At 31.7% G+C, this 56190-nt stretch overlaps 7 protein-coding genes across 8 annotated transcripts; 5 read left to right on the forward strand and 2 right to left on the reverse strand.

Moving 5' to 3' along the window:
• The first annotated feature begins 4778 nt into the window (after positions 1-4778).
• Positions 4779-7728, forward strand: LOC114368772 (putative pentatricopeptide repeat-containing protein At1g12700, mitochondrial). The gene is made up of 3 exons (XM_028326026.1): positions 4779-6646; positions 6967-7351; positions 7470-7728. Exon 1 carries the CDS (start codon positions 4916-4918, stop codon positions 6554-6556), a length of 1641 nt encoding a protein of 546 aa, XP_028181827.1. The 5' UTR covers positions 4779-4915; the 3' UTR covers positions 6557-6646; positions 6967-7351; positions 7470-7728.
• On the forward strand, positions 6957-9520 carry LOC114368467 (nucleolar protein 56-like). Its single transcript, XM_028325726.1, has 8 exons — positions 6957-6966; positions 7188-7351; positions 7470-7627; positions 7726-7943; positions 8020-8272; positions 8470-8618; positions 8714-8848; positions 9062-9520. Exons 1-8 carry the CDS (start codon positions 6957-6959, stop codon positions 9412-9414), a joined length of 1440 nt encoding a protein of 479 aa, XP_028181527.1. The 3' UTR covers positions 9415-9520.
• Positions 9521-18685: 9165 nt separating this feature from the next.
• On the forward strand, positions 18686-24365 carry LOC114368773 (phosphoethanolamine N-methyltransferase-like). The gene is made up of 12 exons (XM_028326027.1): positions 18686-18805; positions 18899-19011; positions 20009-20146; positions 20391-20528; positions 20984-21127; positions 21699-21809; positions 21914-22055; positions 22739-23019; positions 23142-23303; positions 23418-23471; positions 23566-23640; positions 24068-24365. Exons 1-12 carry the CDS (start codon positions 18790-18792, stop codon positions 24164-24166), a joined length of 1473 nt encoding a protein of 490 aa, XP_028181828.1. The 5' UTR covers positions 18686-18789; the 3' UTR covers positions 24167-24365.
• Positions 24366-24809: 444 nt separating this feature from the next.
• On the forward strand, positions 24810-29698 carry LOC114368774 (Down syndrome critical region protein 3 homolog). Of its 2 annotated transcripts, none has more exons than XM_028326028.1 (11): positions 24810-25238; positions 25308-25400; positions 25562-25626; positions 26329-26383; positions 27224-27310; positions 27654-27738; positions 27835-27930; positions 28248-28432; positions 28510-28598; positions 29104-29203; positions 29330-29698. In XM_028326028.1, exons 1-11 carry the CDS (start codon positions 25188-25190, stop codon positions 29372-29374), a joined length of 951 nt encoding a protein of 316 aa, XP_028181829.1. In that variant the 5' UTR covers positions 24810-25187; the 3' UTR covers positions 29375-29698. The 2 variants fall into 2 exon arrangements, with proteins under 2 accessions (XP_028181829.1, XP_028181830.1); XM_028326029.1 differs by having other exon boundaries at positions 28266-28432.
• A 1895-nt stretch (positions 29699-31593) lies between these two features.
• Positions 31594-34428, reverse strand: LOC114425203 (aldose 1-epimerase-like). Its single transcript, XM_028392016.1, has 5 exons — positions 34194-34428; positions 34064-34113; positions 33073-33199; positions 32491-32595; positions 31594-32400 (listed from the first exon to the last, which is right to left on the reverse strand). Exons 1-5 carry the CDS (start codon positions 34306-34308, stop codon positions 31778-31780), a joined length of 1020 nt encoding a protein of 339 aa, XP_028247817.1. The 5' UTR covers positions 34309-34428; the 3' UTR covers positions 31594-31777.
• A 4133-nt stretch (positions 34429-38561) lies between these two features.
• On the reverse strand, positions 38562-40555 carry LOC114368778 (putative pentatricopeptide repeat-containing protein At1g12700, mitochondrial). The gene has a single exon (XM_028326033.1). It carries the CDS (start codon positions 40438-40440, stop codon positions 38800-38802), a length of 1641 nt encoding a protein of 546 aa, XP_028181834.1. The 5' UTR covers positions 40441-40555; the 3' UTR covers positions 38562-38799.
• Positions 40556-54334: 13779 nt separating this feature from the next.
• LOC114368468 lies at positions 54335-54937 on the forward strand. Its single transcript, XM_028325727.1, has one exon. It carries the CDS (start codon positions 54335-54337, stop codon positions 54935-54937), a length of 603 nt encoding a protein of 200 aa, XP_028181528.1.
• The last annotated feature ends 1253 nt before the right edge of the window (positions 54938-56190 follow it).

Here is a 56190-nt window from a genome sequence, read left to right on the forward strand (position 1 = left end):
TCACGCACACTCATCATAAATGCAAAAAAAGTGTAGGGGTAATTTTGACATTTTAAAAAAAATGCTGGTTGTACCTAGCAACACCCTTTGAATTTTTCTAGCATTTCCCTGGTCCGGCTCCCCCTTGGTCCAAAGTGGAATCATTGGAATGCAGGGTGTTACTTAACACACCTCATTATTTACTTTGGTATATCCCAAATACATTATGAATCGATCAATCCTTAATACAAGTTGTATTACAGATGGTTAAATAATTAACTTGGAATGCATTGAAAAACCCAAACTCAACTTGTCTTGGAAGCAAGAAATCTGAGTATAGCAAAACCATGCAACAACCATTCGAATTCAACTTGTCTTGAATTACCTAGTGAGCTCCCCATGAACGTTAAGAGCAATTGTATCGTCAGAGGAAATTAATTAACTCCCATGTAATAAAATTAATGACCCTTGCGCATGGTGGAGATGTTGTTGTTGAGAAGAAAACCATAGTCTCTAATCATTTGAAAAATACTAGTATAAGCCAATATAGAATGTAAATCCTTCGCCAAACCAGTCATATATATAATGATTATCTAGTGTTCGATTATATAACAATTAATCAGTGTTTTCAAGACGTTAATTAAAAAAAATATTTATTATGAAAATATAAGAAAACGCAAAAATAATTGTGGATAACATAAATTTCCGTTTTCCAATAAAAATAATTCTAAGTTTCTTAAGCAATATCTTAACATTTGTCGATATATAATATATAATGAGCATTGCTGTGAATCCAAACGTGCCACTAGGTGTGGCTAAAAGGTGCTGACACTCCACTTGAATGAAATGGTTTTTTTTTTGTTCAGCCAACAAAAGATCTAACATTAAATGGTGAATCCAATATTAAGAATCAATGGAAGATGTGACGCTTGGAGAATAAAGTAACTCTATAACATTCTAGATATATATGATGTGCATAATGGCAATGTATAACGTACGTACATTCTGATTTTGAACTGGATATCCACTACAAGCTATGATCTGTGGTCAGCTTTCTCTTCACTCCAAGATTCATAGAGGGTATAGATTCATGAAAATGTGGCACGTAAACTATAGGAGATGCTTTTTGAGAAAATATTGTGTGTGTGTGTGTGTTTTTTTTTTATAGAAAATATATTGACCATTACAATAATCACCTTACACCCATATAGTTCACAGCGTAAAAACTTTTTATAATTAAATTTTAAAATTATAAATAATCTAAAATTTTATTAAGCATATTTTTTTAAAAAAATATAGATAATCTCAAAATTTATTTTTTTAAAATTTACAGACGATCTCAAAGTTAATTTTGTAGGAGCTATTTATAATCATGCATGAAATTACACAGATATAATTTTGAAATTAAAAAAATAGTGTAAAAAGTAATTCTCAAAGGTTATTCCCGAATTTATCCCCTTCTTTCAAAAAATAAAAAAAATTATCCCTTCTTAATTATATTTTATCAACCATTTTTTTCCAATGTTTTTTCTACGGGCCAGTGAAGCCCATGAACCCAATACCCAGCAAAAGAGGGGTTTAGGCATAGGGTATTGAACATTACTCTCTCTTCTTCTTCTTCTGTGACTCTGAGTGTGTCTCCATTCATTTCATTTACTTTCCTGAGTTTCACACTGTGTCACTGCTCCGTTTTAGGGTTGCAATGGCGCTGTTCCTCCTCTACGAGTCGGCGTCGGGTTACGCTCTCTTGGAGGCGCACGGCCTCGACGATATTGGACACAACACGGAGGCCGTTTGCAACTCCGTTTCCGACCTCAACAGGTTCGGCAAGGTTGTCAAGCGCCGCTCCTTCAACCCCTTCACCTCCGCTCCCGACGCCCTCAAACATTAATCAATTTAGTCTCTCTAACTTTATATATATTTTGTTATTGTTTAGGGACTAATTTCAATAATTTTTCAATACTTATTATATAATTTATGTACTGTGAGAAATTAATACTTTAAGGGGGCGTTTAGTAGAAGAAAATTTTTTGGTTTTTCGGAAATCATAGGTTGAAAAACTTAGTTTCGTACGTCTATCATTCCTGGAAAAGGATGTTTCATGTAGAAATGTTTTTTTTTTCAGTTTTCACAAAAAAAAATGATGGAAGTGATTTTAATTTTTCCTTTACTACAGTACATATATAATGTGATAAATAATTAAAATAATCGATAAAAATATGCTTAATTCTTTGATTCCTAGGAAATTTATCTAAAAATTTCCAATCATCAACCTAACAAATTTTATTGATTCTCATGAAACATAAAGATGTCTCCTTGAACATCCTTAATTTTTGACTTTTTGACGGTTTCGGCTTTCACATTACATTTTACTCAATTCCAGTTGATCAAAACACTTTGTAGACAGTTTTATTCGAGATGTCGACAATCTATTTTGATTGCTTTTAAGATCAATGATTGTCTTCACAAATCAACACACTTTTAAGATCAATGACTATTTCCACAAATCAACATGAAACTTTTGAACATGTTTTGTTATCACTCACACGCTTTCCGGAAAACTTCTTAGAAGATCAACCATCACATAACTACTCAAAGCCAAACATGTTTTAAGGTGGAGTTCTTAAGTGATCAACTATTGAAAAATAGATGTATCCTATTGGTATAGATAATATTAATTAATTTTTTAAGTCATTGTTCAGTCTCATATCTGTATAACCTCCAACCTTTGTATTCCTCTCTTTCTGGTGTTATTTATCAAGGTGTTACAATGATCATGTATGGGAAGATAAAACTTATGTTTTTCACAAAAGAGAATGCCAAGAGTGTCCTGAATGATGATGATTGGTTATTGATTACATTTGGTGTTCAGGGCTGTTGACTGATGAGCTAAGAACGGTTTTGGAGACTAACTTACCTAAAGTCAAGTAAGGTAAGAAGTCAAAGTTCAGTTTAGGTGTATCAGATCCAAAGATTGGTTTTCAGATATCTGAACTCACTAAAATTCCATTTTGATAGGGTTGTTAATGACCTCAAGGTTAACATTTTCTCCTGCCTCTTGTGTTTCTTGCAAGCAGGATCCCCGTATCCTGTAGAAATATATTTCTCAAATTAATTTATTTAAATTTCTCAAATGTGCTAACAATTTTGGGATTTCAAATGGGACGCGATGACAATTTCATAAATAGGGAAAATTAAAACGAAGACAATTATTGCATAAAATTATTCTTGTTTTTTTTCTTATAAAGACGAAATTCTTACCATGCTACATTCTAAGATGATTCTTATACTCATTTTAGTATGTTTAAAAAATAAATTTCACTTTCCTAATAACAAAATTGTCACTGTGTAGTCATTTTTTAGTAGTGACATAAACGAGGCTTAAATTCAGTTGCCCGTTTTGGATTTTTAGTCTTAGGGATCAAAACAATATATAGGTGTTGTTGAGACCTATGAGAATATCCAAAACAAGCTATGTGATATCATCACCCACTACCTTCCAAAAGTGTTTGTAGAACAAGCTCTTTCACTTCCTCGTGTTTGAATGGAGTATTCAACACCTCCAACGTATTATTATCAACTATATTTGTCACCCCTCCACCACCTTGTCTCCCAAATGATTTCTTCCTTCAATAGTAGTTCATCCAACTCATTCTCTACCGAAATGGACTCGTCAATACACACTCAGATTGAGTCCTTTCTTTTATCTTCCAAGGAATATTACCAAAACATTGGGGCCCCTGCTTTTATCTTTTGGAGAGGAAATGATATTATAGTCCTCTATGCATAGCCACGAGGTATCATTTCCTGTCTTTAAAGATTATAAGATGTCCATGATATGCATCTTCATACTTTTTTAACCAGGAAAACCATATATGACTAAGAGTTGAAATTGTTTATTTTGAGTCATTTAAAAAAAAAAGATGAAATATACATCTCTAAATTGTCCTTCCACATTAAGCATAGTTCCCCACACCCCTTAAAGACTGTGATGCACCTCCTTTCTTCTTGGTTTCCATAAAAAAAAAATCAAATCGGGACCTACTTCCTTCAGCCAATTTTAGGGAATAGTTGCACCCTGAACAAATATGATCTGAAACCTTCTTCTAAAAAAATATATATATTGAAATAGGAGGTCATGACTTACCATTATTATATACTAGAAGCAAGATTTTTTTTAGAATGCTCCAAAACTAATTTTTGGGTGATAACTAAATCTTTTATTTTAAAAGCTCGTAACATTGATAAATATAAAAAAATGACTACAAAGTTTATTCAAAAAAATTCAAAAACAATAAAATAAAATAAAGGCAAGCAAAAGATTTTTACTTTCTAAATATTTTTTTACAAATTACCCATAATTTACTGGTAACTTCCTTGAATTTTGTCATTACTACTTTGCAAATCTTTGTTTATTTTAAAAAACTATAGAAATTTTCTCAAACACAACAGACCACATTAGAGTTTACAAAAAATAAAGAACAATAGAAAAGTAAAAATATTTTAAAACTTAAAATACTTAAAATGTTAAATGCTATTTTATGGTGGAGAAAAATAAAATTAAAAGAAAAATATTAATAATTTTTAATCATGGTTACTTTAAATGAATTATTTTTAAATTAAAAATATTAGTATTAAATCATGTTAATGGAAAATTTAAAAAATATAGAAGATGAAAATTAAATATTTCAAATTTAATAATTCAAAATAAAACAAATGTGAAACTTTAATTTTTATAATAAACAAAGTAGATTTAAAAGACTATGGAGTTACACTAATTTAGTAAATTACCATGCAATTCTGGTCAAGAGAAAAGAAGTTTTGTATATGCCCTGCCTTCCATTCCATAAGTTCTTGCATTGGCTTTACGCCGAAGCTGAAATCGGAGAAAACCGAGCTTTGATTTCTCCCCAACAAACACAATCCATTCTCAACCATGTCATTCTCACGAAGGTTAAGGTTTTCTGTCTCTCTTTCCATTCCCAATTTTTCCTCTTTTCTTCAAAACTCCTCACATTCTCACTTTCACTCTCAGCCCCCATCCATTCAAAATGTTGACGATGCCGTTTCCCAATTCAATCGCATGCTGTGTATGCGTCATACCCCACCCATCATCCAATTTAACAAGATTTTAGATTCCTTTGCCAAGATCAAGCACTATTCCACCGCTGTTTCCCTTTCTCACCGATTGGAACTCAAGGGAATTCAGCCTGACTTTTTTACTTTGAATATTCTCATTAATTGTTTCTGTCATATGGGTCAAATTACTTTCGGTTTCTCTCTATTGGCCAAGATTCTCAAGAGGGGTTACCATCCCGACACCATAACCTTCACAACACTCATCAAAGGTCTCTGTCTTAAGGGACAAGTCAAGAAAGCACTACACTTTCACGACAAGCTATTAGCACAAGGATTTCAACTCGACCAAGTTAGTTATGGGACTTTGATCAATGGAGTATGCAAGATAGGAGACACAAGAGGTGCCATCAAGTTGCTGAGAAAGATTGATGGACGACTGACTAAACCTAACGTGGAAATGTACAGCACAATTATTGACGCCCTGTGCAAATATCAACTTGTAAGTGAGGCTTATGGTTTATTTTCTGAAATGACTGTCAAGGGAATTTCTGCTGATGTTGTCACGTATAGTACTCTAATATATGGCTTCTGCATCGAGGGTAAGTTGAAAGAAGCAATTGGTTTGTTAAATGAAATGGTATTGAAAACTATCAACCCAAATGTTTATACCTATAATATACTGGTTGATGCATTATGTAAAGAAGGAAAGGTGAAAGAAGCAAAAAGTGTGTTAGCTGTGATGCTCAAAGCATGTGTGAAACCTGATGTTATTACGTATAGTACTTTAATGGATGGATACTTCTTAGTTTATGAAGTGAAGAAGGCACAACATGTATTCAATGCTATGTCCCTAATGGGAGTGACTCCTGACGTTCACACTTACACGATCCTCATTAACGGATTTTGTAAGAATAAAATGGTGGACGAGGCATTAAATCTCTTTAAGGAAATGCATCAGAAAAATATGGTTCCCGGTATAGTCACATACAGTTCTCTTATTGATGGTTTATGCAAATCAGGGAGAATACCTTATGTTTGGGATCTTATTGATGAGATGCGTGATAGAGGTCAACCCGCAGATGTAATCACCTACAGTTCTTTAATAGATGGATTATGCAAAAACGGTCATCTTGACAGGGCAATTGCATTGTTCAACAAAATGAAAGATCAGGAAATTCGACCGAATATATTCACATTCACTATACTTCTTGATGGACTATGTAAAGGTGGAAGACTTAAGGATGCACAAGAGGTTTTTCAAGATCTTTTGACTAAAGGATATCATCTCAATGTCTACACATACAATGTTATGATCAATGGGCATTGTAAACAGGGCCTGCTCGAGGAAGCATTGACCATGCTGTCAAAAATGGAAGACAATGGTTGCATCCCTAATGCATTTACTTTTGAAACTATCATCATTGCTCTCTTTAAAAAAGATGAGAATGATAAGGCAGAGAAACTTCTTCGACAAATGATTGCTAGAGGCTTGTTGTAAGACTAAAACTATGTGAGAACTTTCTAGTTACACGTGAAAAAGAAGATGGACAATGCAATGGGCTCAATATCACTTTAGTTTTGATTAAAGGTGATATGTACTTAGCTTCATTTTTTATGTTATAAATATAACAATAGCCAAATGATTACTGTCTTGATTTAACCATCCTTTTCCTTCTCAATGTATTGTGGATGCTTGCTTTAATGATTTACTCAGTCACTCCTCATTGTTTGTGTTTCAGTTGTGAAACTAATCTGAAACTGACATGATTATTTGAAATGCTTTATCTCTTATAGTTGACTTTGTTTACCTAAAAGCATAGAAACTAAAACTGGATCTTATTTTTTTCTGATTGCTTCTTGTTCTCTTTTTACAAAATGAAAAAAATAAGCATACGACTATGCTGTCAGGTATGATACAAACATGACAGTCTTCGGATGTTAAATTTGCACAAAGGATGTGAACATATGGTGAATAGGCAAAACAGCTTGGTGAAGGATGGAAGTAGACCCATTGTTTCTCTTGCTTTCTTCATACATGGATTGCCTAGGCCTCTGTTCACACGTCCTAATGAAGGCATTTTAATTTCTCCTGGATTATATCTGCACTAGGTAATCACAACAACTCAAAGAAAAGAAGGCTGGCCAATTCAAAATCAGTTTAGGTGTATCAGATCCAAAGATTGGTTGTCAGATATCTGAACTCCCTAAAATTCCTTGCCAAAGTAACGAGTTTGACAGTGAGCTTCTTCGTGGTGTGCGCCTCCATTTTGATAGGTTTGTTAGTGACCTCAAGGTTAACATTTTCTCCTGCCTCTTGTGTTTCTTGCAAGCAGGATCCCCGTGTCCTGTAGAAATATATTTCTCGAATTAATTTATTTAAATTTCTTTTTTCCCTTGATTGAATTCTGTAGTCCAGGGATTTGGAAAAGGCACAACTTGGTCTGGGGCATAGTTACAGCAGAGCAAAGGTGAAATTCAATGTTAACCGTGCCGATAATATCGTCATTCAAGCAATTTTCCTTCTTGATACACTTGATAAGGATATTAATTCATTCTCCATGAGAGTCAGGTGGTTTGTGTTGGACAGTGAATTCTCTGATAAGTATATAATTTTCATATTCTAAATAGTTTTCTTCCTTTAGGAGAATTATTAAACTTGAAGAGTTGAATTCTCTGCTGTTCATCAATTGTGTGCCGAGAATGGTATTCTTGGCATTTTCCAGAACTGCTGAAGATTATAAATGATAATTATCTGTATGCCAAAGTTGCAAAATTTATTGAGGATAAATCAAAGCTGTCTGAAGACAAGATTGCAGCCGTAACTGACATAGTTCGTGATGAAGATAAAGCGAAGGAGATTGTGGAAGCTGCCAAGGCCTCCATGGGTAGAATTCTTGTATTTGTGCTGCTTTTGACTTTTGTCTCATTCTCTATTTTAATCTTCCCCTTATTTTTCTTCAGGACAATATTTGTCCCCAGTGGACTTGATTAATGTCCAACAATTTGCACAGAGAGTAATGGACCTATCCAAGTACAGGCGGAAGTTGTATGATTACCTGGTTGCTAAAATGAATGACATCGCACTAAATTTGGCCTCTTTAATTGGTGAAGTTGTTGGTGCACGATTAATTTCCCATGCAGGTAGCCTCACAAATTTAGCTAAATGCCCTTCTTCAACTCTTCAAATTCTTGGTACAGAGAAAGCTCTGTTCAGGTTCCTGCTTCACACATATAAGGCAATAGTTGCCCATCACTCAAATCCCCCATCATTTGCAGCCAAACTTCCTTGTCATGGTTCCCGTGTTTTTTGTCAAGAAAGCAGCTAATTTTGGTATTCATTGTTGATGCCACTATTCTTTGTTTGCTGTTACTTGACTTCTAATTTGTAATGTCTTTGACTGTTCTATTCAGGGCATTAAAAACAAGAGGACACACTCCTAAATATGGTTTGATATTCCACTCTTCTTTTATTGGTCGAGCATCTGCCAAAAATAAGGGCCCAATAGCTCGCTATCTTGCCAACAAATGTTCAATTGCATCACTGATTGACTGCTTTTCTGGCTTGTTTCTTACATTTTAATTTTAGCAATCTTGTGCCTTACTTAGTACCTCAGTACCTCATTGCATGAGATGATTTTGTTGTACTGTGATGCAGAAAGGGGTACTACTACGTTTGGGGAGAAACTCCGTGAGCAAGTTGAGGAGCGACTTGATTTTTATGACAAGGGAGTTGCCCCTCGTAAGAACATAGATGTCATGAAGTTGGCTATTGAAAGTGTTGAAAACAAAGGTAAGGATGGGGGGATCTACCCCCTGGTTCCCTCCCAACATCCTCGATGATTCCCTTGAGTAATATGCATTTGGTTTAAACTCTCTCAGATTTCATTGCCATGTTTTTCTTTTTTTGCTGATATATATATATATATATATATATACATATATATATATATACACGTGTGTGTGTTATAGTGGGATTCTACTGATTTATGATAAATTGTTGTAGATACAGCGATGGAAATAGAAGCACCAGTTGAAGTTTCAGGCAAGAAAGCCAAGAAGAAGCATACAGCTGTCGTTACAGATGACATGGCTGTAGATAAGCCCACAGAGACTACAAATGGTGATGCATTGGAGGATCATAAGTCAGAAAAGAAGAAGAGAAAGAAAGAAAAGAGGAAATTGGACACGGAGAACGATCAAGCCATGGATGATGGTGCTAATGGGGTTGAAAGCGAACAAGATGGAGCAGTTAAAAAGAAGAAAAAAAAGGATAAAAAGGGTGATAATGGAGAAGTACTAGTGGCTGCTATTGAGACTAAGAAGAAGAAGAATAAATCAAAAAATAGAGATACTTAATAAAACTATGGAGTGCAATTTTAATTGGTAAAAACGGATTTGTCATGTAACTATTTTTGGATAATGTCATGTTTATTTTTTCTGCTATGTACTTCTGTCAATTGCTTCGCTTTGTGCTGACTGCTTTTCATTTTTAACATACAATTTTTGTTCTAACGAGTTTTGGAAAATCATTACGTTATTTGAATATATATACATACATTATACATAATACTCTTAACATGATAATAATTCAATAATTCAACTCCATAATAAAGGAAAAAATAACGAATTACAATAATAAAGTGTTAATAGTATATCAAATTATATAAATGACAAAGTCATACATCAATTCATAAAAACACAAGTGACAATAGTTAAAACATTTTTTGTTTACATAAAGTGGAAAACACTAAAGAGATGAAAACTTGCATGGTCAATGAGGGGCAAAAATTACATGACAAGAGATGAAAACTTGCAAGTCTACTAATTATATCAAGAGTTTGATAATTTTCTATACCCATATTTGAAATTTAAACATAAATTTGGTCATGGCAACTGACAAGACGAGTTTAAAGAAAAGGACGTTACCACTTAACGCAATTGTCAAAGAATTCTCATTTAATGCAATGTGTATATTTTGTTTTGTTTTGACATAAAAATCTTTGTAAAAGATGAACTCGTGATAATAAATGTTGTTAGAAAATAATTTTTATATTACAAAAATATGCATAATTTGATTATTACAAAATATATAATTGAATTTGATGTCATTAAGATATTATTTTTAATTTTCATTTTATATAGAATTGTACTATGGTATATAAAAATTTATCTTATTTCTGTAAATGAAAATTTATTTGTAATCACTAAATACCCATGCTGCTTTATTGTCATTCTTGAAATAGACCATGAGAAAGTGACTAATTTAATTTTTTTATGGACAAATGTTAATTATAAAATTATTAATTTTTGTTAGTAGAATTAATTTCTTATTGATATTATTATAGGTTTTTCTTTAGTTGTGATTATTTAGTTTAGTTAGTTGGTTAATATTAGTTATCTTCTCCTATACTCTTGTAAATATACTAAAGATATATTTTGGCCACAAAATAATTTTTCTTTATCTGTAAAAATCATTAATGTACATTTTTGTTTTTCCGATAAAACATTTTTTTATTTACGTAATTAAGACTCAAACTCTAAGCATGCATAAAACCCTTTTAACATATGGTCATGTTACTCCTTCCGTTCCAAATACTCACATATTAAGGGATATAAGTATGCAATATGATTGTATTTAGTTTAAAATTCTCTTATTTAATATAAGATATAAATTAAATGTGATTTGTTATTCAGTGAAGTGCTTTTAAATAGGTTGTGTAAATGTGTAATGTTTCTTGTAAACATCAAATTTAATTATTTTAAATGAGAGAATATGTGAAAAAATAAATTAGCAAACGTAAAATTTTTAAAACATCAATAATTTTTAAATAAGTAAAAATAAAATATCAATAATTTTAGAACAAGGAAGTATTTGTATTCTTGTGTGTGGTGGAAGGTGGTCTAAAATTATGTGCACATTTTAACTGATTCTTACAAATATTTTTCTATTTAATAGGCATTACTTGACAAGTTGACATCATTTTCAAGAGCATTGTTATATGAATTTTTTTTTTCTAAACACAAAAGTGGCCGGTAAAATAAAAAATCGATATTTGATGTAAGGAAAACATATAGTTATATAGAATATCACATACATCTAGTATAATAGTTTATATATAAAAAATCACCATAACTTTAATAAATATATGTTATTAGTATAAAAAAATTATAGACTAAAATATATTTTTCGTTCTTATATATTTTTCGTCTTCGTAAAATTGAAATATATTATTTTTTATCCGAAATTAGGATTGAACGAATCCGAGTCTACTAGCCATTTTTTAAAACTTAAATTATAGATTAAAATATATTTTCGTCCCTATAAATATTGAAATGTTTGAAATCTATCCTTGTAAAATTTTGAATCTTTTTTTATCCTTCAAAATTTGAAATTTATTACTTTTTGGTCGATGTAGGTTTGGATATTTAAACCTATGTGTCACGCTTTCATTGGTTCCATTGATGACTATGTGAATGAGTGATTCATGAGAGTTAAAAATCGTCACAAAATGTAAAAAAAAAAAATCCACAATTTTGTAAATATCTCTTTCCTAACTTCCTTATTCTTTAACTTTCTTCATCTTCTTCGAATTTAAATAAACAATTTTTTTTAAATGTTATGTTCAAATGCAATAGCCAGTACCACCTTATCGACCCTGTCATCTTCTTTGAATTTTCCTTTAGTCTGAAAATCTAACACTTTCACTCCCAAATTCAACATTACGAATATTAATTCCAATGTCCTATTGAAATCAAACATTGCTTACAAACTCAACAACCTGACTTTCAAATTCACCTTTCTCTCGGATTAGCATAGTGGATGGAGAAGATGAAGAAAGTTAAAGAAGAATGAGGTTAGAGAAGAGGGATATACAAATTTTTAGGATTTTTTCTTTACATTTTGTGGTGGTTTTTAACCCTCAGAAATCATTCACTCTCATAGTCATCAATAAAATCAATGCAATAATAACATGTAGGTTTGGATACCTGAATCCACGTCTGAATAAAAAGTAATATATTTCAATTTTTTTTAAAAGAAAAAAAGATTCAAAATTTTACAGAGACAAATTCTGAACATTATTTATAAAAATCAAAAATATGTTTTAGCCCATAATTTAAGTTTTAAAAAATGTCCCATAGACTTGAATTTATCCAAGTCTAACTCTAGATAAAAAAAATAACATATTTTAATTTTATAAGAATAAAAAATATATCAGAAATTTTGCATAGACATATTTCAAACTTTTTTTATATTTATAGATAGAAAAATATATTTTAATCAAAGTTATACTATTAATTATTTAAAAAATGGTCGTTAATATATATTTTTAAAATAATATTATAAAAATTTAACTATTTTATGTACAGCGAGTCCGTGATTAATGATGAATGACAATATCATATAATACTTTTATATTATGGTCCATCTATTAATAGTATATTGAAGTTGAACAATAGATTGTAGACTCAAAGTTTTATCTTGGGAAATGATTCAGAATGTCACTTTCTTATCTACTCTAATGGTAAATGGCTATTAACGATTGAAATTAGATAACCTTTCAATCACTCGAAAAGCCAATTATGCATTGATCTTTCAACACGAACGCCACGCGGCGAATCGTACACAACATCATGAAAACACAATTAAATCTTATCTTATAGTAAATCAAAATTATTAGTTTCATTAGAAAAGATAATGTAAAACAGCTTTGGCAAGTAGTACTTTAATGTAGTAACTCTTTGGTGACGGTAAATTTTATATTTGTTTTTTTAACAAATATAATCTCATGAAAATTTAAGAAAAAGAATAATTTTTTTCTTTTGAAGGTCTTTTATCATCTCGATAAATAATTTATTTTAGATTAATGTGTTAAATTTTTATGTATAGTTGGATCTAAAATTATATAATTGTAAGTATAATTAAATAAATTAAGAATATGTATTAAATAAAAAAGATATTATAGAAATAAGAAAGAGATATAATACCAAAGTGTTATTGGAAGAAAAAGGAGATATCAAATGTTATAAGAAGAAGATAATGTTATTGAAAGAAAAAGAGTAATTAAAAGATACTTATCTGAAAAAAAAATGATTGAGAACATTTATAGTAACTCATTGATATATTAACATCATATGAACTTAAAATATGAGGGTATTTATAAGTTTTAATACTTATTAAAAAACACCTTTGATATTTATAAAGTATAAATCTTAAATATCATGTAACTGTTATAATTTTCTCCTCATTTTTACTGTCAATAATTTTAGTTTTGAATCTTTATCATTGATAATTTTATTTTTAATTTTTATTGTTGATAATTTTGATCTTCAATCTTTATCATTAATATCTAATCTCGATAATTAAAATATTTAAATACCAATTTTTGATACAATCAAAAAATAATAACGTTAAAACTCTTATAATTTATCTTTTTCTTCCACTAGTACACCTAAAAAATAAGGTGCATGTTTTAACATTTTGGAGAGTACACGTTATTGTACATGAAAGTCAAAATTATACAAATTGCAAAAGTGTAAGATAGACTGATAGAACATCTGTACAATTTAAATTCTCATGTGAAAAAGATGTATGTACGTTGGGTTAATGTGTCAAATAAGCAACTTTAACTTCCAATTTAAACTTTATATACACTTACCATATAAATATTTTTTACATTATTTAATTATGTATTGCCGAATAACTAAATTTTAAAATAATTTATCAAAAAAATTACAAAAATTACTTTAAAATCGATATTTAATATGATTTGAAATTATTTAACGGTATAAAAACATTTACACTTTCCTTAAAAAAAATTGCACTGATAATGTATTAAAACTGAATTCAATTATTTTTCCACCCCAAACATTAACTAAACATTCAATTACGACAATTGTAAATTATTTTGTTTAGCATAATTAATGGATGTTGATTTTTCAACAAGGCTAATTTAATAATTCAATTCAGTTCCTTTTTCAGAAGCTTCCATCAATTTTTTTTTAAGAGAAACTATTTTTGCAGAATATAATTGTATAAAGGTTTTTACAACCATGAGAGAAATAGAAAGAGATGAAGGAAAATTGTGTGATGAAGAAAAATAAAACTATATAGAAAAATGTTATCGATATGATTTTCTACTCATATGAAGTTCCCTATAATAAGTGTATAAAAAAAGTTCCCTAATAAGTGTATACAGTTATAACTGCACCCAAATAATTGAGACAATTCATGCATGTGAATTTTTTGTGGTCCTAAGCTCCTTAACAGAAGTAATTTCTCTTAAGTTGGCAGAAAACAATCCTGCAATCATGTATACCAAAATGGTAATGGTCCATAAGGTTTTATTTTAAACTTCCAAGAAATATATATTTTTGGATAAATTACAAATTAATTGACATGAAAGTTGTAATAATCCAAATTCCAAAAGTGCACGATAGAGCATCTATAACGGGCTAACGGTGAAACTCGACTTAGTTGTATAATTTAAATTTTATGTGAAAAAGAATAAAACTTGTCTGTGCACATGTGCTTGTCTCATATATACGCAACTTTAAAGTTCATAGTATACGATTTCTTATAATCGGTTATTCACATTTTCTTACTATTTTATTTTTTAGTTAAGAAAAAAATTAGGTAAAACAGTTAGAGATGTCTAAACTCTCAAGACTTAAAAATCTTTACAAAAATACTTAAAATTACCTTCTTACTCTCTAATGCTGCAACTATTTGTGCAATGATTTATGATTTCTTAATTCAAAAAATAGTTTAAACCACTGCATTAAAGTTGTTCTAAAAAACCAACAGAAAAATAAAACGGTACCTCACCGACTTCATCTTCTTGTATAGGACAAGGTGAATCATTGTCATTGGTACGTACAGAACTCAAAGGAACCGTTGTCCCCCACACATAGGACCATTGTACTGTGTTTTTTTTTCTACCTATCTCACTTTTTTGTCAATTATTTCAACAACAACAACAAGAGCACTACTTCCAAATCACAAAACTTACAAATAAGATGAATAAATAAAAAAGTTATGAAATTGAACATATACTGTTATCCAAATTTAATACATTTCAGATAGGTTGGTAATATTATAGAGACAATTGTTTATTCCAAATGAAACTTCTTCACATCGATTGTGTCTTTCTAGCATGCAATTTCTCATACTTTGACGTGTTTAATTTTCTGCAGATTTTTATTTTGATGATGATGTGTGGTAGAATCAGTAGGAGTAAAGGAATGATATATATATATATATATATATATATTTTGTCGGCAAAATGAATAGATCGAGTAAATTAATGGAGGGTTCAAATCTCTTACATGCTATCTTAGAGGGTACCACAATTGCAAGTAGGTGCAACTATAGGTCATGGCAATTGGCCAAATGTGTGGTCATTTTTTGTAAAGTAGGTTTTTTTTATAAAAATAATAAATTTAGTTGAATTTGGTTTTAAAAGCTCATTAAAGTTAGAATAAACCTTACAATTCAAAAGCACTTGTAAAAATATTTATAAATTATCTATTAACAATTTCTTACTATTTATAACGGTAATTGAATTCACATACTTAAAAAAAATGAAACTTATCTTTATCAATTAGATCAATCTTACTTGATTATGAAATACTAAAATAATTATTGGTTCTAGTTGAAATACAACAATAAGGCAAAAGACAAAAACATTTTACAGTTGACTCATTCTTTCTTGAATGTATCCCTTTCAATATTTTTTTTCCAAACATGCATTCATTATTTAGTGGCACCTCTCAATTATTTGTGCCCTACATTCCATTATTGTTGGTTCCATGTGAGGTTGATTTTCCTCTGCCCCTCCCAAACTCTCGATTATAATGAGTTAATAAAGTTGACTCATTTAAAGGAAGAAAGTCCAATAATCACCCTTTTTTTTTTCTCTCTCTTTCATTTTATCTTTTCATTTAGAAGACTGAAACACATATAATGCTCTCAATTATTAGTGTCTTTCTCAATCTCAACCACAATCTTGAGATTCCTTAGGATTCAGATATATTTCATTTTTTTTGTCTTTATTTTAGGGAATCTTTTATAATATAAATAAAAACTAGTGGATCTAGACTTAGTATCACTTCCTGCCTTCCTAATATAGTTTAAATAATATTATCTCACAAACTATTTGTTAAGAAGAAATACGAAAAATAGTATTTATTACAATTCATTTTTCGGAGCCCTTTGATTTCCGTCGAATTCTATTTTATATATTTTGATTATTTAATTAATATTTCTTTTAAAAAGGTCACTGTTCTACGTCAGTGTTTCGTGCATTTCGTGCGCATCCCTTTCGTACTAACCAGCAACACGCACACACAAAAAAACAGTGAACACAGATTACAATATTTAGGTAACTTTTTTTAATTATATAATATATGGAATCTTATGATGTGATGTTGAAATGATTTATTTTATTCATTTATTTTTCACAAAAAAAATAGATGAGATCTTGATACAAAAAGTTTTATCGAAAGAAAAATAAAAATAAACTGCAAGTTTATCAAAAGAGTATCTGTAATGGAATTTTATTTCGTAAATTTACACTAGTATCCCATGATGTGTTGTTATATTATTTAATGAATTTGTCATGTACTTATCAATAGAACCATATACATATAAAATATGTTAACACAATATAATATTATACGATTGTGTAATTTTTCTGATTAAAATTGTATATATCAAAATAAAACACTTAATAATAAAGGATTCAGTAAAAAAAAATAAAGGATTTAAATAGTTTATCTAGTAGATAGAAAAATTTAAACATCTACATCTCATTATATTATGTACAAAAATAATTACAGAAATTGGTAAGTCTTTTTTTTTTCCTTCTTGAACATGGTATTCAAATGTATCTTTTAGGTTTAATTTAATTTAAAGAGTTTAATAGACTTGTTTAAAAATATAAAATTCTTTAAATATTTTTTATTTACAAAATTTGAGCATGAAATGGATAGAATTTCCCTTTTTAGTAGCATACGTGCTTAATTGATTTTAGGTGGATTTTAATTTAAAATATTCCTATGAAAATCTATTTATGATATGGTCCATTTTAGATAAAATATTTTCTTCATTAAAAGGTGATACGCAAATATTTTTATTATATCAATAACTAAATCCCACGATTTTGTTGCACATTTCTATTCAGATTCGTGTGATGGTTAGAACTCTATAAAAGAAGTGCATTGCTCTTGCTAAGGTTAGTATTCTCATCTCATAATGCTTCCGCCTAAAGTTTTGATCTGAATATGTTTCTTGTTTATTAAAATGTTTGGATTGCTAAATTATTTTTACAAAAATCTTATTTAAAAGACCCATTTTTAAAATAGTTACTTGAGTCTATTAATATTATTAAGAGTTTATAATATTCGTGCATCTTGCTAAAGAGTTTCTTTGGTAAAAAAAAAAGAATTTCCTTTTTATTATAAAGAAGAGTTTCCTTTTTTTTTTTTTCCTGTCATTAACATTATTTACCGTCTCATCGCATGTACTAATGTATAGGAAAGAAATCTCACATTCCTATCATTTGGATGTGTAAATATATATATATATATATATATATATATATATATATATATATATATATATATATATATATATATATATATATATTTATATAAGTGTCAAATATAATTATTTGTAATTACTTTTATAGAAATCAAACAAACAAAAAACATAATGATGTGAAATAATTATATTTTTTTCTTTTATCTCGTGACAAATTAATTTGATACGTTTGTTATAACTTGAAAATTGTTAATATCCATCATCATTGATTTTTCAATGTCTATTTATATTAAATTTTGTTGGAATTAATTTTAATAGAATTTAAATGTGATTGAGATGTGTGTCTAAAATAATTTCAATGTTAAATTGACACTTTGTCTGTTTACCTATGAAAAAATCGATTTATATATATAGATTACTTTTGGTTATTGTAAATAAATCTTAATTTTATAATATTTTAACAATTATAAGCAAGTCTTAGGGTAAAATTTTTTTTATTTATGTTTTAATTTGCTAAGGTTGCAAAGTAGCAAGATTTTACAGTTTAGCTTATCTACTTAGGACTTGTCTGTTTTTTTAAGTAAACTTTCGTTGTTAGTGATGACTATAGTACTGTTATATTCACACCAGGGACGGGAACCACGGCTATTCCTAGTTTACCAAATGATATGAACTACATGGTAATTTATTTATTAACATATAATTAAACGCATTTTAATAAAAATATTTAATTTTTTAATTTTTTAACCAATACACTAAGAAAACAATAAGATTGTGTAAATTAAGTGTTAAGAGTCTCACATCGAGTAGTTAACAAACATGATAAGATAAGTGTTTATATAGTTGGCTAGATCATTTCTTTATGAATTAATTTTTAAAGAAATCTTTCGAATACTTTTATTCCACTTTAATATGATATCAAAGTTAGATTTTGTCCGATATGGATAATGTCATTAGCCCTTGAATGGCATAGAGGAACATGAGAAGGGTCGGTGTGTGTATTAGTATTATGTAAGGAATTGAAGTGCGGTTAAATGGTGAAAAAAGTGGGACCCAGGCTCATCCCGTTAAAAAAACAGAAAAGAAAAAGGAAGAAGAATGTGTGTCTATAAAATGGAGGAAGAAGTATAGTATTGAGCTCATAACTCATAACAAGCCATTTCTTTCGTCTTAATTTGTTCTCTTCAGCCATGGCGATGGTGCAAGGTGAACGAACAATTCATTCTTCTGCGTGCTAATTACTACTCATCCTTCATTAATTAATTTAGCTGTTGATTAATTAATGTTGTACGTACGTAGATGAACGATGCGTTCAGAAAAGCTACTGGATTGAACATACGACGGACTTGTCCGTAGAGTCAATGATGCTCGATTCCAACGCCTCTGATCTCGACAAGGAGGAGAGACCCGAAGTCTGTGCCTTTCCTTAAGCCTTTATTTGCACTTCCATCTATTACTCTACTCATTTACAACATTTCTTTTTTCTCTAAATATTTTACTCTCAACTTCACTTCTCACGTTAGAGAATGCCTTCAAACAACATTTTATTTTCAATGTCATAGTTATATAATACCTTCTTCTTCTTTTTTTGTCAACATATAAGACCTCTTTACTTTATAAAAATTAATAACTAATTAATATCTTTTCGGTCCGTCTAAAGCTTAAGTTTTAATTATTTTACTCTTCCCTCAGTCCTAAGTGAATGTTCTTAGATAGAATCGATAACTCAACTCTAATACATGCTTTCTTGCATCACAGAATGCTAGTTAGCATTATTCCTTTTTTAATAAAGTTTTTAATATATTGATGGTGCAATTTTTTTTACTAAATTATTTAAATATAAATGACCATATATGGTAAAATTATTAATCTTTGTAATTAGTTGATGGTGCTTATGTTTAGCTAAATTGACAGTGTATTGAAATTAAAATCAAAATTAAAAATATATAACATTAAATGTTTTTATATTTTTAATATAATAAATATCTTTTTAATTTTTTTTATCCCGTACCTAATAAAATAATCCTTATATATTACATTCATTGTTTAAGCTGACATTGTTAGGACATGTAGTGAATGATTATAAGACTCCAAATGAATTACTTTTTCTATAAGAAAAATGTTTTCTTTCTATCTCTCGTTTGGATTCTTTGTTTTAGGGGTCATCGCCTTTTCTTTTACTATGCGCCTAATAGTAATTTGGATGTTAGTTAGAGGACGGTAACCCTCAATTCTGATAGGGACAAATTTTCAATAAGTTATTATACTATGGCCAACTTTCCTTTCTAATATAAGAAGCAAGATCATGAGAGGCTAGAAAATTTCTCCTTGTACCTTTATCGATAACCCTTTGTTTTTTTCTTTTCAGAGTGAGTGCTTTTTTGACTCATCTATTTTTTTGTCGCATAGGTTTTGTCCCTACTACCACCATATGAAGGAAAATCAGTTGTAGAACTTGGAGCAGGTATTGGAAGATTCACAGTTGAATTGGCCAAGAAAGCTGGCCAGTTACTTGCTGTGGATTTCATTGAGAGTGCTATAAAGAAGGTAACTGCAATTTTTAATATTTAATCACAATTTGAACATTAATTATGTTTGTTAATTTTAAAAAGAAAAAAATTGGTCGTACCTATATAGTGATGCATTAACTTGGTCTAGTTTAATTGATTGATTATGATGTGTGAGTGTTATAAATCCTTGTATAATTTTTTATTCCTACCCGCTAAAAAAAAATAGTGATGTATTAACGAGTAATGATCTTAATTTCTCATCCCACATCATTTTGATGCAGAATGAAAGCATTAATGGACACCACAAGAATGTCAAGTTCATGTGTGCTGATGTCACTTCTCCAAACTTGTATATTTCTGAAGGATCGGTTGATCTGATATTCTCAAATTGGTTACTCATGTATCTTTCAGATAAAGAGGTGAGTTTTTTTTTTCCTGTAGAAAATTGAAGCGTAGAAATTTTCATGGTTTTGTTATCAGTTTAGATAATCTGAAGATAACATGATGTATGACATAATCGGTTATGGTTCCAATTAACTTCCAAGTGATAACGACCAGGTTGTATAATTTTGATATTAAATTTGGTGATATGAAATAGCGTGTTCCTTAAATTTACATTGTGTTTTGTGGCTTCTTTTTGTCTCTGTTGGTTCTGTCCTTTTCCTTTTGCAATCGATGACAATGATGTATTGATGTTTCTAGCTATCGTCTATTGGTGAATTTGAAAGTACTTGAAGCTCATGTAAAGTATTGGAAATAAATAAAACATGATGAGAAATAGTGACATTGCTTCCTTGTCACTACCTCTTTTTTTTTTTATTCCCTCATCCTCCTTATAGATAAGGCTTTTATTATTTTCCTTGATTCTTTTCAGGTTGAGAATTTAGCTGCAAGGATGATCAAATGGTTAAAAGTTGGTGGATATGTATTCTTCAGAGAATCATGTTTCCACCAATCTGGAGATTCCAAGAGAAAATACAACCCAACTCACTATAGGGAACCTAGATTTTACACTAAGGTTGGTTCCGAGCGTAATTACTATTCCCTCTTTGTACCTTTCAAACAAATGCATGATTAAAAATGAGTTTGACAGCAACTTTATATGGAATGTTTTTTTAGTTAGTTCATGGAGATAAAATATACTTTTACATTTATATTAAAGTACTTTGACAGTTAATTGAACTTATTTAACAGAAAATGGTTGAGTTTGTGACGATAAAGACGAAAGATGTGTCTATGTTCATTAATTTTACAAAGAATAAATAATCAATGCAGTGACACAGTAAAGACTTTTTACATTGTCATCTCATTACTAATTATTATAATAAGTTTATCAAATTTTATAATAATTAGGTTAAAAGTCATGTTAGTGTAGAAGATTTACACTTTTTTTTTTTTTCCTGAATGTAAAACATTTACACTAACACTACAGTCTACAAGCCTAAATGTTTTTTTATCCAAAAAAACACATCTAGGATTGTAAGCCTAAATGTTATTATTCATACATCTAATTTTCTATACTCATATTCTACTATCATTCTAATTCCTAAAAATGTGTGGTTTTTATTATCCTTCTCATGTTCAAGTAGGTATTTAAAGAGTGCCATATAAGTGATGACACCAGGAATTCCTTTGAACTTTCCCTTGTTGGCTGTAAATGTATTGGAGCTTATGTCCGAAATAAGAAGAATCAAAACCAGGTAACAAAACATGATTTCTATTTCTTTTAATTATTATATCTTATTTTAGTTTATTCACTTGTTTGACAATATATGATTAAAATAGAAATAAACCTGTCATGCAGATTTGCTGGTTATGGAAAAAAGTTAGATCACAGGATGATAGGGGGTTCCAGAGGTTCTTAGATAGTGTTGAGTATAATCATAAGGATATATTACTTTATGAGAGTGTGTTTGGCCAAGGCTTTGTGAGCACAGGAGGACTTGGTATGTTTTGTCATTTTCCTTTCTCTCTTATGCAATAGAGACTATTCCTTTCATTAAGATAGGGATCCATGGAAGAATGATCTTTCTCAATAATTATGTCCTCTTATAATCTTACCTGAGCCATAGAGTGGATGAAAGGTTTGATGCGTGCTTTGTAAAAGTAACACCAAATCATTATAAAGCTTAAGTGCAGTTAAATATTAATAATGGCTTGGCACAAGGTTTTATGACACTTCCTTTGCCTTTAGCAACATCATGTTTTGGATTCATAAAAGAACAATGGTTGTCTGTGCAATAAACAGATTTGAAATAAAGAAATAAGAAGTCCTATGTTTCCAGCCTTTTATTGTGAATTGTTTTTTTTTACTTAATATTGTTTTCATTGTAATTATATCTCTCATTCTTAGACTGGTTGATAATTGATATACTATGTCATACTTTGAAAGATTTGTTCGAAAGGTGTTATATAATTACTTAACTAACAGAAGAGATTTAAAATAAAAGTTTTGATAGATCAATGATCCAATACAAAGAAAAAAATTATTTGGGAACTCAAAATAAAAATCGGTCATTTACTAGGATCTTTAAATATATTTAAACCTATTTTGTAATATATTTTTTGGAATCAATCATATTGTAGATATCTTATGTTTCTGAAGTGCAAGTGCTTAATGCATGTGCAGAAACAACAAAGGAATTTGTGGCAAAGTTGGGATTAAAACCTGGCCAAAAAGTACTGGATGTTGGTTGTGGTACAGGAGGAGGTGACATTTACATGGCTGAAAATTTTGATGTTGAGGTTGTTGGCATTGACCTCTCCATAAACGTGATTTCTCTTGCTATTGAACGTGCTATTGGACTCAAATGCTCGGTAGAATTTGAATGTGCCGATTGCACTAAAAAAACATACCCTGAGAATACATTTGATGTAATCTATTCCCGTGACACATTGTTACACATCAAAGTAAGGAACCACCTCTTGCTTTTTAATCTTTCCTTGGTTAATGCCACACCCTTTTTGTGTCTTCAGTTCATTTCATATTTCTAACTTCTATTTTCTGCAATTTTTTGTGTGGATTTATACAGGATAAACCACCACTATTCAGATCATTTTACAAATGGTTGAAGCGTGGAGGTACACTTATTATTACTGATTACTGCAAAAGTGAAGGAAGTCCATCATTAGGATATGCTGAGTACATAAAAAAAGGAGGATATCATATCCATGACATGAAAACATATTGTCAGGTATGCTAGCATATATCATTAGTGTCATCATTTGGCTTCTCTATCACACCTGAAATTATTTCCTGTTACAATTCTTTTACATGATATGCTTCTTGTATTCTAAATCATGCACAGATGCTTGAGAATGCCGGATTTGATGACGTTGTTGCCGAGGATCGAACTAATTTGGTATGTCAGAACCCATGAGATTGTTTTTGAAAATTACATTTTATTGTCCTTATGGAGTACTAACAAAATTATTACTTGACTACTTGTGTCTCAGTTCATGAAAACCCTACAGCAGGAGTTAAATGCCCTTGAGAGCAAGAAGGATGATTTCATTGATGAATTCTCGGAGGTGGGATTTTTTGTATGTTTTGAACATACTGTTATTACCTTCGTCCCTGTATATGGGCTCTTTTAACTAATTTAAACTTATTAAGAAAATTGATTATTTTAGTTAGGCATTAAATTTGTTAATAAGATGAGTGTTAATATCATTCTTTAACACACTCTTTGTAATTAGAAGAAAGTTAGCAACACACTTTTTTCCTTACACAGGTACTCTTATTTGGTGGAAATCATGTTGCACCCATTAAATATGAGGGGGTTCAATTCTCAAATTAGTGACATTCATATAAACTTTATTTAATAAGAGAAATTTTAATCAATAAAAAGTGTGTTGAAAAGAGAATATTAGAGAGTCAATTGTTATTAGCACAACTCTTTTAGTTACTTGTCAGTTTTAATTTCAAAGCATTCATTATTGGAATCATTGTTTTCAGGAAGACTACAATGGAATTACTGAAAGATGGAAGGCCAAGCAGATGCGGGGTGCAGATGGTGAACAAATATGGGGCTTGTTCGTTGCCAAGAAAGAATAATGCTTCTTATTATATGCCTTACTATGCCTCTATATTTTGTTCAGTGTGAACAGTTTTCCAAATGATAGTTTGGATAAGTATTTTGTTTCTATTTATATCTTCTGAGAAAAATCTTTGTGCGTTCTAGCTTAAGATTTTCGAAACTTCTATGCATCCTCTTCTATTTGAATGTGATGTTTGCTAATTATGGTTTCCATGCTTAGAATAGATTTCAATATCCTGTTTTTGTTTGCCTTTGACAAATTAGGCCACCCTAGTGAACGTTTTTTGTGTGTATATAACAATCTAGCCATTTGTGAATTGCGGTTTTAAAAATAGAAATTAGAAGGTTAAACACTTAAACCAGTTTGGTTTTAGCTTTGAAACGCTTTGAAGTAACAAGTGCATTTTTCTATCTTTGAAAAATTTAATCATCAACATGATACTCCTTATTTTAAAGCGTGTAACACATGTTATTTAGATATCTAATCAAAATCTTTTCAATAATATTATTCATATTATTAGATATTTTTTTCTCTTTATCAAATTATTCATCTTATCTCATTTTTTTCCCACTGTTCCTATTTCTCCTGGAACGGCGGAACCACAAGCAAAAGAGAATGTAATTTCCATGTGTTACACTTTGCGGATTAATCCATTTGTTTGTATATTTCTTTTTTACATTTTTATCTTTGTAGTTACACAAATTTTACATTTTGACCGGTGCACTTAAAAACTATTTATTTAGTCCTTATATAAATACTTTAGATTTGATTTTGGTTGTTGCCATTAAAAAAAAAACTTAACATTGTTAAAAGCGGATGAAGTAACAATGATACGACATCAACGTGTATATTGCACTGTAAAATTACTCATTAAATTTCTTTAGTTTAAAAAATTAATTAAAAATCTAAAAAAATAAAAATTCTACTAATAACTAAACCTTTTTAGAATTTAGAATATAAAAATTCTACTAATCAATTTTAACCAAATCTCCAAATACGGTTGAAACTCAGTGGGTAGAGTAGGGGATTTGCCAGCCATGTCCGTTGAACTCAAGCTCTCTCGTTCCAATCGTATCTATCGCCCTTCGGTAAAACCTTAACCAACATCTCTCTCTCTCTCTCTATATATATACATTGTTGATGATTTGAATTTCCAGGAAGCTCTGGAAGGAAAAATCGTTGTCAAAACTCAGTCTTCAATCTCCCACTATGGAATTCGCCTTACTGTCAAAGGATCCGTCAACTTGCAGGTACCCTCTTGTTTCATTCTTCAGAAAATGATGGAAAGATGGAAATTTTATGCTCAAAATCACTCCTTTTTTGAAGCTCGAGGGGGATTCATATTGGGTTTTAATCATGTCAGTTGTTTTGAGTTTTTGATTTTGAAACTTGTTTTTATGCCTTATTGAAGGTTCGTGGAGGATCAGCTGGGGTTGTTGAATCATTCTACGGTGTTATTAAGCCCATCCCTATTGTGTAAGTTTACTTGGGATTGATGAACAAATAACTTTTCAAAATAATTGATGTGTGTTCATGGCGAAATTACTAAATTGTGCATTTTTTTTAGTATAAAATTCTGTGTGTAATTGATGATCAGAGTAGAGTATCTTAGATTTTTAGTTATCCAAAGATGATACAACGTTTCCTCAAAAAGACCAAATTAATTCAGTATTGTGAAGATGGAGATCCTATTTAGAGGTTCACTGTTATTGTTTTCTTTTATTTATTTCAAATTTTGGCCTAGAGGTGTATCTAAATGGATGACAATGTTTTCTACCATATTTGATTGACCAATCATATGGTCTCCTTGTAAGTTATAACTACATATTTTGTAGATAACTACATATTTTTGTCAGATCAATCTGAATTTTTAATGGGATTTAGTCTGTTCTTCCTACCCTGGCTATAATCCACTTATAGTACATGTCATTTTATCTGAAGTGGGTAAACCTTCATGAATGTATGCTGTATATCATTTAATTTTTTTTCACGGTGAAAGTTTTAATTGTACCTTTTACCCATCACTTTCATCCAGGATGCTCTATAGCTAATTTTAGCTTGTAAGGGGATTACTGGTGTTAGAGAAAAAAATATGAAATTATTCCTTCATGATGTTTGTAAATTCTTCGGCTCACATTAAGACAAGTATACATGATTCTTGTGATTGGCTTGTAACAGGAATAGGACCATTGAGGTTAAATCTTCTGGAAAGATTGGTTCTGGTACATCAGAGGTAGTGTATCAATAGCAAATGAATGAAATAATGTCTATTTAAAGCAGTTTTATTTTGTGTAGTTACTTGAGTAGAATTATTTTCTGGCTTTTCCTGAGATAAATATTGCACGCCTGTAAATATTCTTTTATCTGCAGTCTACTGGAAAAAAGATTGAGCTACCCAGAAGAGAATTTTATTTTATTTATTGTGTTTGTTTTGGTAACTTTATATCATTAAAGCATCTAAATAAGAAAATTAGCTTAAAAACAAATAGGCTTAAGTGCTTAACTGGCATGTAATTTTCATAGAGGATCACACTTAATTATGGTGAAATTCTCTTCAATATCATTATCTGATTTCTGGACAGGCATCCAACTGTAAGCCAGATTTCAATTGATGCTTTAATAGTTGTTTGATACATTGTATTTGGTAGCTCTTTCGGGTGTGTGATTTTACCCATCAAATGTGTCTTTTCTCATTTAAATTCATCTTGGTAAAAGCAATGAAATTTAAAGTTGGAGAGGGTTTAATCACTAAAGTATTATTAGTATATAATTTAGCATGCAAAGCATGGTATCAATTTTTCTAGCTTTTGGATTATTTCATTATTTAGAAATTGGCTGCTTCATTCTTTATATTTTATGTCTGTTCTCATTTATATGTGTGCATATGCTATTAAGTGGTCTAGAATACTTTTGATATGATTTCAGAGTTTTGATAAAAATATGATACCTTGCCACTAAACTAATTGCAATCTCTCACAGTTTGAAATAGCATATCAAGATTGGTTTATGTAAGCTATATCTGAGTTCCTTTCTTTGTTAGCATGCATTGTAAGTTTTGCAATCTTTATGGCAGATACCATTCTCAGTGAATCTTAGACAGCGGGATGAAAATTTAGAAAGATTTTATGAGACTTTCCATGGTGCAAACATTAGTATCCAGGTAAAATTTTCTTAGAAAGTGCTTTATTGGGCAACTGATCTTTATGATGGAGTTATTATTTTTATTATTCTACAGTCCTAATATTGTTTTTCATCTCTTTTCGTGACATTTATTGAAGAGTTTAAAATTGATCTGCTGCCAGTATAAATTCTTTTTGTTACCCAGTTACGCACTGAACATGACAGTGCCACATTTTGGTAACCAAGGTTTGGTTTGCCATGTGGTTCACTAGTGGTATAAAGTTTTTACATTGTCAAAGTATCACAATTAAATCATTTTCCAAGCCTTTTTCTCTTCATTTTTTTACATAATTTAGAAGGTTGGTGATTGATAGCCTCTATAGTATTTGGCAACTGTAGATATATCTCGTGGATACTTGCATAAATCATTATCAGCAACAATGGAACTCATTGTTGAAAGTGATAAAGGTATGATTGTGTTAGGTCCAAATCTTTATTCTTTATTTTTTTCATGTGAACCAATAAAGTACTAAACTACTAGTCTCTCTTTTGTGGAAAATTCAGCTGATCTTCTTCAAAGACCACTTTCTCCAGAGATGGCAATCTTTTACATTACCCAAGACACTCAAAGGCATCCTCTACTTCCTGAATTAAAATCTGGTATGTTGATTTACCTTCAATCATTCAATGAGTACACATGTTCACTTGGTGTTGTTAAAAGACTGATGAAAAGAAAAATTGTGCAATTGTTTCACGCCTTAATATCTCACATCACAAGTTGTAACTCGCTTTCATCTTCTGTGGTTGAATTAACCTTGTGATTATATTATGGAAAAAATGCATTAGTTTTTTTTTTTCACGGTGCAAATAAAAGATACATTAGTTGTGCACTTGAAAAGTTGAATTGTATTATGTAAACACTAAACATCAATGAGAAAAGGTCATGTGGCTCATGCAACAAAGATATTCATGAATAGGTGGATTTCGGGTGACAGGAAAAATCTGTACTCAATGTTCTTTGTCTGGTCCTATTAGTGGTGAGTTAACTGTAGAAACATCTGCAGTTCCAATTCATTCAATTGATCTTCAGTTGTTTCGAGTTGAGTCCATTCTTCTCGGGGAGAAAATTGTGACCGAAACCTCTCTGGTTCAAACAACACAGGCAAGTGATGCTGGATTTGTATTAAAGCATACATGGCAATTCAAAATAAGCTGTTAATTCTCTTTTTTATTTAGCAGATAGCAGATGGAGATGTGTGCCGCAATATGACGCTGCCTATTTATGTAATAGTACCGCGCCTTTTGACCTGTCCAACAACTTTAGCTGGGTATGTGTCCCTTACATGATGATTCTCCTCCAATGTATTTCACAAGAGTCACACACACGCACATGGGTCATTGTACTTGATGATTCTATGTTAAGAACCTTGGGAGAACCACACCACACCACGGAAGTTAGTTGTTGTAGTTGGAAAGCCCAAAGTCTTATAAAGACCACGCTATAATCTCATACTTCCAGCGTGGGACTCATGTTCCATACCATGGTAGAAGGTTTGAGATACCAATTGTTAAGAACCGTGAAATAACCTCAAAAACTAACTGTTGTAGTTGGAGAGTCCAAAGCCTTATAAACCCTACACTAGAACCTCATACTTCCATAAGGGACTTAAGGCACATACCTTGCAATTGGATCCTAACATTCTCCAACACGATGATTCTCCTCCAATGTGTTTAGCACTTTCCATTTCATGAATATGTTCTCATGAGTTACTTTGTGCTATTATTGGATACTGAATCGACTAAGTTTGATCTCAATGCTATTATTTCGTGCAGTCCCTTCTCAGTTGAGTTCAAAGTTGCCATTGTTATAAGCTTTCAGTCAGAGCTAAGTAAATTGCACAAAAAATCCGACCCCAAAACTCCGAGACTCTGGGTAGGTTCAGGTCCATTGTTAGATATGTGATCATTTATTAATCTTCAATTTGAAGTATCATTTTTGTTTTAAGCTGGCAAATTAAGACATGTTTCTGACTAGCAATTTTCTTTTGTGAACTTTCAGCTGGCAATGGAAACATTACCGCTAGAGTTGATTCGGACAAAGTAAGATGATTTGATTGTGTGGTTTCTCAAAATATGACTTGATTTCAATATGGAACATGGCTTTACTCATGCAACATTTGATTTCTCAAGTTTCATGTAATGTAACTCGATCTTCACACTTGCAACATTTGTTTCCAGATGATTTACAGCAGCAATGTGTTGACAAACATTTCTTAGTCTCTCATCCAAACTAAGCGATTCACTCTGATAGAAAATGCTAGTTATTTTAAAAATCATCACGGGTGGATCTAGAACGCTACTCATTATATTAATTTGAAGATACCTTTCTATTTTATGTAACTAAAATTTAATATTATTGTTATCTTAATTAATTCTAATTTCAATTCAGTTTTTAAATTTCGATGTGCTATATTAATAAAGATAATTCTTGATTTTAAAACTTAATGTAACTTTTTACTAGGTTGTAAAAATCTTATCTCTTTAATTTATTTCAATTGAATATAATAGAGTATTTATTTTTATCATTAGGCTACAAGGAACAAAAACGTCACGTAATGGATGATGATGACGTCTCAATTTGTTAACAATGTTAGTAGTTAGTCTAACCAAGGATGAAAACAGGTCAATTGATTATAGACGAAAAGTTCAATTCTAAAAGTATGGTATGAAAAATCAATTTTGTCGAACAAGTTCCTCAAATTTAAAGGGTTGAATTAATTTTTTATTCTCTAATTTATTATTTGGATTTAATTTGATTTTTTTATTTTTTTTCAATTTAGTCCTTTAATTTTTAAAATTGGTTTATTTTTTTAAGAAATATACATTTTGTGGTGGTTTAAAATTAGTGACAATTTTGAAACAAAATATAATTTCTTACAATCTATATTTAAGGATCAAATTAAATTAATTTAAAAATTAAAGGACTAAATTAAATTCATAAAAAATTAAAGGACTAAACTGAATCTAAAAAATAAATTAAAAGACTAAATAATTAATTTAACCAATTTGAAAACATAAAATAATACACATAACTTTTTACCATAAAAAAATAGTACATGTAACCTCAGTAAAAATTAAATGAAAAAGTATTTAATATTTTAGAAACATAAAAAACTTTGAAAACTGCTTAAAAAAAACTTTGAATACATTGTAACTTGTTTTCCAATATTTATTAAGACTTATCCACCAGTTTGTTTGTTATGTCAAAAAAATAAAATAACGAGTTTATTTGTTAATACTTGATAGTCAATCGAGTTACTCATTGCTAAATAAAGACATCGAAGTTTTTTGCTTGTCCACATGTTTTTTTTATTATAGTTTTACTCGTATTGAATCACTCATTTTGCATAAAAAAAAATTTATGAGCGAGTCATGAGTGTATATATATATATATATATAATTAAATTAATAATTTGATCTCTATAGTTTCATAATTTATATCCTTTAGTTTCAATAATTTATATTTTATTTACTTTTTAGTCTTTATTATAAAAAAATATAAAAATAATTAGCTACAAATTAATTATAAATGATCAACAATTTTTTTTTACAAATTATCTTACGATAAATTAGTTGATAATATTATTTGATAAAGTCTAAAAATGAATTAAAATATAAATTATAAAAATTAAAAATATCACTTTCAAACTATAGGAACTAAAAAAGAATTAAAAGGTAAATTACAAAGATTAAAAAAACTGTTTTCAAACTACAGAGATGAAGAGAGAATTAAAATATAAACGATATAAACTAAAAAAATCATTTTAAAATTATAAAGACTAAAAGATATAAATGATGAAACTATAAGGATTAAATGAATATATATATATCATCAATAAAAACAAAAGAAAAAAATTGTAATGACAAAAACATTGAGATCAAGTAAAACTTTATATATATATTTTAAGAAAATTGAAATTATAATTTGTTAAAATATTATGCGTGTACCTATCTTACAATCCAGCAACGTTGATGAAATGGTATGGGGTCTAGTAAGAATGGTCTGTACTATGTACACTGTTAAATCTGCTTATTTTTTTATTTTTATGTTCAACACAGAGAGGCTGCTTGTACACATTTTCAACCTCCAATTAAAAGAAGTCCTTAGTCCCTTTTAGCAAATGCAGTTGTGGTGGAAGTAATAATCAAACTCAACATGATAATAGTTCTTGTGGTATACATTTTATTGTAAGAAACAAAACAATTTCCATTTAACAAGCGGCAAAGCGATGGATGTTAGTGATTCTTAGAAAGAGGGATTCATTTTGCAATATAATGTCAACTTTTAGAATTGATAAAACAGCACAAATTGAGACAATGAAATGATCATTCAATTATTTGAACACAAACAAGTGTTTATTTCAGGAGAAGCCTACTAAGTTCAGGTTCTAAATCATAATATGCAGATCAAGATGTCTACCTGATTGCTATGCCACTCCAACAAACATCACTCAAGTGAAAACTCAAACAACATGGTATGTTGATACTTCTCGCCCGGACGAACCACAACAGAAGGAAAATTTGGCTGGTTTATGGCATTAGGGAATCCCTGTGTCTCGAGACATAACCCAGCATGCTTTCCATATATAGCACCTCCTTTTCCTTGAACACCATTCACATAGTTTGCAGTGTAAAATTGCACACCAGGGGCATTTGTCCACAAGTTAAGTACTCTTGAACTTGATGGATCCCTCACTTTTGCAGCATGTCTCAAACCCTCTTTCTCTTCCCCACAATCAAGCACATAATTGTGATCATATCCCAGTCCAACCTGACTAATGGTGCTGCCTATTCTATTAAAAGATGTAAAATCAAAAGGGGTACCCTTCACTGGCATGATTTCACCGGTTGGCACGGTATTCTCGTTCACAGGTGTGATATGATTAGCCCATAACTGAATTGAATGGTCAAGTATATTCCCTGAGTTGTGGCCAGCTAAGTTCCAGTAGGTATGCTGAGCTAAGTTAACTATGGTGGGCTTGCCCTTTGGCACTCCTTCCATGTCAAGCCTCAGAGTTGTGCTTGAGGTGAGTGTGTAAGTGGCAGTAACAGTGATATCCCCAGGATAACCTTATATAACAGAAAACAAAAGCCAAATAAAGGGAAAGGAAGAGCATAATGATACTTAAAAGTGAGGGAGAAAAACAGAATAGACACTACCTTCCTCTCCATCATGACTGTGGCACTTAAAAGTGATTGAGGGGGTTTCGCCTTTCTTATGTTCAACTACCTCCCATACCTTCTTATCAAACCCAACATTTCCACCTGAAATTTGGAGAGGGGACAGTGGATCAAGAAAACAGCAAACAAAATTCATACTTCATAGATTATTGTGTGATTTTCTTTCTTTAGAAAACATTAACTTAATGTCATTTCAAATTCCATTTCAGAATCACATTATTAGTGAAAACAACACACAATAACATCTAAAACATTATAATCAGGTAGTCTATCATTCTTGAGAATAACAGGTAATCTTGTATTAGCCAAGTCCATGACAAATCCATACATGCTTCGCCTTTATTTTCAAAGTCAATTTTCATGGAATGGAAGAAATAGTCAAATAGATATGTTAAAATAAGAGTTCACATTTTCATAACCATTATAATCAGATCCTAGTTCACATGCATATGTTAAAATAATCAAAAGGATTGGTTTAGCTACACAATCCACAATTGGCCATTTCAACCTCCTGGCCAAAATACAGCACAAGGAAAACTATGCAAACATAGAAATTGATACCATGGAGACTGTTTGGTGGATTGTTGATAGGCAAAGAGTAATGAATCCCATCAAGTGTAAACTTGCCATCCTTAATTCGGTTAGCAACTCGACCCACAATGCAGCCAAAATAAGGAGCAAGACCTTTCTGCTTGCAAGCAACAAAAATTCAGTAAATCAACCATCAGAAAAAACTGAAAAGTATAAACATAAACACGAAGCAAGGAAAGCTAATCTTGATCATCCAACCAACCATTCATGGACAGTTAAGATTACATAATCATGATGAACTTTATTTTTAATTAAATTAGAGTACACTGACAGTGTAAAGATTTTTTATAGGAACTACTACTTTAATAGTCATATCTGAGATGTCAACCTGAAATGCTAATCAATGTGGGATTTCCAGCACACATCCCTCACTCGGCCTGAACATCTCGAGTGTGAAGTTTGCAAGACTAAAGTTCGATAACAGGTGACTCAATAGGCCTAAACAACCACTAGGATAGGCTCTAAAGCGAGGATTTAACATTATTTACATGGAGTATTTTGGCCCAAACATCTCCAACAAGAAGATTTTTTTATTGGTTGACAATGTATGTAAAAAAATTATAATGAAAGTACATGGAAATTAAAGTCAACTTTTTTTGGTAATGTATATTGTCACTATCATTTGAATAATTTTATGCAAAATATTCTTCATTGAACAAACCAATAATATAAAAAAACTATAAAATTTGACAAAATAAGAATAGCAATAGACACGTTAGAGTCACAACGGATCACTTCCATAGTTTCTCATAGGTCATCCATCATTCCATTGTTTCATCATGAAAGGTTGAATTTTGAAAAGTGAAACTTGATGCCAATCAACCAATCGAGCCTATGCAAGCCATAACAAAATTACCCATTCCGACAAATGCTAGAATTATATATATATATATATATATATATATATATATATATATATATATATATATATATATAAAGAAATAGCAAAATTAAATGGGACCTGATAGGATTCAACAGATTCAAGGCCAAGAACAACGTCAGATAACACACCTTGAAAACAGAAAGAGAGAGAGTGAAACGCAAATAGCAATGAATGAAAATGAAAATGAAAAATTGGAACGGAAAAAGACCATCTTTTCCAGGTACGGATAAGGAGATGATGGTGCAGCCGAGATTGGTGAGGAGGACCTGCATGCTTCCATTGTTGAGTTCGAAGGTCTCTGGTTTGGGGCTCTCATCCGCCATTGGGATCGGAGAGAGAGGATATGAATGTGAATGAATGTTCTGATGCGATCGAATCAGCGCTACCTCAATCAGCGCTACAACAACAACAGGAGAACTAACTAATCCTAATGAATAGTGTGAGTCATATCAGGTTATTATATTTATATAATATCCAGCTTTCATCACCTGTAACTGTCTCATGTGATATTTTTTATGCCTCATTATCTTTCTATTGATGCAGACCTCTTCAATCTATTGACTTTAATTTGTACGTAATATTTTATTTTATGTTAAAGATTGTATATTTTCAATTAATAAAATAATTTGATCCTTTAAAAAAAAAATAATAGTATGAGGTAATAATTTATGATTATGAGATATACATTACAAACATAAAATAATTTTATATATCATCGTTTATTTGATTTTTAGGTTAATTTTTTTTATAAAAATAAATAAATTTATCATAAGTTATGATTTATTTGGATACGTGTGTGAAATTATTTTAAACTATTGATACCTGCTCATTTTTCTTTATGATTATAACTTAATGATTATATATCGATAATATAAAGTTTTATCTTGATAGTATATATAATTAAACATATTCTATCTTATTATTATTATTAGACACTTTGAACATAATCACACAAACCAATAAAAAGAATTAAATACAATTAATTTTATTATTTTTTAAATGTTACTAATGGATTATTTTTATTTTTATTAATAATCATTAATTTGTTATAAATGATGTGAGGATATTAAAGTCAAAGTATTTATGAACTAAAATATGTTATAAAAAGAATAATCATTTTTTTCTTTATGATGTCTTACAATATAATAAATATTAGGGAAAATATAATTTAGTCCCCATAGAGACCAATTTTATTGGTTATAATTCTGAAAATCTTGTCAAATAAGTGTCATACTTCTTTTCATTTTTCTGCCCTCGGCTCCACTCTTTACTTCTCCCTCTCCATTTTGGTACCATCAACAATCCCCTCCAGCAATTCCTCCATTGACAATGAATATGAACTTCATTTTTTTTCCTTCAATTTCTTAAGTTTTAGGAAGAAGATAAATAAAAAAAATGATAAACACGTGTATGATGAAGAATGACATTTATTTTCTTAAAAGCTTAATAATAAAAGAAATGATGAGAATCCAAACCCATTAACAACAACTCCAACTATAATTCATCCACCCACAGTTACCCAAGTTACCCAACTGTTTATATATCGTATAATATAATATGAAATATTCTCATTTTGGATCATTCATTATATAACTCTTTTGATACGAATTAAATAAGATGAGTCTCATATATAAATTATCACCTAAAACCATTACACACATAGAATAGATGGCCAACCATTATTATTATTATTATTTAAAGTGTTATACTGTGTTGGATTTATTATGGTTAGAGTGGGTTAATTTTTCAAATGTTTCCACCCCATTTGTGGCCAACCCTCACACCATACTAAACACATATTATGGTCAACCTTATTGTTGCTACTTGTTAATTAACACCTCATCAATGTATTTAGCGAGAGAACTCGTGTTCAATTTCCCTAGGGCCAATGCCAATCACGCACCGCGAGTGGGCTTAATTTCTGACCCAGTGGATTAGGGAACACTTGTGATCTCTGACCCAGAATAAAAAAAATACGACTAATCGACTATGGCAATCAAAATGAAGAGAAGAAATAAAAAATTATCAACTCTTCACATCCAACATGGAATTAGGAAAACATCAGCTCCAAATAGGCCACTGTGTAGTGTAGCCTAACTCCTCTAATTCAAAGATGTAAAATTACTTAAAATTTTTATAAGAGATTTAAAAACCTAAATCTTTTAAAGTCACACCTTTGCAACTTTTTTAAGATATTCGTTTAACATATAAAGGACTATTGTGAATCGTTTCTCTTGATTTCTTGATTTTGACTTGAATCAACGTTGAATAACTTCAATCTTTTGACATTATCAAAATCTTCATACATCATATGCACTTACAATAAAAAATTATCAACTCTCCACATCCAACATGGAACTAGGAAAGCATTAGCTGCAGTTAGGCCATGGTGTAGTGTAGCCTAACTCCACTGATCCAACAAATAAACGATATACAAACCACTCATGTAATTAAATTCAACAACAATAGAAATGTAACTTAATATATAACTGAGACATGTCACAGCATATCCAATGTGGAATGCTAAAAACATCAGCAGCAGTGAGGCCACTGCATAATCCAACTACTCTGATCAAACAAATACAAAATTTACAAACCATTCATGTAAAGTCAAGAACAATAGAAATGTCATTTAATATGGAAATGAGGTGTGTGACCTTTTATCTTTTCACCAAGCCTCTAGTGATCATTTCACAAAGAAGTTTCTCTGCCTTATCAGCCTCACTTTTCAAAGAGAGCACACATAATTATTTGGAATGTCATAGCATTAGGGATGCAACCATTGTCTTCCATTTTTTACCGCAAAGTGAATGTCTCATCAAGCAAACATGCGATTGAATTCAGAGAAAACATTTTCAAAGGATGGAGGCTGAGAGTGAAAGTGAGAATGGAGGGTTGAGAGTGAGGGGTTTGGAAGAAAAGAGGGAAAATTGGGAATGGAAAGAGAGGCAGAAAACCTTAACCTTGTTGGCAGTGACATTTTGTTATGTTTATGTGTTGTGGCAACTGGCAAGTTTGACCTGATAATCTCATGCAACTTTTAACATGTTGGATGTCTACACTATGAATTCGAATTGCCACTGCAATCCTCTCTGCTCTGAGGAATCAAAGTGCTACATGATATATCTTCAATTTTATTAAGATTTAGAATATCAATATCAATATCAATATTAGAAGAAATATAGATGCTTGTATTTCTTAGCCCTGGTGTATTTTTACATTAAAAATCAAATATAAACAGACCTGAAGCAACCATGATTGTAATAGGAATCAAATGAGAAAAGTAAATAGGACTTACGTTGAAAATCACTTTTGTCCCTGAATCTAAATCAATATGATTGCAGAATCAAGTGGAAACATGGAAAAAAAGTAACTCACACAACTCCAGGAGTACTACCCCTCCTTTCCAACCAACAACACTCCAAATCCAATCTAACTCAATAGTTTTCCTCCTATTTATACCTTCTGACTTCTCCCTCTCTTTCAATTTGGTTAGGATGTCTAACTAAATCACTGTTAAATTTACCTGTTAACAACTTCAACTAACCCTTGTGTGAGCATACAGAAGCCCACCTTGTGCTTGCTATTTTTCCTTCTAGGCTCTAGCATAGCTGTTTTAATTTGATGTCTGCAAATGAAGTTGCTCTGATTGGAAGGCTTTGTATACATTGCATCAATTCGAACATCAAGCAAGCAAGGTTGATTAGCAACAACAAAGTAGAGCTGGTCATGGAAAGGTGCATCGATGATTCTAAGAAACGATGTTGTACCACTCTCAACAATGTAGATAGAGATAAACCCAAGAGATAGAGAATGGAACTTAAAAAGCTCTTGCCGCAGTATAAAATAATGCTAACATATAAAGATATTGATACTTAACATATAGCAATGAAACTGACAAACAATCTTGTCTGTAACTTATCAGAATTAGAATTTGGGTTTAGGTTCAAACTCAACCCCAGAAAAACAGTTTATAAGGTGAGAATTGCCTAAACTTTATAGCACTACTGAGGACCCCCCCCCCCCGGCCAACACCCACCCACCCATCATCTAACATAACACATGTTAGCACACAAACGAAAAGGAACAAAAAATTCAGACTTTAGCAAATTGGCTTACACCCAGAGTCCATTAAAATGGCATGGTTACTAATATATGATTTTGAATTGGCCAGCCTTCTTTTCTTTGAGTTGTTGTGATTACCTAGTGCAGATATAATCCAGGAGAAATTAAAATGCCTTCATTAGAACATGTGAACAGAGGCCTAGGCAATCCATGTAGGAAGAAAGCATGAGAAACAATGGGTCTACTTCCATCCTTCACCAAGCTGTTTGCCTATTCACCATATGTTCACATCCTTTGTGCTAATTTAACATCTGAAAACTGTCATTTTTGTATCATACATGACAGCATTGTCGTATGCTTATTTTTTTTTGTTTTGTAAAAAGAGAACAAGAAGCAATCAGAAAAAAATAAAATTCAGTTTCACTTTCTATGCTTTTAGGTAAACAAAGTCAACTATAAGAGATAAAGCATTTCAAATAATCATGTCAGTTTCAGATTAGTTTCACAACTGAAACACTAACAATGAGGAGTGACTGAGTAAATCATTAAAGCAAGCATCCACAATACATTGAAAAGGAAAAGGATGGTTAAAACAAGACAGTAATCATTTGGCTATTGTTATATTTATAACATAAAAAATGAAGCTAAGTACATATCACCTTTAATCAAAAGTAAAGTGATATTGAGCCCATTGCATTGTCCATCTTCTTTTTCACGTGTAACTAGAAAGTTCTCATATAGTTTTAGTCTTACAACAACCCTCTACAAATCATTTGTCGAAGAAGTTTCTCTGCCTTATCATTCTCATCTTTTTTAAAGAGAGCATTGATGATAATGTCAAAAGTAACAGCATTAGGGACGCAACCATTTTCTTCCATTTTGGACAGCATGGTCAATGCTTCCTCAAGCAGGCCCTGTTTACAATGCCCATTGATCATAACATTGTATTTGTAGACATCGAGATGATATCCTTTAGTCAAAAGATCTTGAAAAGCCTCTTGTGCATCCTTAAGTCTTCCACCTTTACATAGTCCATCAAGAAGTATAGTGAATGTGAACGAACACGGTCGAATTCCCTGATCTTTCATTTTGTTGAACAATGCAATTGCCCTGTCAAGATGACCGTTTTTGCATAATCCATCTATTAAGGAATTGTAGGTGATTACATTTGCAGGTATACCTCTATCACGCATCTCATCAATAAGATCCCAAACATAAGATATTCTCCCTGATTTGCATAAACCATCAATAAGAGAACTGTATGTGACTATACCGGGAACCATATTTTTCTGATGCATTTCCTTAAAGAGATTTAATGCCTCGTCCACCATTTTATTCTTACAAAATCCGTTAATGAGGATCGTGTAACTGTGAACGTCAGGAGTCACTCCCATTAGGGACATAGCATTGAATACATGTTGTGCCTTCTTCAATTCATAAACTAAGAAGTATCCATCCATTAAAGTACTATACGTAATAACATCAGGTTTCACACATGCTTTCAGCATGACAGCTAAAACATTTTTGGCTTCTTTTACCTTTCCTTCTTTACATAATGCATCAACCAGTATATTATAGGTATAAACATTTGGGTTGATAGTTTTCAATACCATTTCATTTAACAAACCAATTGCTTCTTTCAACTTACTGGCGATGCAGAAGCCATATATTAGAGTAGTATAAGTGACAACATCAGCAGAAATTCCCTTGGCAGTCATTTCAGAAAATAAACCATAAGCCTCACTTACAAGTTGATATTTGCACAGGGCGTCAATAATTGTGTTGTACATTTCCACGTTAGGTTTAGTCAGTCGTCCATCAATCTTTCTCACCAACTTGATGGCACCTCTTGTGTCTCCTATCTTGCATACTCCATTGATCAAAGTCCCATAACTAACTTGGTCGAACTTAATTCCTTGTGCTAATAGCTTGTCGTGAAAGTGCAGTGCTTTATTGACTTGTCCCTTAAGACAGAGACCTTTGATGAGTGTTGTGAAGGTTATGGTGTGAGGCTGGTAACCCCTCTTGAGAATCTTGGCCAATACAGAGAAACCGAAATTGATTTGACCCATATGACAGAAACAATTCATGAGAATGTTCAAAGTAAAAAAGTCAGGCTGAATTCCCTTGAGTTCCAATCGGTGAGAAAGGGAAACCGCGGTGGAATAGTGCTTCATCTTTGCAAAGGAATCTAAAATCTTGTTAAATTGGATGATGGGTGGGGTATGACGCATACACAGCATGCGATTGAATTGGGAAACGGCATCGTCAACATTTTGAATGGATGGGGGCTGAGAGTGAAAGTGAGAATGTGAGGAGTTTTGAAGAAAAGAGGAAAAATTGGGAATGGAAAGAGAGACAGAAAACCTTAACCTTCGTGAGAATGACATTGTTGAGAATGGATTGTGTTTGTTGGGGAGAAATCAAAGCTCGGTTTTCTCCGATTTCAGCTTCGGCGTAAAGCCAATGCAAGAACTTATGGAATGGAAGGCAGGGCATATACAAAACTTCCATAGTCTTTTAAATCTACTTTGTTTATTATAAAAATTAAAGTTTCACATTTGTTTTATTTTAAATTATTAAGTCTGAAATATTTAATTTTCATCTTCTATATTTTTTAAATTTTCCATTAACATGATTTAATACTAATATTTTTAATTTAAAAATAATTCAGTTAAAGTAACGATGATTAAAAATTATTAATATTTTTCTTTTAATTTTATTTTTCTCCACCATAAAATAGCATTTACATTTTAAGTATTTTAAGTTTAAAAATAATTAATTTAAAATATTTTTATTTTTCTATTATTCTTTATTTTTTGTAAACTTTAATGTGACCTGTTGTGTTGGGGGGAAATCTTTATAGTTTTTCAAAATAAATAAAGGTTTGTAAAGTAATGACAAGATTGAAGGAAGTTACCAGTAAATTATGGATAATTTATAGAAAAATATTTAGAAAGTAAAATGTTTTTGCTTGCCTTTATTTTATTTTTTTGTGAATAAACTTTGTAGTCAATTTTTATATTTATCAATGTCACGAGCTTTTAAAATGAAAGATTTAATTATCACCCAAAAATTAGTTTTGGAGCATTCTAAAACAAAATATTGCTTCTAGTATATAACAATGGTAAGTCATGACCTCCTATTTCAATATATATATTGTTTTAGAAGAAGGTTTCAGATCATATTTGTTCAGGGTGCAACTATTCCCTAAAACTGGTTGAAGGAAGTAGGTCCTGGTTTTTTTTATGGAAACCAAGAAGAAATGAGGTGAAAGGACAATTTAGAAATATATTTTTTATCTTTTTTTTTTAAATGGCTCAAAATAAGCAATTTTAACTCTCAATCATATATGATTTTTCTGGTTAAAAAAGTAGGAAGATACATATCATGGACATCTTACAATCTTTAAAGACACCAAGTGATACTTCATAACTATACATAGAGGACTATAATATAATTTCCTGTCCAAACGATATTTGTTTAATTTGAACGCTTCAAAGTCCGTTTTCTTTCTTTTCTCCTTTTTAATGCACTGGATCTGTTTTCATTTCTGTTAAGCAATGGTGATATTTATACATCAATTTTTTAGAAAGTATATATGATAAAATGAATGATACCATGAAAAGGTACATAAAGAAATTAAATATTAAATATATAAAGATTATTGTAAATTTATTTAAATGTCTGGATTACGTGTATATAATACATGGAATGACAACTAGAGAACATGTGAATGCATCTGGAGAAACTAATTAACTGAAATAATGGATGGAGTCTCAAATATCTGAAACGAACTTGACTACTACATAGCTCCATCTATGAGGATGACGCGGTTATCATGGTCCCTAGCTTCTGAACCCTTTACCAATATTCTGTCCATTTCATGCAATTTACTTACCAAATTACTAAATATTGGCATGCATGCATGTGTTGCTACTTTGGCCAATCCTAGAAGTAAACCACTTCAATACAATTATAAATAAAATAAAAGTACATTTAAGAAATCATTGTTATTATTTTCATTACAAACCATTTAATAACTGTTCGCTCAATTATATTTAATTGTCAGGAACATCATCTTATAAGAAAAATATGAAATTCCTTACAATATTGCTTCTTGTGCTTCCTAAGGAACAAGTTTGGTGCTTACATGGGTCACATTCATTTATTTAATATTTGATAATTAAACATTTTTAATAATTTTTAAGTTGTCATAAAATTATCTGTAAAAAATATATGTCACATCACTACTTAAAACAAAATTTGATGACAAAAATTAAAATTGTTGATGGATGAAAAGAATAGGAACTAAGATTGATCAATATTTTGTTCAGAGTTACAAGTAAAAACTCAAAAAAATTCAAAAACTAAAAACATAATAGTTAATCCAAGAAATAATTAAAAAAAATATAAATAACCATGCAATTGTTTTGTTTAATTGAAGAAAAAGTAAAAATAAAAAAAGTCAAGATTCTTATATTTTTATATCAATAAATTTGTTCTTTTAAATAACATGAATTTAGTCCTAGTTGATTATTTATGAAAATAAAAATATCTAAAATAGGAATTAAATTCACTTATATGTTAAATTTTGAGGATTAAATTTATTAATATGAAATCAGATTTATTTTTTTTTTTGCCTTTAAACTTTCCCCGTCCTTGGTAAAGCCATGGCATGTCGTGCCAAATTAACGGGCATGACATGTTTATCTGAATTGAAATGCAATTTTAATTTCTACGAAAAAGAAAAGAGTAGCATGCTTATAGAAAGAATCGGAGAGAATTTAAATTTCTGATATAGAAATGATAACAAAAACATCATGCGTTGAAGTCAATGATGATGGCCACTTAGATGAGCAGAGAATGAACGTAAAAGAAGGGGCTGGGAAACACTGATTGACATGTCAGTCAGTCATAAATCAAATTCTTAGCTATTCAAATCCAAATCCCAAACACCATGCTTGGTTGCACGCACTGCAACGGGTTTTTATGTTTCCTAAGACCTTTAAAATTTGGAATGCACGCATTTCATTTCTTTATTTCACTCTTCTTAAAAGATTTAAGTGTTTAATACTCAAATATTATCGATAAAAATTACTTATAAATTACTCATTTATAAAGTTGTTACGTCAACAGTGAAGATTAAACTCACATTATTTTTAAATATAAATTAATTTCTTACCAACTTGATTACTATTTTTTCCTGTTTACCTTCCTTATATATCCTTCCTCCCCCAAAAAACAATAAATAATTAAATGAATGTGTAATTAACTTCTCTTTTCTTTAATAAAAACAATTCACCTGTTTCCAAAAATTTCGTGACCTTCAATACTTTAATTGGCTAATAACACGAATGGTTGGCTTAGAATAACGACATTCCCATATCCCTTCTTGGAGCTTGTGATCGATGGATATGAAGAAAGGAGAGAGGGAAACAAAAGTAATAATATAACAAGTGATTAATATTTTTTTTTATAAAAAAAAGTAGACGTAAATAAAATGTGAAAACAAGAGATACTTATTAGAGAAAATTTATTATTTAAGTTGTGATAAGTATCATATATAAGATAATCCCTTCAAAAGAAAAAAAGTATCAATGTATCTGAACAATTTCTGCAGTTAGATGGATAAATGAGTTTATATTATTTGAGAGACCGAGGCTTAAAATGGCCAGCAAATACATATATACATACAAACTAAGCACACATTTTCCCTGTATGTAGATGAAACCACAAGCTCTGAACCATGAAATATACAGATATTTTGCAAACACGAGTGAATTATATTTGCAATATAGATATAGTTGGTTATTATTATTAATTATTTTGAGCTGCTTTTACCAAGTTCTTTAATTCATCTCATTTACTAAGAAATAGGGAGTGAATTAAAATCAACGAGACAAATAATCAAGGAAACAGATTAATTTGCAGACATGTTTTTGCAGGTGGTTGTTAGGGAAATTCGGTTGTAGATAGGGAAACCAACATTTTGGGAAAGAGAGGCAAAGATAAAATGCTACACGTAAAGCTCCTTTCATACGACAAAAGGTTTAAAATGGCATTGGTATAGAGAGATGATTAAAGCATATTTGTGTGGATTCACAAAGGATTTCAGACACATTATTCGATGCTGATTTTACTTAAGATTTTGTAAAAGATGCTTGAGAACTGCCAAGTCAATTTTATCTAAGCACAAAAACTTAACCAAGTTCCTTTTATTAGAAGTGTATTTAGGTTAATAACTTAATTAGTTAAATGCCTATTTATTTCATGTGAATATATGTATTGAGATAAACCAAAAAAATATTGAATTATACTAAAGCATTTATTGAAATATGTTGAAAAAAACTTACAAGTATCATCAATTATTTTTATAAAATTAAATAAGATCTTTCATAAACTCAAAAGCTCACGGAAGAGATATGTAAGGATAAAAAAAATCTAAAACTAATATAACAAAGAATGGAAGAGGGAGAGGCAGGAAAAAGAAAAGGAAAAGGACAAAGAACAAAGTTTTAAATTATCCTCGTATTCTTGGGTTAATCCCAAACTTTTGCTTTCTCATCATAGACATTACTTGATTTATTACACCTTTACTTTAATTTTAACCCGTATTGAATATTTAATCGTTGACTAAGAAAAATTTAGAACATCTTTTATATCTTTAAACCCGTGTTGAATATTTAGTTTCTTTTTTACTATTCAATGGGCTATTTTTGTTTTTTAATCTCGCCTCTTTGTTTCTTTTTCATTTCATTGTACCACAAAAACTAAAAGAACATCTTTTTCGTATCTTTTTTTTGGAAAAATGTAAATTATATTAAATACAAAATGATACAACAATAAACGGAACATATCTCGTAGTTAGAGAAAAGCAAAAGCCTTCCTAATACAAGAATGCCTAGATCAAGATGCTAAAACAAATGCAACAGGTGCGCTTGTCTATACATAAGAAATTTAATCTTGCTAATAACCTCTATTACAGAAAATTGATAATCTTCAAAAATCAGTTTGTTCCTAGACAGCCAGATGCAGTAAACTGTAATTGCTATAGTCAGACAATGAAATTTTCCTTGAACACTTGATGTAGATCTGCCCTTAATTAAATAGTCAGTAATGCGCTGCAAAGAAGTGAAACGTCTGCGGAAAGGAGCCAAATCACGAATGTGAGCCCAAACTTGAAGAGATTTCCTGCAAGAAAAGAACAAATGAGCATTTGACTCAGCCTCATTTGAACATAAAGGGCAGAGGAAACCCTTGTTCAAAAAAGCAGTTTTGTCAAGAGTAAGCAGCCAGCTCCTTTTAGCAAGCCATAGAATGAAAGACATTTTAGGGGGGATTGCTGGGTTCCATATAACAAAACACCAACTAATAGTAGGCTTGACACCTCTAATGTATTCATAGACTTTGCCAACAAGCAATTGTTCATTGGTGCTCCAAGATTGAATCTTCTTTTTGGCCTCTTCCGTACTTAGCTCTTTGGAGATAATAAAGTCCCTTATTTGAATGCTTTTCTTTATCAAAACTGAATCTGATGAAGAAGTATTGTAATTCCACACATCGCTCCCTCTGAAATAGTAATGGTGAACCCACCGAATTCATAAAGAATCTTTCTTACAATTAAAGTCCCACATGATACGGGAAAGAAGTGCAAGGTTCCAGTCCTTGAGATTAAAAAGGCCTAAACCCCCTTCTTTTTTCGGAGAACAAACTATTGACTAAGCAACCAAGGGCTTATTTTTGCCAATATCCGCTTTGCCCCACAGAAAATTACGGCACGAAGCGTTGATCCGGTCCAGAACAGATTGAGGCAAAGGAAAAATCCCCATCCAGAAATTCACAATTCCTTGAATAACTACTCTGATCAACTCTAGCTTACCTGCATAAGATAAAGACTTCTTGCTCCATCCCTGAATCAGGCCAGTAATCTTGGAAAGCAAGGGAGCATAGTGACATACATTTAATCTAGATGATAAAAGGGGAACACCCAAGTATCTAAAAGGGAAGCCACCCAAGCGAAATCTAATAAGCTGTTGAATATGAGAAAGCTCATGAGGCCTAATACCGGCTGAGTATATGGCAGATTTATCAGAGCTGATGGAAAGCCCCGAAACCCTACAGAAGTGCTGAAGCTTGGCAAACATAGTTGACACAGAAGGGATATCTCCTCTAGATAGAAGCATAATATAATCTGCAAAAGCCAAATGAGATAGCAGAATATCTGCACAGTTGGGATGAAATTTAAAATTGGCATCATCCTTGAGGCTGCTCATATCTCTGGAAAAGTACTCCAAACAAAGCACAAACAGATAAGGGGAGAGAGGATCCCCTTGTCTAAGACCCCGCTGTCCTTTGAAGTGGCCATAAATGGATCCATTGACTGTCACACTAAAGGAAGTGGAAGAAACACATTCCATGATCCAAGTACAGAACTGGGCTGGGAAGCCAATGGACTTAAGCATCCAATCCAAGAATTCTCAGGAAATGGAATCATAAGCTTTATGCAAGTCAATTTTCAGGAGGCATCTCAGAGAGGATCTTTTCCGGGAATATTTGCGCAAAATCTCTTGAACTAGGAAGATGTTGTCCATCATCTTTCTGTTCTTAGTGAAGGCAGTTTGAGATTCCCCAATAATAGTCTCAAGCACTGGGGCTATGCGGTTCACAAAATTTTTAGACACAATCTTGTATAACAAATTACAGCAAGATATGGGTCTAAAATGGTTAACCTGGGAGGCCTGATCATGCTTAGGAATAAGCGCAATAATAGCATGGTTGATCTGCTTTAAAATATTTCCAGTTGAAAAGAATTCATTAACCGCCGCAAAGATATCATCACCAATGATATTCCAAGCCTTCTTGAAGAATAAAGCATTGAAACCATCTGGCCCAGGAGATTTATTGTTATCTATCACAAAAATAACATTCCAAACCTCTTGCTTAGAAGTAGGACAAAGTAAGGCCGTAAAGCAATCGGTGGGAACCTTAGGACCCTTGTTGTAGATCGAAATGGAAGGAGTTTGGGTCAGCTCATGAGCACTAAACAAATTCCTAAAGTGATTCACAAAAGCAAGGGCAATTTCATCTTGGGAGGAAGTGTTATGCCCATCCTCTAGCCTTATGGTAGCAATAAACCGACTGTGTATGTTGTGCTTGATTAAAGCATGAAAAAATTTGGAGCATTTATCAGCCTGCAGGAGATATCTGTTTTTTATGAGCTGAGCAAACTTCATAGACTCCATTTTTCTAAGCATAATGGTCTGCCCTCTAGTGTGGTTTTCCAGAGCAAGAAGGGAAGGATCCTGAGGATATTGCTTTAGAGAATTAAGCACACTGTTATATTCAGCCTCAATTAGCTCTACTCGGTTGGAGATGTTGTTGAACTCCTGCTTAAAAAGATTCTTCAATGGAGCTTTAAGAGCTTTCAATTTCTTACAGACCTTGAACATGCTACAGCCATGAATATTTTGCTTCCAGCCATCTGCAACAATTCTTGAGAAATTTGGATGATCCACAATAGCATTATTGAATTTAAATGGAAAATTACCTCTAGGCACTACCAACTCAGTGGTGACAACTAGAGGAGTATGGTCTGAAATAGAAATAAACTTCATAACTTCACAAGCAGAATTTCCAAAGGAATTGAACCAGGCTTGATTATATAAAGCTCTGTCCAGTTTGCTCCACACCCTGCCATTAGTCCACGTGTACAAGGAGCCATGAGTGTTGATGCTCCGCAGCCCCAAGTCAGAATAACAATCAACAAAATCTTGCAACTCATAAGCATTGGGCTCAGCTACATTGAAATGGTCGGTGGGAGACAGAATGGAGTTGAAGTCACCAATGAGGAGCCAGGGGCAGTTCATATTAACATTGATACTATTTAGATTTATCCAAATAGATCTTCTTGCCACAATGGAGTGAAGACCGTAGATGAATGAAACCTGAAAGTGCTTGGCAGTGGTTTTACAATCAATAGCACAGTGAATCAATTGGGCATTTGACTCCAAAACAGAAAGATGAATCTTATCCTACTTCTAGAGGATAAGAATTCTGCCAGCATTATGAGAAGCGAAGTTATGGGTGAAGTGCCACTCACCAAACTTTCTTATCATGATTTCCTCAATTGAAACCTTATTCAACTTAGTTTCCAACACAGCCATGACGTTAACTTCCTTGCAGCAAAGGAAGCTTTGCATCGCATGATGCTTCAGAGGCAAATTAAAGCCTCTGATGTTCCAAGAGGCAATGATCATGGATTCGGACGGGAGGAAGCCTCCCCGACCCTAGTTACAGCTTTATGATTTCTTCCTTTTTGGACATCAGCTTGCATATCCTCAATACATGTTGTCTTTATGAGTTGCACTTTTTTGCCTTTTTCTGGTGTTTTGTTTTCACCTGAACAAACCCCTCTTCTATAGGATCACCAAACTCAGTGTTCCCTGTTTCTTTGAGGTAAGAAGAATTCTGAAGGACAGGAACATGATTGGCAATCAGAACATGTTTTCTGTGAGGAGGGACAGGCATATTAGTCTGGACATTCTTTGGATTATCAGAGGGGCCTGCTGTATTGGTATGTGGGGGCATTGCTGAATCACCCACTTGTGGCTGATCCAAGGTGGGGCAGGCTGTGATGAGAACAGGCTTATTCGTAGTGACAGTTTTACAATTAGTGAGGCGGTGCCCAATCATCTTGCAGTGCGTGCAAAAACAAGGTCAATTTTCATACTCAATCTTTTGCACAAAAGTCTTCCTTGTAGGAAGTCTAAATCGCACTTCATCGATGAACTCCAAAGAAGCATTAACCTCAACTAAAGCTCTAGCAAAAGAAATAAACCCCTTAGAAGCATTAAAATGGTCAGATCGAATGGTCGAACCAATTTTGGACAGGATTTTCCCTAAGGCTTGAGGATTCCAAAGCTCCAGAGGAAGATTTCTGAGTTTAACCCAGACAGGGATCTTGCTGAGCTCCTCATTGCCAAAGTCAAAGAATGCTAGCATAACCTTCAGACTCAAATTTAAACACCAGCCAACCACTTTCATGAGCTGAGTATGAAAACTTGACTCCCCATTTTTGGCAACAATCCAGCAGAGCTTTCTTTCCTGGGAAGCGGCCAGCCACATAACCAATAAGGCTATGTCCCCAAGCCTTTTCCAGGGGTTGCAAATCAGTTTCTTCCAACAACATTTCATCATCAGAGGGTGGAGGAGAAAACTTCATTCCAAAACCTTTGGAAGGGTTTCTGTTATCTTTGAATAGATTGACCCAAGGAGTGGGAGCCTTATTGTCGTCTAGCTGCGGTGATGACTTAGAGCCATAGGAGTGAGATGAATCATCATCAGTGGTTGAATCATTGTCCCCTAAGGTGCAAGAAACCTTTGGGGAAGATTCAGATTTAGCACTACATTCCGACAAATTATCAAACACTTGGTGTGCGACATCATCAGTTTTTGCAGAACTTGTCCCTGCCTTTTTTACTAGTACCTTGCCTACAAGATTATCCTGTGAAGTAGTATAAGCATTCTGATTTGCTTGAACAACATCCAAGCACCAACCAGACCAGAAGTAGCAGATGTTTGGGATTTACTTGAACCTGAGGTAGTACCCTTCACCATAATTTGCTTTGCAACTGAGTGCGATTGACGACCCTTGTTCTTCCCCATCAGGAGCAGTTCAAGCTAACTATTGTAAGTAGTAACGAACTACTTCAAAGCCCAAGATGAGAAAAAGCGATAGGGCACGCAATTGGAAAAAATAAGGAAAAAACTTTGGAGACCGAGGCAGTCAAAACTCCCAAGGATCGAAGAAGGAACCCCAGCATCTGTAGAGAGCAAAGACCCACTCCATCGGTGGCCAAGCCACTGGGCAACATCCAAGGACGGAATCTATGCCTTTCTGCCTCACTGCTGGCTTGGGATTCATGTTTTTTTTTTTCTTGAAGCTTTTTTTCTCACTTTTTTTACATGTCATCTTTTTCGTATCCTTGATTCAACGTAAAGAGGTTTTCCCCTTGTGCAAGATTATCTATTCGTATTTATTTCATTGTTTAAAAGGGACTTCATTGCTATTGTTGTATTAATAAAATAGAAATAGTAATGTTATTTTTATAATAATTATTACACTTTTTTCTCTTTGTTTTCCTATGATGTTATTTATCTTATTATATTGTTTTTCTTTCCTTCTTATTATCTCTCTTTATTTAAAAATCATTGTAAACATTTGTTGTAAAAATAGTACTTGTATTATTCAAACCGAAATGCTTAGATGCAAATTAAACTGACATGCTTTCTACTGTTTTCGTCCGATTCTTTTTTGCGTTCACAATGAGTATTATTACACATGATTAGTTTGTGATAAGATTTGAATATTCTAAGGAATAAGGAAATACTATAAGAATATAGTTTAATTTAGCTACATTATTAGTCTAAATTTTTTAGATAGCTATCAACTAATATTTAGACAATTGTCTAATATTTTATAAGGTAATTATTACAAAATTAACCTTTATTATTTATTATTCTGGTGATTGCATTTCACAAAAATCTATAACATTTCTAACTACTAAGTCTTTTTATTTTTCGCTTTAACTATAGTTAATTGTTTACTACAACTTCCTCTCTAAAACTCACTTTATCATTATTTTTACTAAAATACATAATACTAGAGGCTATGCTATATTAGGCCATCATGTCAAAAACCCAACCAAAAACTTATAGATGGAGATATGGAGTCATTGGTACTCAGTAGTAACCAATTGCTAGTGATCCACACATTTTATGTTTGTTTTATGGTTTTAAAATTGTACAGATTAAGAGCTAATTTTTATAAAACTACATTATTATGATCACCATACCAAGTTAGAGAACGTAGATCTAAATGTGATATCTAACACATTTTAGTGGCTCTCCACAAACCTAGCTTATCACTAATGCTTTGTTTGAATTGATGGTAGAAAATGGAACAGAAATGAGATAGAGTGGGAAGGTAAGTTATTCTATTGTTTAGATTTTATAAACTAAAATGAAACACATTTAAAAAGGATGGAATGAGATCCATTCCACTCCACTATTTATAGTCATTTTTCTTCCCCTAAATTTGGAAAGAATGTGGTGGAGCCAAAAAAAAACTTTATATTATTTATTCTTACTATCTTTGCTCAAACACTACGTAGCTTTGGATTGATAGGCTCTGTCCTTCACCATTAAAATGGATACACTCTCAGCTATGTGTGACGGTGCACTAACAAAACCTATTATCTTTAGCAGAAAACTACACGCATATGTTTTATACACACATATGTCCATGTATCGCTTGTCTTCAAAGAATAATAGTGCACGAAACATACTTTCAGTATATAAATCAAGTATGTCTACAGAAAAATAAAGATAATTTTTTTCTACGAAAGGAGATTAGAGCTAGGCAAATATATCAAGTAGCTTGCTTGCTATCCATAAGGGTATATTCATGAGATAAATGATGGAACACCTTAATTTGGCAATATGGGAGGGGCAAGATTTTGGCAATCGATGACTATTCGTGTATTTCCTTAGAAGCAGTAAATAATTTTTTTTTAAAAAAAAATCTTACATAATATTATTTTAAATGTATGACATAAGATAAACAAAATACAAAATATTTTAAAAGTAAGTGTAATATGAGAATTAAAGTTATAACTCATTTTGTTTCTTTTAAAAAAAACAATGAAATAAAATATTTGTTCTATTTCATAATAAAATATCTAAATAATTGAATGGCATCCTTATTCCATTTCATTTCAATTCATTTTGGTCTATTATATTCTACTTTTTTTTTTATCACCAATTCAAACAACCTAAATATAGTTGTTCAAGGAGCATATGGTTAGGCTCAGTCTGTTGAAGCCACTCATTGGGCTAAAGAGCCATTCGCAACATGAAGTTCTAGAATATTAAGTGGTTTAAATAATGTATCATGCAATGGTGGATATATATCCAGAAAATTATGGACAATTTTTCGCCAAGAGAAAAACCCTCCTACTAAATCCATATCCCGAAAATTTAGTGTTTAATGTGAGGGGTTTCTTAAGCATATTGACAGTTCCTGATCGAGTATAGCAAAATATTTATTAGGAGAAATTATACCCATTTTTGGATATTTGTCTCAAAATCGATTTTCAGTGTTCACCTTGTATATGACACTAAAATTTAGGAATATTGTTAAAATGAAAGATAGCAATGATTCACATAAAGTAACATATTCAATGTTGTAAGAGCAAGAGTAATGTCTTGTTCATGAACATACATTCACACTTATAGAGTACTAACATGAAATTGGGTTTATGTACATTGACACATTAACAAAGGATAATCTACAAAATAATAGTGCAGAATTTTTTAGAACGAGGAGGCCACTTCAAAAGTATCAAATAACCCTCCATATGTCCATTTAAACTTCTCTCTTCCGTGCCATTCCAAGTTCGATTGGAAGATATTCTCCAAACTTACCAAAAGTTTATTTATTGGTGTTAAGTTATAAACAGACCTGAAGCAACCATGATTGTAATAGGAATCAAATGAGAAAAGTAAATAGGACTTACGTTGAAAATCACTTTTGTCCCTGAATCTAAATCAATATGATTGCAGAATCAAGTGGAAACATGGAAAAATAGTAACTCACACAACTCCAGGAGTACTTGCCCTCCTTTCCAACCAACAACACTCCAAATCCAATCTAACTCAATAGTTTTCCTCCAATTTATACCTTCTGACTTCTCCCTCTCTTTCAATTTGGTTAGGATGTTTAACTAAATCACTGTTAAATTTACCTGTTAACAACTTCAACTAACCCTAGTGTGAGCACACAGAAACCCACCTTGTGCTTGCTATTTCTCCTTCTAGGCTCTAGCATAACTTTTTTAATTTAATGTCTGCAAATGAAGTTGCTCTGATTGGAAGGCTTTGTATACATTGCATCAATTCGAACATCAAGCAAGCAAGGTTGATTAGCAACAGCAAAGTAGAGCTGGTCATGGAAAGGTGCATCGATGATTCTAAGATCCGATGTTGTACCACTCTCAAAAATGTAGATAGAGATAAACCCAAGAGATAGAGAATGGAACTTAAAAGCTCTTGTAGCAGTATAAAATAATGCTAACATATAAAGTTATTGATACATAGCATATATCAATGAAACTGACAAACAATCTTGTATGTAACATATCAGAATTAGAATTTGGGCTTAGGGTCAAACTCAACCCCAGAAAAACAGTTATGAAAGTATTAGCACACAAACGAAAAGGAACAAAAAATTCAGACTTTAGAAAATTGGCTTACACCCAGAGTCCATTAAAATTGCATGGTTACCAATATATGATTTTGAATTGGCCAGCCTTCTTTTCTTTGAGTTGTTGTGATTACCTAGTGCAGATATAATCCAGGAGAAATTAAAATGCCTTCATTAGGACGTCTGAACAGAGGCCTAGGCAATCCATGTATGAAGAAAGCAAGAGAAACAATGGGTCTACTTCCATCCTTCACCAAGCTGTTTTGCCTATTCACCATATGTTCACATCCTTTGTGCAAATTTAACATCCGAAGACTGTCATGTTTGTATCATACATGACAGCATAGTCGTATGCTTATTTTTTTCATTTTGTAAAAAGAGAACAAGAAGCAATCAGAAAAAAAATAAGATCCAGTTTTAGTTTCTATGCTTTTAGATAAACAAAGTCAACTATAAGAGATAAAGCATTTCAAATAATCTTGTCAGTTTCAGATTAGTTTCACAACTGAAACACTAACAATGAGGAGTGACTGAGTAAATCATTAAAGCAAGCATCCACAATACATTGAGAAGGAAAAGGATGGTTGAATCAAGACAGTAATCATTTGACTATTGTTATATTTATAACATAAAAAATGAAGCTAAGTACGTGTTGAAGATATACTTTTATAACTGCATAATATTTTATTTTTTCAGTTTTTAAAATAGGATTTAGTAAATAAGTTGGTTTCCTATATTTTAGGAGTAAGTCAGTTTTAATGGATTAGCCTAGTAAATAAGTGGTTCCTATCTTTAAGGAGCAAGTTAGTTTTAATATTCTGTTTTGCTAATATCTTGTTATCTAATTAGTTTATCTTTTGTTATTTATTGTATTGCTGCTGAGAACAATTTGAATTAGAATAGAATAATTCTATTTCCTCCGCATACGCATTGTTTCTCTTCTCTCCTCTGTTTTTTATAATTTCCTCCACAAAACCAACAATTGGTATCGAGAGCCTTATTCTTACGGGACCTCTACCATGGAAGGTGAAGCAAGTTTTTCCCACATAACTCTTCCAATCTTTGATGGAGAGAATTATGATCTTTGGGAAGTGAAAATGCAATCTTACATGGAGTCTTTGGATTTGTGGGATGCTGTGGAAGAGGATTATGAAATATATCCGCTGCCTGAAAATTTCACCACGGCCCAAATTAAAAATCACAAGGAAAAAAAGATGAAGAAGGCAAAGGCGAGGTCATGTTTGTTCACTGGTGTTTCACAAATGATATTCATCAGAATCATGACTCTTAAATCACCCAAAGCAATTTGGGATTATCTGAAAGAGGAATACGCTGAAGATGATAGAATACGAAGCATGCAAGTGCTGAATTTAAGGAGGGAATTTGAGCTTCAAAGGATGGAAGAGTCAAAGACAATCAAAGAATACTCAAACAAATTGTTGGGTATTGCCAACAAGACAAAGTTGTTGGGTAGTGATTTTGCTGATTCGAGAATTGTAGAGAAAATTTTAGTAACGGTGCCGGAGAGGTATGAAGCATCTATAGCTTCATTGGAGAACACAAAGGATCTGACAAAAATCACATTGGCAGAAGTGCTACATGCCCTGCAAGCTCAAGAGTAACGAAGGTTGATGAGGCAAGATCGTGTTGTCGAAGGTGCTTTGCCAGCCAAACATCATGAAGTTGATGAAAGCAAAAAGGATTTTTTCAAGAAGAACCAACTAGCAAGCAGCGAAAATAGTGCAAACAACCAAAACAAAGGTAAGGATAAAAAGAAAAATTATTCACCTTGTCAACATTGGGGCAAAAAAGGTCATGCACCTTTCAGATGTTGGAGGAGACCAGATGCAAAATGTAACAAGTGCAACCAGATAGGGCATAAAGCGGTGATCTGCCCCAACAAAAATCACCATGATGAGGGAGCTCAGATTGCTAATCAAGACGAGGAGGACCAACTGTTTGTGGCCACATGCTTCTTGAGTAGTGAATCAAGTGAAAATTGGTTGATTGATAGTGGTTGTACTAACCACATGACATATGATAAGACTCTATTCAAGGATTTGAAGCCAACTAATGTCTCAAAGGTCAGAATTGGGAATGGTGGCTATATTCCTGTAAAAGGAAAAGGAATTGTTGCAATTTCAACGTGTTCAGGTATCAAATTAATATCAGATGTTCTTTATGTACCTAACATTGACCAAAACTTGTTAAGTGTAGGTTAGTTGATTAAAAAGGGATTTAAAGTGTCCTTTGAACATCAACATTGCTTTATCTATGAAAGGTAAAAGCTTTTCATTTGATCCAACAGAGGAAGAGCATACAACCTATTTCACTCAAGTCACACCCACGGAACTCTGACACAAGAGACTTGGTCATTGCCATCTTGAAAGAATGCTAAACATGAAAAAAAGGAAATATGCAAAAGAAAATTTGAAGAAGTTTCAAATGGAGGAATGTAAATCTGTTAGCACACCAATGAATCAAAAGGAGAAGTTCAGCAAGGAAGAAGGTGTTGATAACATTGATGAAGGATATTATGGGAGCTTGATTGGATGTCTAATGTATCTCACTACAACAAGACAAACATTCTATTTTCTCAAAAGAACAAAACTGGAATTTTTGTTAACAATAAAGTAGCCATTGCTATTGCAAACAATCTCGTGTGTCATGGGAAGACTAAACATTTCAACATCAAGGTTTATTATTTGATAAAGATGCAACAAAGTGAAGAAGTGAACTTAATTTACTACAAGTTTAAAGATCAACTGGTTAACATGTTTACAAAGTCACTACCTATCAACAAACTTGAACTCAAAGAATTGGAGTTTACAGTTCCAAAAGCAAGGATGAGCGTTGAAGATATACTTTTGTAACT

The sequence above is a fragment of the Glycine soja genome, chromosome 9 (genome assembly GCF_004193775.1).
Source record: "Glycine soja cultivar W05 chromosome 9, ASM419377v2, whole genome shotgun sequence".
Classification (NCBI taxonomy): Eukaryota; Viridiplantae; Streptophyta; class Magnoliopsida; order Fabales; family Fabaceae; genus Glycine; species Glycine soja.

Coding starts and splice junctions, on each gene's coding strand:
- LOC114368772 (XM_028326026.1), top strand. CDS start 4,916: ATGTCATTCTCACGAAGGTTAAGGTTTTCTGTCTCTCTTTCCATTCCC.
- LOC114368467 (XM_028325726.1), top strand. Junction 7,628..7,725: donor TCATTCTCCATGAGAGTCAG/GTGGTTTGTGTT, acceptor CTTGAAGAGTTG/AATTCTCTGCTGTTCATCAA. Junction 7,944..8,019: donor AGCTGCCAAGGCCTCCATGG/GTAGAATTCTTG, acceptor ATTTTTCTTCAG/GACAATATTTGTCCCCAGTG.
- LOC114368773 (XM_028326027.1), top strand. Junction 23,020..23,141: donor ACACATTGTTACACATCAAA/GTAAGGAACCAC, acceptor GGATTTATACAG/GATAAACCACCACTATTCAG. Junction 23,472..23,565: donor CCGAGGATCGAACTAATTTG/GTATGTCAGAAC, acceptor CTTGTGTCTCAG/TTCATGAAAACCCTACAGCA.
- LOC114368774 (XM_028326028.1), top strand. CDS start 25,188: ATGTCCGTTGAACTCAAGCTCTCTCGTTCCAATCGTATCTATCGCCCT. Junction 27,311..27,653: donor GTGCAAACATTAGTATCCAG/GTAAAATTTTCT, acceptor TAGCCTCTATAG/TATTTGGCAACTGTAGATAT. Junction 28,433..28,509: donor CTCTGGTTCAAACAACACAG/GCAAGTGATGCT, acceptor TTTATTTAGCAG/ATAGCAGATGGAGATGTGTG.
- LOC114425203 (XM_028392016.1), bottom strand. CDS start 34,308: ATGGCGGATGAGAGCCCCAAACCAGAGACCTTCGAACTCAACAATGGA. Junction 34,114..34,193: donor ATCCGTACCTGGAAAAGATG/GTCTTTTTCCGT, acceptor TCTGTTTTCAAG/GTGTGTTATCTGACGTTGTT. Junction 32,596..33,072: donor TCCACCAAACAGTCTCCATG/GTATCAATTTCT, acceptor TCCAAATTTCAG/GTGGAAATGTTGGGTTTGAT.
- LOC114368778 (XM_028326033.1), bottom strand. CDS start 40,440: ATGTCATTCTCACGAAGGTTAAGGTTTTCTGTCTCTCTTTCCATTCCC.
- LOC114368468 (XM_028325727.1), top strand. CDS start 54,335: ATGGAAGGTGAAGCAAGTTTTTCCCACATAACTCTTCCAATCTTTGAT.